Genomic DNA, 72089 nt, shown 5'->3' on the forward strand with positions numbered 1-72089 from the left:
TGGTCCCATGGGAAAAGATCGTACATACGTACATTGTCAGTGTAATGGTGCATGGTGTAGTGGAGCAGAGGGTAGTGGTGTCGATTGTTGGTACATGGTCAGAGATAGGCAGATCACGCACCACTCCTCGTACAAATTTGTACCACCACTAATTGTCGAATATTGATGTCAGAATCACGCCTCTGGCTCCCTCAGGGTCGTACACCTCGTACTTGTTCATGTGCTTAATGGTCCTTCTCACATTTCTAAAATATATCTTAGCTCTTATATTTTGCTAAGTGCGAGACATCCTTACTAATTCTCCTTGTATACTTGGGAGGCCTAGCATGGAGAGTACGTGAGAGGCAATGAAGCCCTCACTAAGAGAGGTTCTCCTCAATGCCCCGACACCAGGGCCACAAGGCCCTCGCATGGTCTTGTGCATAAGTGAGGTAGCTGTGTCCGGAGCAATATGACGAGGCGCTGGGGCTCTGCGTGGTGCCTGGAGGTGTGCGAGGCTCACTGAAGCCTTCACTAAGTGAGCCTTCAACAGAGTGAGCCTAGCCTGTCCTCGTTATGTGAGGCTCTCCCTCGCCAAGCGAGGCTCTCCTCCATGTTAATGCATCAAGGAACCAAGGCCCTCACACGGTCTTTCGCATGGGCGTATTGTCCTCGACACACAACCTCGTGCATGGGTGGTGTAGCTGCGCGAGGCGCTTGAACTTCGCAAGGTGTAGGAGGTGAGGCCTTCATTCTCAGATGCTTCCTTTCCTCGGCGTAAGGTATTTGACACATGGTTGGCATACAACATAGCGAGGCCCTCTTTCTTAGGTGTCATGCGTCTTCAGCGACTTCAGCCCTCTACGTATGCGAGGCCCTCTTCTCGGGGGCCTTGCTTCTTTAACAATTTTCCCATATTCATAGTGATATTTTCTAAAATGTAAATATGATGTTTCACTTTTTTATTTAGGTGCAGTTTTTTTTCTATTTAAATATTTTGTTTTAAATTCACTTATAATTTTACACAAAATAAATAGTTCCTGAAAGTTTGTGTTAATAAGTTAAAATAATTGTTTTGTTTAAGATTTAAGTCTTTCACCAAAATAATACAAGTCTTAAATATTATAAATGAAAATACATTTTTCCACATTTTAAATTATAAATTCTCACATTTAATCATATAATTTTTTATTAAAATTAGAAAGACTATATTTTTCTAAAGGAAACAAGAAATTTATTAAGTATTTCAAAATGACTATAAATTTTGTTATTTCCTATGCAATTTAAAATAATGAATGAAATTATTATTTTATGAGAAATTAAGCAAAGGCTAAATGAATTATTGTTATAAAGTAATAATAATGTATTAAATGGTTTAATCAAACTTTGGGACTTTAAGAAACAAATAATGGTAAAGTAATAATTTTGCTAAAATTATTTGAAAAAAGCAAGAAATAAGCATGTAGGAATTATCGTTTTAAAACGTTAACAATGCTCCCACATATACATGTCACATGCAAATGTATTTTTACGTTCAAATATTTGCCTATTGTTCAATCAAATGATTTTTACTTTGTAACCATGAAGGGTCAATAGGTAGAATTAACATTATTATTTTATGATTTTATCTGAAAATGTGTATGTTTGGAATTATTGGGCAACTTGTACCACGTGTGCCTTGCCCATGCACAAGTAGGGTAGGTATATGTGTTGGGCATGAGTATTGTTATATGATTCTAAGAGACGACATTTGATTATGATTATATGCTCGTTGTTAAGTTTTCTCATTTTTTCTTTGCTCGGACCCGAGGTAAGGAAGTTAGATAGAATTTCTATGTTTATTCTATGAAATAGTAAGATTGATTTGTTATGAGGATAAAGATATGCTATGTATGATGATGGACCATGTGATATGAAGTATGGAATTCTATCTTGAGATGCTATGATGAATATGATGCAACATGTGTTTCCTTTGTTTTGATATGAAATGGATTGCTCATGTTTGTATGTTGTATGAAAAAGCAAATGGTTGCTAGCGTGCTGAATGAGATACAACAAATGAGTTACTAAGGATATGACGTAACTCAATAGGGCGGATGCTCTGAGATTATTCAAGAACCAGAGCCTCTTATTTACCTCACATAGGAGGTCTTTCCAGTTTTATGCTTTTACTGGTTACCTCAAGATGTGACATGGACAATTGTGGCGTCATGATCACAAAGAGTATGCTTATGATGTATGATTATGATGTATGGTTATGACGTATGATTATGATGTATGGTTACGGTGTATGGTTATGGTTATGGTTATGGCGTATGACTATGATTATGATTATGAAGGTGATACGATATGACTAAGAAAGGAATGTGATATGACTATGATATGATATGTTATGAGTTTTATGATATGAATATGTTCTTATTGTGTTTCCTTGAATATTGTTGTATTTGTTTGTACTTACTTACTGGACTTTTAGCTCACCCCTTTACTTTCCCCATTTCAGGTAATAAATATGGTTTCTCTTTGGCATGCGTTGTGATGTGGGGAATTCTGATGTCTGGGTGTGTATGGCGTGGGGTATCCTATGAACGAATAAATGATCAACATAAGCGCCGGGTTTTTAGGAATCATGTTATGGACTTTAGTTTTAATACTATCAGTGAGACTTAAATTTATTTTTCTTTAAGCGATGCATAAGAACACTTTATTTTGATTTTAAAGTATTGGGCCCTCCTTGCATGCTTTATCAAGGCCCCACTGAATTTCATATATTAAGTGGTATTTTCTAAATTGTTTATGAGTTGTGAGACGTTTTACAAAACAATAGAATAGGGCGCTTTACAGACAATTTTCAGCGATAGAGAAAAATAATACAAGATATTTTCTCTGTGTGAAAGACTTTGAATTCTTTTGAATCTTCTTGAAATTAATTTCTATCAGATAGATTTATAAAAAAAATAATTAAATTCAAAATTCATAATTCAAATTATAAACTAATTATTCAATAAATAAAAGAAATATCCAAGACCTAGTCTTCAACGTAGTACATCCCTGATTTCAGGGATGTGTTTCAACCACTTTATTTTAATTATTAATTAATATTTTTTTGTTCAAAAATATCTAAACCTCATAACTTATCTTATCAGATTAATTAAAAAATAATTATCATTTAAAATTCAAATTCAATTTGAATTATCAAAAAAATATTTTCACATTATTTAAATAAATAAAACAAATATCTTTTCACATTATTTAAATAATTAAAACTAATTAATTCAAAATTAATTAATTAAATGCCATTTTCTAAATTGCTAATTAATTTAATATTATAATTTCAAAAATTCCCTTTCTAATTAAAATACCAATTTAAAAAATTTATATATTAATTAAATAATTTGTCTCAATTACATATTTGATCCTGAAGAACAAATTTCTTCCAAATATGTCTTTTCCTTGATTTTTCCCGATTTCAACTCTTACCTTGAATAATGTTGATAGAGCCATCTTGAGGACCTATAATTTCAAGCTCCAATAAATTTAGATTATTAATTAAAACTCTCTAATATAATAACCTTAATTTAACAATCTCAATATTATTCCACTAAAAATATGAGATTGCACTCATGTAATTAAAGACATTTATTTATTGAGTACTTTTAAATATAAAAAATGTCCATCGATTTAATCACTACACACAATTCAATTCTCTATTAATAGTTCATAAGTAAAGTAGGAATTAATTACCATTTAACCTCTTTAATTATATCTTGTTTTCTTAAGTACCATTAACTTTACTAGTGAAGGTTAATTCATAAAATGATTTTTGAATTTGGGCTCAATAACCTTTCAGTTCCAAAAGCCAACCCTTAAGATAAAAATTATTCAATTCCTCTCGGAAAGGTATAGATTCCGTATTTGTATATTATGTCCCCAACCATTTACATCAATGAGTTCCCAAAATAAAAGTTTTCAGCCTGATCATTTTGACAAACCATAACAAGTTAATCAAATAACTCATCTGACATAAACAAGAGTTCATAATAACTTCAGGATTAAGATCAATTTGTATATGATCATCTTATTGATATGTTAAATTAATACTTATAAAGTAAACGATATTATTAAGTATTTTATACAAAGTACCTCCACTAAGATGTCCTACTACATCAGTAATTCAGATCTAGATTACATGTTTTCATAATACTAGTGAACCGTACTTACAGTATTTAATCCAAAGATTTCATATAACTTTGTTTTACTGTGAGCTATTTTAATTTGTTCCCTACAATCTTAATGCTCTCGTACCAATACAAGATTGTAGTCACAATAACGAATTTGAATTTTTTTTGATATTCATATAATATTATTCTATCAATAATAATAAACAATAATTATATGTTGAAGATTCATTTCATAAAATATTGTTCAACACATATGCTTTAAAAGGAACTAATCCCAACACAATTGAGCTAGCATCGAGCACCATCGAGCAAGATTGATTTTCTGCAAATCTTAAAGTTTTAAATTTGAAAAAAAAACCCAAAAATCATGCCCAGGTCAATATTGCTCGATGGTGCTCGATGCTAGCTTGATTGGGCCTTCAAAATCAAGATTTTCAAGAAAAATCGACTTTGCTCAATGGCTGCTTGATGGGGGCTCGATACTGCTTGATGGTGCTCGATGCGATTCTTGCAAGAGACATAATTTTTCACTCGGGTGTTCGTTTGGAGTGAAATTTTTATTTAAATTTGGGTATTTTCAAGATCTTCATGTTTTAGACGTGAATATGCACATTTGTAAAGTTTAAAACTTGAAAACATACCAAAACATGTCTTAAACATGAGGTATGTGATCTGTGAAAATTAGCACACAAGTATACGTGGTCAATTCAAGTAATATATGATAAGTAGATATCGATCCCACGAAGACTGTTTTCCAAATACCACTAATTGTTCTTTAACTTTCTATGTGGTGAATTTAAACTTAAATGAATACTCTAAATTATGAACAAAATTTAAATAACTATAAGCAAAACAATGAATCAACTAATTCAAAATCAATACAAAAAAGCCTAGGAATTAATTTCATCAGCTTTTCATTCCATTAATTTTACTAATCAATTCTAAATCTCTTCTTCCTATTCTAATAGTTGGTTAATATAATGGATTCCTATTCTTTTTCAAGATATAAGATCTCTGTCTATATGCAAGTTTTATATATTTTTGCGATAAACTTGAACATATAGAAGGCATTAAGCAAAGAACCCTAATTGCTACATAAGTCATATAGGTACTTTCGTCCAATATGCAACCAATGTCTATATAATGATAGCATATTCAATTCTCATCTTTCGAATTTTGAATCAAAACCATTAAATCAAGTAAATAGTTATCAAGTATTTACCAGCATTAAACAAAGATCATATATATTACAATAGAGAAGAAGTATTAATAGAATATCATAATAAAATTAAATAGAAATCCCAGTGACTACATTAATCCCTAGATAAAAGAAATTAGTTCATAGATAACATGATGAAAATAAACTTCAAATAATTATTCATAAGAAGATAACCTAAAGAATTCAGATGAAAAGAAAACTAATTACAACAGCCTTTTCTAAATCTAGGGGTTTTCAAACTAAAACTGCTTATCAAAAATCACAGATTAATGTTCCTTAAATAGTTTTCCAAGGTTCCCAAGTGAAAAGACTGTTTTTCTTTCAAAAAGTTGCTAAAAATATAAAAAAAACGCGTTTATAGCACTGTGGCGCTATGTATTGAGCGATGTAGCGCTATAGTCAGAGCCAAAAATGCACTAAAAACCGTTTCACTAGCACTGTAGCGCCCTTGATATAGCGCTGGGGTGCTGCTATGCTATTCTTGATAGCACTGTAGCACTTTCTTTGAAACGTTGGGGCGCTACTTACAAATTTAACAGGCTCCATCATATCCTTCCTAGTGTTGTGGCACCACTTTGATAGCGCTGTAGCGCTATTGACAGTATCAAAACACAGACATATTGCTCCCGAAAAACACGATTTTCTCCAAATTAACTCCGTTTTCTTCCACTTTCACTTCATTCCACTCTTTTCACCAATTTATCATGGAAAACCTGAAACATGAAAAAACAAGCATAATTCCGCAATAAAATAACCCTAAACTAACGAAAACCAACCTAAAAACTAGACCATAAACGAGCCTAAAACTTGTTTATCAAACTCCCCCAAACTAAACCTTTACTCGCCCTCGAGTAAAGAATCTAACTAGACTAAAACCTAAACAAACCAAATTGACATAACTAACCAATTCCAACACTCAAGACTGCTATGCACATATAATTCTCAGGAAAAACAATCATGCTATTTAAAACATTAATCTAGATTTTCAGTCAATATTACTTCACCCTTTCACTGCAATCTATCAACACCAAAGCTCATTTACTCATAACTCGCAAATATAATAATTGAACCACTTTATGCACATCAAATTCTCACCAACTAACCACATAACCAAATATTTCCATATGACTGCATTACTTACTATTCTCCATTAATATAAACAAATGCACAAACAAGAATCAATAGGACTTTATAAGGGTTGTAATAAAAGGCTTGGGTATAGGTAGATAAAGAGAAATTTTTAGGCTTAATCATACGACGAGCAAACTTTCCCACCAATTTCACACCACTCATCCCTTGTTACCTCTTTTTTTTGTACAATGATTGAGAATAATTTTTTTTTCAATACACTCCCCCAAACTTTTCTTTTTCAATAGATAATTGTTTGGGAGTATAATCATTTTTCACTTTCTTTTCCTTTTATTTCTTTAGTTTTTTCTCAATCACAAGTAATTTTATGAATAACACATATTACAAACATCCCATTACACATTCACTCCCCTCATATAATAATTTTCATACTCATGGTATGGGTCAAAAAGAGTAAATGGTAACCCAATTCACAGGTAGGCTCAAAAAAATGTGTTAACAAGAAAACAGTTATAAGGCTCAAAAGGGTTAACTAAGGATAAAATTTAATAGGGTTAGCTTGAAAGGCACAACCAGTCCAAAAAAAATTGCCTATATCCTTTCCCCAAAATGTTCATTGTTTCAAATTTCATCTCAAATAGTAAGCAAACAAGTTCTAGAATTTATTTCAATCTTCTCAATCCACAATCCAAATTCGACATGCATAAAATAACTCAATTATAACTTTTGCAATTTATGAGCAATAGATCTCTAATGTCAACAAATCACAATAAAAAAAACAAAGTAATCTAACCAAGCACACATATTGTTTCAGAAGCACATCAATTTTTCCTTTGGATTATACAACATATGATCATATCAAAATGGCAACTATCATCAACTTAATTTACACTCTAAAACATGACTCAAAACAACTAACGAAAATAAAAAACAAACAAACCGTAAAACACAAACGCATCAAAGAACACCAGAAATAAATCTCTCCCCCAAACTTAAAATCGAACATTGTCCCCAATGTTAAAGTACAAAAAGAATGAGAATCGAGACTTACCTGACCAGCCACATCAGTATGGCGGTTGTGGCGGCTAGGACGAAGGTCCCTCGAAAGGTTGAGATGACGGAAGCTGTGGTTCTGGAAATCCAGCAAATGACTGAGGCGGAGGTGGAGAGTAAAACAGAGAATACAGTGGATACGGTGGTGTGGAGCAAAATAAGTTTGATCCACCTCGTTTATAGACCACTGACTCACCAAGTTGTTTAAGCGAGCCACATGGTTCACCTCGTATTCGTACCGTTGGCCCATGTATTGATTCATCATGTGCTACTGCTGAACCATATACTGATTTTGTTGGATAAGATAATCTAACTTATCACTATTACCCTCACCGACACTAGATCAACCTCTTCTTCCAACTCCGTTTCCACACGACGTTTACCCTTTTTCCTAGCCTGTGGCACATATAGAGCAGGTTCGGGATAATCCTCCATCAAAGTAATCGACAAAGGTTGCTGCAACGACTGATAAATATCAGTAACTAACTTAGGAACTCCAGCCTTATAGCATAACATTGTGATGACAAATCCATGGCCCAAACCTCCAATGGTGTGGCCCTTTTCAATGAACTCTATATTTTCTTTAATCCACAAACCCATATTAATAGTCATCCGTGTCATCAATTCATACATCAGAAGTACTCGATCCTTAGTCATGTCAGACACATGACTTACTGCATGAACCGAGCATAAACAAAGAAAGCCCAAAATCTGGCCTTAATATTCAATTGACATGACGCGATACTCTTAGGTAAAGAGCCAGATATATTCCAAGGAGCACCTTCAAAGCATAACTTTTCAGCCACAACATTATAATCTATATATCCCTTCAAAAATCTTGTATATTTCTCCTCTTGCTCTTTTATATGCGGGTCATTGAAAACCTTATTAATGGATTCAGCAGTGAAAGGGACTCGCTTACCTCTAACAAAAACTTTATCATTGTGTTTAGCTCTTAAATTCACATAGAACTCATAAAACAATGATACATTTGCCTGCGCCAGTTTTGTAACAAAATTGTCCCACTTCCGAGCTGCGAGATTAGCTCTAACTAATTCAAAAGTTTGATGATCAAAAGGGTGAGATTAATATTCTACTTTTGTTTCCGGAATCAAGGTTTTTCGCACAAAATTTTCATACCGCTCTTGAGCATGAAAATTTATAAACCTAGTTTCATCATACTCCTGCTCCGAGCTATCATCCCTTTGTTGGGAGGCAGAAGCTTGGCCTTTTCCCTTATCCTTAGACCTTCCCGCTCTACTTGTAGGAGCCATTGTCTAGACTCTCAACAACACCCAAACCTAGAATTTTTTTTACAGCACCTCCCCTTAAAATAAACACTTTCCTTCTTCACAACCACCCTATAAATTCAATTTCATCGAACACAATACCCAAATTCTCCAAATCACAGCAGCAAAAACTAAATTCCACCAAAAGCAAGCAACCCATGTACCCAACCCCAAATGCAGCAAGAATCTTGAAATAAATGGGATTGAAAACACTTACTAACCCTTGAAATGGTCTTCCTTGTGCTTGATTGAGTAAAGTCCCTTGAAAATTTTAATATTCTTCAAGAAATTAAAACTCTGGATTTTTAGGGTTCCAAAATGGAATTCAAAAATTGAAATTGATTTTAGAGGTAAGAAATTGAACAATGGTCAAAATGACTAAGACAGAAGAGAAAATGAAGAAGATAAGTGGAAGATAGGATGAGATTTTTTGGAGAGAGGCTGGAATGGAGGATCTATGGAGGTTTTGGGGTGTTGGGATAGAGGGAACACGGAAGAACGAAAAGGAAATGAGGATTTGGGGGAAAAAAATTAAAGTTTAACCTCCTTTTAAAAAAATGATGGGACTCAGCGCTGTAGCGCTACAAGGATTCTGGGCAAATCTCTCTGAGTATAGCGTCGTAGCGCTCTTGAAGCAGCGCTGTAGTGCTGATAGCTGTTTCAAATTTTGTTTTTTTTGCTTATGAGATTAGCTCCATAGCTCTCTATGCCTAGCGCTGTTACTCGAAAAAAATCCTCTAACCTTTCTGTAACAATGTAAGATAATATCGCCATCATACACCGTTAAAATGTGGCTGGTGCATTGCATAGCCCAAATGGCATCCTTCTAAAAGCTAAAGTACCATAAGGACATGTAAAAGTTGTCTTCTCTTGATCCTCTAGTGCAATTACAATTTGATGATAACCTGAGTACCCATCTAGAAAACAATAGTAGTTATGCCTTCCAACCTATCAGACATCTGATCAATAAAAGGCAAAGGAAAATGATCTTTCCTAGTTGCCTTATTCAACTTCCGGTAATCTATACATATCCTCTAACCCGTCATAGTCATTGTTGGAATCAATTCATTACTCTCATTCTTCTCCATGGTCATGCCACCCTTTTAGTTACTACTTGTACTGGACTTACCCAAGCACTATCATAAATAGGATAAATCACTCTAGCATCTAACCATTTCAAGACCTCTTTCCTCACCACTTCTTTCATTGTTGGATTAAGTCTTTGGTGAGCATCAATAGTTGGTCTAGCATCTTCTTCCATCAAAATTCTATGCATAACTGTCGATGGGCTTATTCCTTTTATATCAGCAAGAGTCCAACCTATGGCAATTTTATGAGCCCTTAATACCCTCAACAACTTCTCCTCCTCTACTTTCGAAAGAAATGATGAAACTATGACTGGAAGAGTCTCTTTCTCCCCAAGATAAGCATAGCATAGATGTTTTGGTAAAGCCTTCAATTCTAACACATGTGGCTTCAAAATTGATGGTAATGGTCTTTCCAGTCCCTCGCCCAATTATTCAAACTTTTAATGATTCCACGACCCATATGATTGTATCCACTTCAAATAGCTCAACGCCTCTTCACTATCCTCACCATCTATGTCATCAACTTAAGACTAATTTCAAGAGGATCTTCAATTAACTTTCTTCTCCCTACTACCTCTTCTACCACATCCACTGAGAAACAATTATCACTTGCTTTAGGATAAGTCATAGCCTTGAACACATTAAATACTACTTCTTCCCCTTGTACTCTTAGCCTTAACTCTCCCCTTTGCACATCTATCAATGCTTGCCCAGTTGCTAAAAATGGCCTCCCCAAAATAATAGGAACATTCTTATCCTCATCCATGTCAAGAACTATAAAATCAGCTGGAAATATAAACTTATCCACCTTCACCAACACATCTTCTATAATACCACGTGGATACTTCATAGATCTATCAGCCACTTGCAATGTTACTGTGGTTGGCCTAGCTTCACCCAAACCAAGTCTACTAAATACCGACAAAGGCATCAAATTAATACTTGCCCCCAAATCATAAAGTGCATGCTTGCATTGAAACTCCCCAATCGTGCATGGAATAGTAAAACTACCAGGATCTCTTAACTTTTGAGGAAGTTTCCTTTGCAATATAGCACTACACTCTTCTGTTAACGCTACTATTTCATAATGACTAATCTTTCTCTTGTTAGACAGAATCTCCTTCATGAACTTCACATAGCTGGGCATCTGTTCTAATGCTTCTCCGGATGGTATATTAATATGTAGCTTCTTGAACACCTTTAAAAACTTTGCAAACTGCTTATCCAGATTATGCTTACGAAGCCTTTGTGGATATGGAATTCTAAGATGATTGTAACGACCCCAAATTCGCTATTAAGGCTTAAGGGCCTTGATTAGTGTGCCTGGAGGGCATATTGGGATTTATTTGTGACTTTATTGAGTAAAATGCATGGTTATGATTTAAAGCATGTTATATGACTATTTGACTATTTGAGATGCATGACTATGTGTATTAGTATGCATGTAGGCCCTGATTGTGTTGGAAGGGCATAATTGTAATTTTGGCCATTTTTGGCATAACTGTATTGATATGTGCTGATTGTTGAGACCACATTGTGATGTGGATGTATCTGTGATTTGTGACTCGAGACGATCCCAGAGAGAGCAGATTAGCGGAAAAGTCCAGGTGGGAATTTATACCCGGCTCAGAGCGGGCCTGGGGTATAAACAGGAATTTAGAGAATATATTGAGATTAATTTTGATAATGAGGAATACATATTTGGTGATTTATCAGGTATTGGGAAGCAACGGGAAAATATTAGAGACACTTGAGGAATTAGCGGGAATTGGGTAAAATGACTAAAATGGCCCTACATGGACAAAAGGGTTTAGAATTAATAGGGAGGGCATTTTGGTCAATTGGCTTCTTAGAGATAGATTAAATGAGGCTTTATATAGTGAGTGGGATTGTTAGAGAGTGTGAGAAATCTGAAGGAAAAGAAAGAAAAAAGGAAGAAAAAGAAAATAGAGAAAAACAGAGGGTTTTCCTAAAAGGGGCGGTTTGAGGATTCTAGCACCATTTCTCTTCAAATTTCTTGGGGCAAAGCTCAAAGGAGAGCTAGGATAGGCTGAGCATCAAGGATCCTAAGCTAGGCTTGAAGATTTGGCAAGGGATTAGCAAGATCACATCAATGTTTGAGGTAAGTATTTTTAGAGTTTTCAGTTTTGGGTTTTCACTGGTTTGGGCTGTGTATCTGAGCTGGATTGATGGGAATCTTAAGGGAATTTCTGGGCAAGATTTGAGAAGAGCAAGCTAAGGAGGTCTAGGAGTTGAATCAAAGTCGAAATTTGCATCAACGGTATGAATTCTAAGCCTTTAACTTGATGTTTGACTGAATTTCTGGGTTTAGGGTTCATCTATTGTGAATCTTGAGATTTGGGATGCATGAGCTTGGGTTTTGAGATTTGGGGATGCTTGGGATGAGTGGAGAGTGTTTATAAGCTTGATTTTGAGTTTTGTAAAGATTTGGGGAAGTTTGGGTTGAGATTGGCTCAAAGAAATCGCAGAAAAAGAAAACTGGTGTTGCTTGCCTGCAACTAGCGCTACAGCGCTAGTCTTTGGGCGTTGTAGCGCTAGGCCCTGTTTCTGGGTGGTGTGGTTCTGCTTGTAGCGCTATAGCGCTCTCTTTTGAGCGTTGTAGCGCTACCCTGTTCCCAGAAAGGGGTTTTTGGGTTATTTTTAAGGGATTTTGACCTAGGGTTCGGGGTTCGATTCTACCATCTTGTTTTGTGGATCTAGGACTTCCCGGGGGGCTCGAGATTGGTCCCGAGGCTAGGTTTTTGGACTTGAGGTTCGGTGATGACTTTGACCTATGGCTGTGTTTAGGTGTGCGCTAGGGCTCGAGTGGGATCGTGCTCAAGGAGTCAAGTGATGAAACCTATCAAATTAACAGGTAAGAAAACTATAGCACCCGTAGGACAGGGCATGGGCCCATAGTGTGATTGCAGGGCACAGCCCTATATTGCATTACATGTTAGGGTGCAGACTTAATGTTGCGATATTTTTGCTATGCAAGTGCACACAGTCGCAATTCATAATAAAATGGTAAAAACCAAGTATCGTCCTCAAGGACTGATTTATCAATTACCAATCAATTAATCTTTTTAATTCTATTTGATTGAACGATTTCAGAGATTTCAAACAAAGAAAAATACTAACGAAACACAATGAAAATTTAAACAGAAAATAACAGAGAAAATGAAATTAGGACAATTATGATCCTCTATTTTCCACTCTTTTATTTCCTAATGCAATAATTTATATCCCCTTCTCCCTATTCAAGAATAAGTTGCAAAAACAATTCATAATCTGGTCAAGATTTTTGAAATTCAATCTAAATGACAACTTCCTATATTTCTATGGTAAGTTGAATCATGTAGAAGGCATTAACCACGCAACTCAGAAAAAATAGGCAAACAATCTAGATACCTTCGTTCTAAATTAAATTTGCATCCAAACAATCAAAGCATATCAAATTTCACTTTTCAGATTTCAATTTGATTCATGAAATAGCAATTAGAGGTGATCAATCAATAATCGCACAACTAACACAGATTGTAAGGAATTGAAAGAGATGAAGAAGAACATCAATTTTTCATTAAACCATAACAAGGGTTTCCAAAAGATTCACATAAAAGCCTTAAAAAAGAATTTAGCCCATGATATTCATTCTAGCAATAAGATAATTCAATTACAAACATAAAATTTTAAAGAAAAAGATAAAAAACTAAGGGATGAATCCTCCAAGATGGTTTTCTAACTCCCAGCCGTCGTCCCCCCATTCAGCTCTCTTTCAGTCGCACATATGTTTCTCCAAAAATCCCTACCAAATCCCCACGTGAAAAGACCCAATTGCCCATCAAAAAGTGATCAGATATGTCAAAATCGCGTCTCTAGCGCTGTAGCGCTATTAACAGTGGAAAAATACCTCAAAATCTGGTGCACTAGCGCTGTAGCGCTCTTATTATGGCGCTGTAGCGCTAAAGTCAGAATCGACAAAACTCGGTTCGAACAGCCTGCAGCGTCAGCTCCTCGTATTTTGATCATAACTCCTTCGATATAACTTTGAATTGAATGATTCAAAAAGATATGGAAAGATAAGAGAAATATATACAACTTCTATTTCTAGAAGTGTTTCCAGAAAGTGAATAAATCATGGTCAAAATGCGGCTTGAAGTCTCAGACTTGCGTTATAGAGCATAAACGACGTGTGTTGAGCATCTTCAATGTAGTATTTTCCACACATAATGTCTTGAAACTCCACAATCAACACGAAATCCATCTTATTTATCATATTTAACATATTTCTTCTCATTTCACTCCATATTATGCACTTGACCATTAAAGCCTGAAACAAGAAGAAAACAAGCATAAATCTGCGCTAAACAATCCTAAATAACTAAAAACATAACATAAAACAATCTCTAAAACAAACCTAAAATGAACCTAACAAATTCCCCCAAACTTAACCTTTACTCGCCCTTGAGTAAATAATCTAGCTAGACTCAGACCTAACAAAACAAGTTGACATAACTAACCAATTCAAACACTCAAGACTGTTATGCATATATAATTCTCAGGAAAAACAATCATGCAATTTAAACTTTAATCTAGATTTTCAGTCTTAACCACTTCACAATTAACTGCAATTTCTCAACATCAAAGATCATTTACTCATAACTTGCAAATAAAATAATTGAACTACTTTATGCACATCAAATTCTCACCAACTAACCACAAACTCAAGTATTCCATATGCCTGCATCACTTACTATTCTCCATTAATATAAACAAATGCACAAATAAGAATCAATAGGACTTTATAAGGGTTGAAATAGAAGGCTTAGGTATAGGTGGACAAAGAGACAGTTTTTAGGCTTAATCATACCACAAGCATTCCATTAAACAAGCTTTCCCAACAAATGCACACCACTCATCCCTTGTTACCCCTTTTTCTGTGCAATGATTGAGAATGTTTATATTTTTTTTCAATAAACTCCCCCAAACTTTGATTTTTCAATAAATAATTATTTGGGAGCATAATCACTTTTCACTTTCTTTTCTCTTTTTATTTTTTTATTTTTTATCTTTCTCAATCAAAAGTAATTTCCTGAATAACACATAATACCAGCATCTCCTTACACATTCACTCCCCTCATATAATGATTATATGCTCATGGTATGGGTCAAAAAGAGTAAATGGTATTTCATTTTACAGTTAGGCTCAAAAGAATGTGTTAATCAAGAAAATGGTTATAAAGCTCGAAAGGGTTGACTAAGGATAAACTTTAATAGGGTTAGCTTGAAAGGCACAACCAGTCCAAAAATGGCCTATATCATTTTCCTAAATGTGCACTGTTTCAAATTTCATCTCAAATAGTAGCCAAGCAGGTTCTAGAATTTTTCAAACTTTTCAATCCACAATCCAAATTTGACATGCATAAAATAACTCAAGTAAAACATTTTCAATGTATGCAATAGATCTCTGATGTCAACAAATCACAGTGAAAAACAAAGTAATCTAACCAAGCACACAGATTAATTTAGAAGCACACAGATTAATTTAGAAGCACAACAATTTTTCCTTTGGATTATACTACAAAACAGTTAATCAGATTGAAATGGCCATTATTGTCAACTTAGTTTATACTCTAAAACATGACTCCAAACAAACAACGGATTAAAATTAAAAACAAACAAACAAACAAAAAATGCAACAAAGAAAACCATAAATAAATCTCTCCCCCAAACTTAAAAACCGAACATTTTCCCCAATGTGAAGTGAAGAGTAAGGAAAGAAGACTTACCTCAAAAAGCACGCCACGTCAGTATGGCGGAGGTGGAGGGGGCTTGAGTTCGGGATGGCGGAGGTGGTGGCCACCCCTTGCATCCTTGAGAGCCATCGTGTCATACGAGGAGAATTCCCTTCCACTATTGAGAATATTGAAATTATCCCCAATGTCATCGAAACCTTCAAACTTGCCACACAATAATCTTTTCATACGAAGTTGAACTGTTCGAAATCGTTCTTTGGCCTTCTTCTTCTTTTTACCAATTGAATCTTGACAATCATTCACCACATCAACTCTACAACAGGTAGGAATTGCAGTTGCTGCAAAAACATTAAAACTTATTTCCTCATTTTGGACTCGCAACCTTAACTCCCCCTTTTGTACGTCAATTAAAGCTCGTCCTGTGGCTAAGAATGGTCTTCCAAGAATGATTGGGACGTTGGCATCCTCCTCCATATCAAGTACAATAAAATCTGCTGGGAAGATGAACTTGTCCACTTTTACCAAAACATCTTCAATAATACCCTGAGGATGTGCTATTGATCTATCTGCCAACTGCAGAGTCCTGTTGTAGGTCTTGCTTCCCCAAGCTTCAATCTTATGAACACAGAAAGCGGCATACTGTGTTCCTTCTTCTTCTGACTGATTCTTCTTTGGCTCTTCATACTGTGTTCCACTCCTCAAAGTAATAGCTTGAAATTGTACTTTAGGATTAACTTCTGTAGTGCTAGGAAAATTTCCTTGAGCTCTATTAGACATTAAAGTAGCCAACTGCCCTATTTGAGTCTCCAAACTCCTTTTGGACGCCCTGGTTTCAGTCATAAATTGGTTGAATGCATCAGGTTGGGGTTCATCTGGTTTCATTGGCATTTGGTGTAGTGGTCTATTTTGTGGTTGATAATATCCAGGTGGAGGTTGTTGGTATGCATGTTGCTATTGATATGGTGGTTTATTTTGGGGAGGTTGATATTGTGGCTGAGGTGGAGGGTAAGGTTGTTGAGTGTTTTGATTATTGGACCATGAAAAATTAGGATGGTTCTTCCAACCTGGGTTGTAGGTCATGGAATTGGGATTATTGGGTTCTCTCGGGTAATTCCCTATAGCTTTAACTTCTTCCATATGCGTGTTATTCATATCTAGTGCAGGGCATTGGTTGGGTGGATGGGTTGTACCACACAATTCACACAGGTTTTGAACTTGCATAGCTTGAGATGGGAGTGTAGTCTTTTATAGTTGCTTTGTCAAGGCTGCTACATGAGCTGTAAGCATTGATATAGCGTCCAATTCCATCATTCCAGCCACCTTGTTTGGTTGTCCCCTTTCAGTTGGCCATTGATAATTATTCATCGCCATCTCTTCTAGTAGCTCATACGCCTCATTAGCACTCTTACTCATAAAAGCACCTCCCGCCGCAGCATCTATAATTGTTCTAGTTGTTACATTCAGTCCATTATAAAAATTATGCACCAACATCCACTTTTCTATACCATGATGTGGACACTTCCTTAACAACTCCTTAAATCGCTCCCAAGAATCATACAATGACTCCCCTTCCATCTGATAAAAATTATTGATCTCTTACCTTAGTTTTCCAGCCTTCGCTGGAGGAAAGAACTTGGCAAGGAACTTTTGAGCTAACTCCTCCCATGTAGTGATAGAATTTGCCTGTAAGGATATCAACCAACTCTTCGCCCTATCCCTTAGTGAAAATGGGAATAGCCTCAATCTTATAGCATCATCGCTCACCCCAGTCATCTTGAACGTAGCACATAACTCCAGAAAATTAGCTATGTGTAAATTGGGATCCTCTGTTGGATACCTCGAAACTAAATAGTTGATTGGACCATTTCAAGAATTGCTGGTTTAATCTCAAAATTATTTGCAGTAATGGTTGGAGGTCTGATGCATGAATGCATTCCTGTAACAGTAGGAAGTACATAGTCTCTCAAAGTTCTTGGTCCTTGTTCCCTTGGAACCTCTGCAACATTATTACCATCGTTTCCCAAATTGTTAGCCATGGTAAACTCCAATCTTTACTTCGCCTTCCAATTCTGTCTGCACGTATTTTCAATTTCCAAATCTATTGGTATATTCTTCTTTTGTCTATTTCTTCACATATACCAACAATTTATAAAACACAATAGAACCTTAATCCAAATAAATGTTAAATAAAAATAAAATAAAAAATCAAATTAGAACAAACAATAATTAACAGTGATATTGAAAATTAAGTCCCCGGCAACGGTGCCAAAAACTTGATCTGTGAAAATTAGCACGCAAGTATACGTGGTCAATTCAAGTAATATATGATAAGTAGAGTATCGATCCCACAAATACTATTTTCCAAATACCACTAATTGTTCTTTAACTTTCTATTTGGTGAATTTAAACTTAAATGAATAATTAAAATTAAAAATGAATACTCTAAATTATGAACATAATTTAAATAACTATAAGCAAAACAATGAATCAACTAATTCAAAATCAATACTAAAAAGCCTAGGAATTAATTTCATCAGCTTTTCATTATATTAATTTTACTAATCAATTCTAAATCTCTTCTTCCTATTCTAATAGTAGGTTAATATAATGGATTCCTATTATTTTTCAAGATATAAGATCTCAATCTATATGCAAGTTTTCTATATTTCTGCGATAAACTTGAACATATAGAAGGCATTAAGCAAAGAACCCTAATTGCTACACAAGTCATACAGGTACTTTCGTCCAATATGCAACCTATGTTTATATAATGATAGCATATTGAATTCTCATATTTCGAATTTTGTATCAAAACCATTAAATCAAGTAAATAGTGATAAAGTATTTACCAGCATTAAACACAGATCATATAGATTAGAATAGAGAAGAAGTATCAATAGAATATCATAATAAAATTAAATAGAAATTTCAGTGACTACATTAATCCCTAGATAAAAGAAATTAGTTCATAGATAACATGATGAAAATAAACTTCAAATAATTATTCATAAGAAAATAACCTAAAGAATTCAGATGAAAAGAAAACTAATAACAACATCCTTTTCTAAATCTAGGGTTTTTCAAACTAAAACTGCTTATAAAAAATAACAGAATAATGATCCTTAAATAGTTTTCCAAGGTTCCCAAGTGAAAAGACCGTTTTGCCCTTAAAAAGTGGCTAAAAATCTGAAAAACGCGTTTATAGCACTGTGGCGCTATGTATTAAGCGCTGTAGCGCTATAGTCAGAGCCAAAAATGCACTCAAAACCGTTTCACTAATGCTGTAGCACCCTTGATATAGCGCTGGGGCGCTGCTCTACTGGTCTTGATAGCGCTGTAGCGCTTTCTTTGTAGTGCTGGGGCGCTACTTACAGATTTAACAGGCTCCATCATATCCTTCCTAGCGCTGTGGCGCCACTTTGATAGCGATGTAGCACTATTGATAGTATCAAAACGCAGACATATTGCTCCCAAAAAACATGATTTTCTCCAAATTAACTCCGTTTTCTTCAACTTTCTCTTCATTCCACTCTTTTCACCAAATTATCATGGAAAACCTGAAACATGAACAAACGAGAATAATTCTGCAATAAAATAACCCTAAACTAACGAAAACCAACCTAAAACCTAGACCATAAACGAGCCTAAAACTCATTTATCAGTATGTTTGCATTTTTATATATTATTTTTCAAACTTTACACTTCTCAAATGTGTATATAAACAGTTTAAACATGTATATCTTAAATCAATATTCAAATTCAAAGAAAAAAATCACCCAAACGGACACCCGAGTGAAAAATTATGCCTCTTGCAAGAATCAGATGGAGTATCATCAAGCAACTATCGATCAACCATTGAGAAAAATCATTTTTTCATGAAAATCTTGATTTTGAAGGCCCCATCAAGCTGGCATTGATCACCATCAAGCAACCATCGAGCGAAGTCAATTTTTCGCAAATTTCAGAGTTTCAGATCTAAAAAAAACCCAAAAATCATGCATAGATATATTCGATATTTAGTATTTGATGTCTTAATTGAATTAAACATCACTATATTTGAGAAAAAATTACTTAACCATATATTTATACTCCAAAAATCCTCAAAATGTTGTTGCTTTGGGTAATGTGTTGATTTCTACAAGATGGTCGAAGTCATAGATGCTTGGTGGTGGCTGCCGTGGGAGAAGAATGGTGTTATGGTGGTTGTCATGAGAGAGAACCGAGAGAGAGAGAGAAGAGAAGGGAAGAGAGAAGACAAAATGGGAGGGGTATTTTGGAGAAGAATTGAAAGTTTAGCATCATTTTTTAATTTACGTAATGCCTAGAATCATTTTTAATAAGCAACACCCATTAAACATAGAAAGTGAAATTTAATATCATGAATGTTTTGTACCTTAAATATGGTAGTTTGTGATCTAAAATTTTATCGTATTAATTTTTTTTAAAAAAACCATAAACAATATTTTGGTTTAATTTGTCTTTTAATATGTTTATGTCATTATTTTACATATAATATTGTTCATTTATTTAACATTTATATGACAATCATAAAAACTTAATAAAAATAATTCTTAAATTTTCTAAATAAAATTAAGTAAACATGCATTGCACGTTACTTATCTCTCTCTCTCTCTCTCTCTCTCTCTTTATATATATATAGGGAAATTTCACTTTTTATGCTTAATAGTCTTTACTATTACCAAAAAATACCACCAATATTTACTCTTTCATTTTGACGCTAAACATTCCCCATCTACCCAAAAATACCCCTCTCAATATATCAAGAAGACCAAAACCCTCTCTTCCTCTTTCTTCTCTCTCTCTCTCTCTCTCACGAAACCCTCACCAAAATCCACGGTGAGAACAAATTTCTTGCTGAAATTGTTGTTAGTCATCTCCATTGTCTCTGTAAAGATCCCAATATCAAAGGCAACATCCATTTTAAGGGATTTTGGAGGAGAAAAATCATGGGTAAGAAGGTTGTTCATTTTTTTGTGTTGGGTATTGTTTGTTTATTTTTTTTTGGCTATTTCGAACAGATCTGAGCCTATATTGGTATGTTTTTTGGGTTTGTTAGAGAGATTTCGCGATATGCATTTTTCTAGATTTTCTACAATATTTTTTATCAATAGCAGCTCAATAACAACTCGATAGGGGATCTATGATATGTAGAAGACTGTTAAGTTGTGAGCTCGATGCTGCTCGACAATGGCTTGATGATAGGTCAATAAGTTTAGCATTTATTTCTCGATGGTGCTTGATGGTAACTCAATAGGGGTACGATTGTACCCTAGACTATTTGGTTTAGTAGTTTCTCGATACGTGCTCTATGAGAGCTCGATAGGGGCTCAATAATAGGTCGATGGTGTAGGTTATGTTAAGATCTTGATGTTTCTTGGTTGTGGCTCAATATATGGTGCTCAATGGTGCTCAATTAGTGCTCGATAGGGGATCGATGAAATGTTTGGTTAGGGTTATGTTCGGTTTAAAAACTTATTGCTCGATGTAGGTTCTATAGAAGTTCGATAGGAGCTTGATAAAGCTCGATGTAGGTTCGATTACAACTTGTTAGATTTCATTTTAAAACGTGGTTTTTTTTTTTTAATAATTTCTTGGTTTTTTTTCTTCACAGGTTCTGTTGTTTACGTATTTGTATCTTACAATGGTGTTTGGGAAATAGAAGGGAGGAAGTGGATTTTCAAGGATCCTCAATGCACGGTAATATTGATGGAGAATGACGTAACATACTTGCAACTTCTTGACATATTGCACAAGGAACTTCGTATTGATAAACATATGTATGGGTTGAAATTGGAGGTTCCTTACACATGCGTCGACCAACTGTTTACACCCGTTCATGTTGAAAGTGATCTTGGTGTCCGTGCATTCTTAGGATAGCAGTAAAAGAAAAGATTGCCTTGTGTGTCACTCCTGTTAAGAAGATTGTCATTTTAGAACCATATTCCACTCTTGGTCCCAGTGTTAATAAAGTTCGTAGTGAGGTAGGCATTTTTGTTACAGAAAAAGATCTTGTGGGAGATCCTATGAGTACTATTAGTGTTGATCTTGTGGGTACTGTTGGACCTAAGGGAGATCTAGTTGGAGGTTGTTGACCTGTGAAATTGGCCAACGGTCGTATGTACAGTATATGACACCTTTTGAATGAATTAAATAGAATAAACAACAGAGTACAATTATCTTAAATAAACACACAGAAATTTTATAGTGGTTCAGCCCTGTTCTGATGAACAGTAATAACCTAATTCACTTAGTCTTTTGTATTGAATTACTTGATTGACAATTATAAGTACGAACTAATGAGGCCCTCATCAAAAAGGTTTTTCTCCCCAAAATTCCAGAAAAAGAGATCGAGAAAAGGGTCCAAAAGTCTTGAAAAAAAGCCCTCTTTATGGAGCCCTAGGTCCTTTATTTATAGTACCCAAGGGATGTTACATGACCAGTTATACTGGGATCGAGGTTTGATACATGATTATCTGGTAGTGGAGAACGTGTCCACCTCCCCATATGATTATGAGATCGTGGGTCTTCCTGTTCTTTCTCTAGATCGTGGTGGATAGTGCACGATAGAAACCTCTAGGAAGATGTTAGATCTCAGTTGGTATATGAGACTTAGGTGCTAGGCCTGTTACCTTCTGGGTGCTGGACCTATTGATCCTCTAGGTGCTAGGCCTGTGACCTTCTGTGTGCTAGGCCTGTTGATCTCAGTTTGAACGAGAGTGAGTATTTCTCAGTGAAGTGTACTTGTGGGTTTGAGCCAACCACCCTATGAAGAATAGGGTGGGTCAACCACCCAGGTGGTTCTTGAGCATGTCAGGCTGACCACCCTAGGGGTTGGGGTCAGGTCGAACACCCCTAGGGATCCTTGGGCATACTAGGGTCGACCACCCCTGGGGTAGGGGTCAGGCCGACCTCTCTCTTGGACACACTAGGGCCGACCACCCCTGGGGTAGAGGCCAGGCTGACCACCCCTAGGCCTCTTGGGTCTGCTTAGGCTGACCACCCCTAGGGGTAGTGGTCAGACCAACCACCCCTAGGGGGTTTAGGCTTGGTCGACTTACCTATTGGTCCTGGACTAATCTTTTTTTCCTGTCGGTATTTTCTCAATACTTTGTCATTTTTTCCCTGATTTGTGATGTCACGTGTCCCATTCTCACTCGCCACATCATCCTCGTATTTTTGAGGGATAACATAGGTCCTATTGATGAACTGGGGAGTAATAAGTATGAGTACGACCCCTATGTTAATGACGATCAAGTAGCTGGATTTAATGAGGGGTCGGGGTATGATTCAGAGGCATATTATAGTGCAGAAGTGCCGATCGACAGGTCTGATGATTTGCAAGTCGAACAAGTACAAGAAGCAACTACGTCCTATTGCATGGGCAAGCCTGCCAAGTTACGGATCTAAACACCTGGCACCAACTCTAGTCGTCCTAGTGGAACAAAAGATAACATTACAGGGAACATTCAAATATTTTCAACAGAAGATCACAGAGGATGGAGTGCCCCCATGTTTACGAAAGAAGATATTATGGCCTCTAGTTAATTTTTGCCCTTTTAAGAATTATGTAGCTTTCCTTGATTTTTATTTGATTTGGTTCTATGAATTCACCATAACTTAAATTGCCACGAGAATAAGCACTCAAATCGTTTTAAACACTTGGTTCTATAAATTCAACGTAACATGAATGTCACAAGAACAAGAGAATGTCACGAGAACAAGAACTCAAACTGTTTTAAGCACTTGGTTCTATAAATTCAACCTAACACAAATTTCACGAGAATAAGAACTCAAACCATTTTAAACACTTCGTTCTATAAATTCAACGTAACACGAATGTCACGAGAACAAGAACTCAAACCGTTTTAAACACTTGGTTCTATAAATTCAACGTAACATGAATGTCACGAGAACAAGAACTCAAACCATTTTAAACACTTGGTTCTATAAATTCAACGTAACACAAATGTCACAAGAACAAGAACTCAAAACATTTTAAACACTTAGTTCTATAAATTCTACGTAACACGAATGTCATGAGAACAAGAACTAGAACTGTTTTCCAGGTTGTTTCCATGTTTAGTCCCTTGTAGGCCCATAGTCCTAGAAGTAACTTTGATGCAAAATTTAGCATTGGTCCTCACTCGTCGTCCTATGCCCCTGCAATCCAAAGATTCAAGCTTTCAGGGGTCCTAGCATGTGAAACCACCTGCCCCCGAGTATGCACTATTTGAGAGGATGACTGGGGGTTTCAATGCTGCTCTTCGAGTGCATATCTCAGCATTTCCATACCATCTCACACCTCCTCGGGAGGTGATGTTAAGGAGGCGACCATGCGTAGGATGCCTAGGTATCCGTCCATATCATGCAGATTAGGAATTGGTTATTGCTCTCCGGGCGGGCGCTATCCTCGGGGGGTAACGTAAATTCTTAAGTCTGCGTTATACTAGGTTTTCTAGATATGGGATATAGTGACATTAGGGACGCTTCGCTTGTCGACTAGCCAAGCTTCCCATGTCATGGATTTCCCGAGGCCAAGTATGGGGTACTCGACCTTCCGCTCGCATCTTGAGACCAAGAGACTTGATCAGAGCTCCTCGGGCTTGGTGTCCACGGGAGGTGACAATAATCTACTTTTATCTAGTTCTGCCTGGAACAAGCTGCCTTCTAGGCTAGACTTAACTAGTTTCCTAGGATTTTTTATTCTCAGGATGGCAATGCTAGGCTTACTCCTCTTGACAATTGACAAGTTTAGTTTCTTAGTTTCCTAGGTCGTTCCTTGTGAGGCGTAGTGCTGCCTTAACTCCATGCTCCCTAGTGATCGGAGACTAGTCTACGGTCACTTGTCCAGGTGAGTGGGTGCTCATACATAGCATTAATAGAATATAAAGAAAGCCAAAGAATATAAGCAAACAATAAACTTCTTACCGTGTTTTATATACACATTTTCCATTACATGTGCCCGAAGGCTACATGGGCTATTATAGAAATAGACAATGTTTGCTGGTCATATTACTGGTAATACTGGCGAAGATGCTCGATATTCTAGGCAAGAGTAATCAGCTCCCCCATAAGTCGAGCCAATTCGTATGTTCCCAAACATATAACACTCTTGACTTGGAATGGGCCCTCCCAGTTGGGTCCCAACACTCCCGCACCGGGGTCTTGGGTGGCTAAGAAGACTCTTCGCAACACCAGATCTTCGACCCCAAATTTTCTATCTTTCACTTTGGAGTTAAAATATCTGGGCACCTTCTACTGGTAGGACGCTACTCGCAGCTGAGTAGCTTTGCGTAGCTTCTCCACGAGGTCCAGAGACTGATGAAGTAAATTATTGTTCGTGGTTGGATCATACGTATCTTGTCGGTGTGTGGAGATTGTTGCTTCAATTGGGAGCATAGTCTCATACCCATAGGCCATCGAGAAGGTAGAATGGCCGGTGGAGGTCTGGGAAGTGGTGCGGTAGCTCCACAATGCCCTAAGCAGTTCCTCGGGCCAAGCTCCCTTTGCTTGCTCCAGTCTTTTCTTCAAAGTGGACTTGAGTGTCTTGTTAACTGCTTCCACTTGGCAATTGGCCTGCAGATGGGCCACGGAAGAGAAGCTCTTGATGACACCATGCCATTGACAGAAGTCTGTGAACAGTTCACTGTTGAACTGCAATCCATTGTCAGAGACTATCTTCCTCAAAAGTCCATACCGGCAAATGATGTTTTAATGATGAAATCCAAAGCCTTTTTGGAGGTGATTGTAGCGAGCGACTTGGCCTGTGAAGTATTCGAAGACCACTATGACATATTTCACCCCTCCCTTCCCTATAGGTAGGGACCTGATAAGGTCAATGCCCCAGATAGCAAAAGGCCATGGGCTGGTCATCTACATAAGCTCATTTGGAGGTGCTCGGGGGATATTGGCGAAGTGCTAGCATTTGTCTCATTTCTTGATGTAATCCATCGCGTCTCCGTTCATGATGGGCCAAAACTATCCTTGCCTTAAGATCTTCTTGACAAGGCTCTTCTCCTCAGTGTGATCTCCGCAGAAACCTTCGTGTACATCTCGTAGTATTAAACCGGCTTCTTGCTTGGACACACACCGAAGCAAGGGCAAAGAATAACCTCATCTGTAAATCCTACTATCCATGATTATGTACCTCGATACTTGGTACAACAACTTCCGAGTTGCCTTCTAATCTTAGGGAAACTCCCCAGAGACAAGGTATATAACTATTGGTTCCATCCACCCATCTTGGGGTTGTATTGACTCCACCTCGTCTGGAGGCGAGATACTCAGAGACTCCAAGTAGTCAATGGGGACTGCATTGATTAATTCAACCTCTTTGGTCATGGCTAGTTTAGCCTGCACATCCGCATTGGAATTTCGCTCTCGCGGTACTTGTTGAATAGTGAATCTTTTGAAGTTATGCAGCATTTCTTGAACTTTATCCAAGTACGCTGCCATCTCTGTTCCCCAGGCCTAGTACTCTTTGAGAACTTGGTCCACCACGAGTTGGGAATCGCTAAAGATCTCAAGTCCTTCGGCTTTGAGCTCTAGTGCCACATGGATCCCATCGATTAAAGCTTCGTACTCCGCTTCGTTGTTAAAGGCGCTAAACCCAAAGAGGAGGGCACTATGCACCCTATGCCCCTATGGGGAAACCAAAATAAGTCCTGCCCCGATGCCATTTTCGTTCGAAGGCCCATCCATGAAAAACTTCAATACTGGTCCGACCACTAGGGTGCACTCAGTCCTTTCCTGATTCCCGGTGCACTCAATGATGAAATCGGCGAGTGCTTGACCTTTTATGGTAGTCCTCGGATGATAGGTGATGTCAAACTAACTTAGCTACATCGGGCACTTCAAGAGCCTTCCCGATGAATCAGGATTCTGAAGGACTTGTTGGAGGGGATGATTTGTGAGGATCTTAATTGGATGCACCTGGAAGTAGGGTCTTGGATTCTGAGAGGCAACCATTAAGCAAGAGGTTAATGTAACGACCCAAATTTGCTAATAAGGCTTAAGTGCCTTGATTAGTGTGCCGGGAGGGCATAATTGGGATTAGAATGAATGTTATTGATATAAATGCGTAAATATATGATTAATAGTGTGTTTATGATAATTGATGATATTATATGATGATGTGATATATATGTTTGAGATATATGCGAGAACCACATTATTATGTGGATAATTCTGCAGCCGGTGACTCGAGGCGATCCTAGGGCTAGATAGCGGGAAAAAGTCACAACGGGACATTATAATTGACTTTGGACAAGTCAAGAAGTATTTTAGGTATCGGGTAGTGATTTAGACAATCGGGTGATGAAAATAAATAATCGGAGATATATTTGAGGTTACGATGTCTAGGCGGGATTATTGGGGGATTTTACCGTTTTGCCCTCGGGGACGTTTCCGGCACCCCGAGCTTTGGGATTAGTTTAATCATCTAAGGATATACTTGGAAGACTTAGAAGATACTAGACAGAAAGTGTACACCGACCCTATCACTCCTTCTCTCTCTTAGCAAAGGAAAAACTCTGAATTTTCAAGAGAATCAAGTTGGATACTAGGGAATTGAAGGGAATAATCTGGAGGATTAGCTTAGGAACTGATCAAGGTCTGAGATAAAGCCAAGGTAAGCTTTGAATTTTCATTTCTGAGGTTAGGAATTTAGAGAAATGGCTGAGTTTTAAATATCTGTGGTTTTGGCATTTAAGGTGGAAATTGAGGCTTGAAACTTTGAAGATAGGTCAGGGGACTCTTGGAGAAACGATTCTACAGCTGAGGTAAGGTTTAATTTAAAGTTTGATGGTTGAATTTGATAGCTTTCATGGCTGGTTTTGAGTTTTGTGGGTTTGAAATCTCAGAAATTGGAATTGGGTTTTTGGTGAGTGTTAGGCTGGATTTTTGGTGGAGTTGTGTTGTTTAAATCATTCTAATGTTGTTATTATTAATTGGTATTGAGTTGGGGGCTTTAGGATGGCTTAAGGTGAGGTTTAGAGATTGAAAATGGTGGTTTTTTCTGGGTTCGAAGGGTCGGGCCACGACATGGTTCTTGGTGAGCCGCGGCCCTTCGAGGTTGTTGCATGCTGAGGAAGGAGGGCGGGCCGCGGCATGGCCCAAGCAATACCGCGGCCCTTACGTGTTTTTGTACCTTAGATGGTTCTGTTTGGGGGCTATGCTGCGGCATGGGTGGCCTATGCCGGGGCGCTTAAGGGATTTTGGGATTTTGAGATTTTAGGCTTGGGAATTTAACCTAAGGTGTTCGGGATTGAATCTTTTACCATATTTGGTGAAATTCAATGATCCAGGGACTAGAACTTGGTTCGGGAACTCATTTAGGATTGTTAATGGTATCTTTCATCATGGTTGTGACTAGGTGTTATGTAACGCCCTACTCCCTTAGAGCCGTTACTAAGTGAATTTTTAAGACAAAACAGTGCAATGAACTCGCTAACCGAGGTTTTGAGGCAAAAGTGTGACTAATAAAAGTTAAGGCTGTAATCCTTGAAAATGCGTTGACTCAATAAAAACTTCTAGTTTTAAACAATTGGGATCCCAAAAATAAGGTTTGAAAACCATTTTCATCTTGAAGTAAGTTTACAGTTGATCAGTTATAAAATCATAGATTATTACAGCCAATTTCAAATAAACCCCCAACCAAAGCAGTCGGGCAGGCCAAACATGTACGCGTCGCTTCACGCTCTCCGTACTCATGGTTGGTTGACTCAGTCTTTGACACGGAGCACCCGTGAGCCGAAGCCCAGCAAGAAAACTCATGCAGAACATAACATATGCAGTTAATATAGTTTATCATAACAGATAATCCACAGATAAACAAGTCAATCAATAGACTAAGAAAACACGGCCATGCCGCCCCAGAGCCTTACCAAAGCCCTGGGGTATCGGTTCTCACCGCGAGGATAACTCATGTATCCCTTGGGTACCACCCTGAATATAGCATCCCATATGCTAGGTGTTACTTTCGGCCCACGGCCGCCCCGGCCTACGCCGTTCTCGGCACTTGCCGTTCATTTCATCATAATCACACATATAGTACATTCAAAATAATCATTGACACATCATGATTCATTTAAGGTTAAACATTTGCACACAACACAATCTGGGGCCATGCCCTGCAATCATCTCATCATGCAACATGCAATATAGGGCCATGCCCGACAATCACACTATGGGCCCATGCCCTATCCTACGGGTGTTATAGTTTTCTTACCTTAGTTCCAAATGCTTTAAATAGAAAATGACGGCCCCCGAGCACGATCCACTTCCCGAGCACTAGCTTAACACCTAGTCACAACCAAGATAATGGATACCAATAAGATTAATCTCAAATGAGTTTCTAAACCAAGTTCTAGTACTCGGAACGTTGAAATTCACCAAACATTGTAAAAGACTCAACCCCGAGCACCCTAGGTTAAATTCCCAAGCCCAAATTCTCAAAATCCCAAAATTCCTTAAGCGTCGCGGCATGGCCCAACCATGCCGCGGCATGGCCCCCAAACAGAGCCACAAAATGCCCAGAAACAGGTAAGGGCCGCAGCCCTACATGGACCATGCCGCGGCTCGCCCTCCATCCTCAGCACAACTAAGCCTTCAAGGGCCGCGGCCCTCCAAGAACCATGCCGCGGCCCGACCCTTCGAACCCAGAAAAACCCACCATTTTCAAGCTTAAAACCTCACCTTAAGCCATCCCAAAGCTCCCAAATCAAAACCAATTAATAATCACAACATTAGGATGGTTTAAACAACACAATTCCACCAAAAATCCAACCTAACACTCACCAAGATCCCAATTCCAAATTTCTGAAATTTCAAACCTAAAACTCAAAACCAACCATGGAAATTCTCAATTTCAACCATCAAACTTTAATTTAAACCTTACCTCAGTTGTAGAATCATTTCCCAAAGGATCCCATGACCTATCTTCAAAGTTTCAAGCCTCAAACTCCACCTTGAACATCAAATTCCATAAACATTCACAACCCAACAAAATCTCAGAAATTTAACTTGAGAAAAAGAATTAATTGCTTACCTTTACCCTGATTTGTTCTTGATTAACTCTTGAGCTAAACCTCCAAATCCCACAATCAATTTTCAGAAATTCAAGCTTGATTTCTCCTAAGATTTCTGTGGATTCATGAAAGAAAGAGGAAAGAAAGAAGAAGAAGAGAGGGTGGAGGCTGGGTCGGTTTCTCTAAGTCTCAAAATGGTTTATTTGTTTTGTTTTTATAACTTAAGCTGGTTACCTCAAGGTTCGGGGTACCAAAATATCCCCGAGGCAAAAATGGTAAAATCCCCCAGTATTCCCGCCTAGACATCCTAACCTCAAATATATCTCCAATTATTTATTATCATAACCCAACATCAAAATACTCCTTGACTCACTCAAAGTCAAACATAATGCCCCGTTGTGACTTTTCCCCGCTATCCAGCTCTAGGATCGCCTCGTGCCGAAAGTTACACATCACGGATATACCCACATACCACTGTGGTCTCAACAATCATCACATATTAATACAGTTATGCCCAACATGGCCAAAATTACAATTATGCCCTTCTAACACAATCCGGGCCTACATGCATACTAATATACATAGTCATGCATCTCAAATAATCAAATAGTCACATAACACGCTTTAAATCATAACCATGCATTTAACTCATAAAATCACACATAAATCCCAACATGCCCTCCTGGCACACTAATCAAGGCCCTTAAGCCTTATTAGCGAATTTGGGTCGTTACATGTTAAGCTAGGGCTCGAGGATCGGATCGCGCTCAAGGAGTATCGCCCGTAGCTAATTCATCTAGAAGCTAAAGGTAAGAAAACTACACCAGGTTGAATATTTGAACGGGACTAAGGGCTCCCTGATATATACGATTGAAAGAATGGTATTATGCCATGTAAATTGTAAACCAATGGCCTAAGAGTGCCACGGTTAACTTGTGCAATTGGCACGGCTCGGACACTGGTATCCGAGGACAACTTATTATGCACTGAGCTCGGTTTAAGTGGGCCGAAGTCAGTGGGTTAAACAGAGGGTGCGACCTAAGGTGCCGACCCTAGTATTTGTGTTAATTGATTATTATATTTGGCTATGCATGTGATTACTGAGATTGTTGAATAATCTGAGTATAGTTGAGGTTACTTGTACCTTGAAGTGTGCTTATATGTTGTGGATTGAATATCTGAGCATGCTTATTGAAATGTCTGTTTGATAATATTGTTTATGTTGTGTATGTTGTTTTCTTGTTGGGCCTTGGCTCACGGGTGCTGCGTGGTGCAGGCAAAGGCAAGGGAAAGATCGATCAACCTTGATTGGAGAGCTCTGCAGGGTGAATGTACATGTCAGGCCACTCAACCGCCACGGTTGAGGAGATTACAGGGACGAGAGGACCAGAACCTTGTATTTTGCCTTAGTATGGCTAATGTTTACTCTTAACTGTTGAATTTTGTAAACCAACTTTTAAGCATTGTCAATTTTTGGGATCCCTTCTGTAAACTGTTTATAACTTATAAAATGTATCTATTGAGGCCAAAATGTCTTTTAGCCCTAGAACACTTTAGCTAATGACACGTTTTGGGTTAAACGACTTGATTAGCAAGTCTCACACCTTTATAAATACACAGTGTAGCAGTCTTGGCTATCCAGGGCGTTATAGTTAACTTCTCCATCAACAGGTACCTAGACTCTGCCCTGAGGCATCTTTTGCTGACGTAATAGACGGGGTGCTGAACACAACTTTCTTCTATTACCAACGTTGCACTGATGGCGTCTTCTGAAACAACCATGTAGAGTAGGAGAGGTTCTATGTCGACGGGCTTGGATAGGATTGGAGGGTTTTCCATGTGCGCCTTGAGCTGTTGGAACGCCTGTTCGCACTCTTCTCTCCATTCAAACCTCTGACTTCCTCGGAGAACATTGAAGAAAGTGATACACTTGTTCGTTGCCTTGGAGACAAAATGATTCAAAGTTGCGATCCTCAATATCAGGCTTTAGATGTCTTTATGTTTCCGAGGATATGGAATTTCGATTAGGACCCTGATCTTCTCGGGGTTCACCTCAGTCCCCTGAGCACTGGCAATGAAGCTTAGAGACTTGCCAGAGGCTACCCCAAATGTGCACTTTTGGGGGTTGAGCTTCATTCCGAATCAGAAGAGCATCGTGAAGACCTCAGTCAGGTCGCCCAGGTGGTTTAGGGAAGTCCTGTACTTAACCAACATATCATCCACATAGACCTCCATGTTCTGGCCTAACTGGTTTTTGAACATCTTGTTAACTAACCTCTGGTAGGTGGCGCCAGCATTTTTCAACCAGAAAGGTATCACAATGTAACAATAAACACCCTTGTCGGTTCGAAAGCTAGTGTGCTCTTGATTGGTGATGTTCATGGATATTTGGTTATTTCCTGAGTATGTGTCCATGAATGACAGCTTCTCTTAACCAGAGGTGGCATTGACCATCTGGATTATTTTGGGGAGCGAAAAGCGATCCTTCGGATGGGCCTTGTTGAGGTTCGAGAAATTGATACATGTCCTCCAACTGCCATTCGACTTTGGCACCAGGACAAGATTTGACAGCCACTTGGGATATTGGGCTTCTTGAATAAACCCATTGGAGAGGAGCTTGTCTACATTGGCCTTGAGAACATCTTTCCAAGTTTGATCAAATGTCTGTTGCTTCTGTTGGACGGGAGCAAAGCTAGGATTGACATTCAAAGTATGGCATATGATATTTGGATCAATACCAGTCATGTTGGAATGTGATCACGCGAATACGTCTTGGTTTCCTCAGAGGAAGCCCACCAATGCCTCTTGGACTTCCATTTTTAAGCTTCCTCCAACTTTTACTTTCCTGTCGAGGTGGAGGTATTAAGAACTACCTCCTCCACCTCCTCTATATGTTCAATATACCTCTCCTCTTGAACCCTTGGATCTAACTCATCAGCCTCGACTCCTAGACAACTTGTACTTCCGAGGCCTTGAACTTCTCGGGACCTTCCTCCCTTACCATCATCACTGGAGCCTTGAGGGAGACATTGTAACATTGTCTTGCCTCTTTCTAGTCACCACAGACTATACTGATAACTGTATCCATGGGGAACATCATGCATAGATGATAGATGGAGGTGACGGCCCAAATCTCCACCAGTGCCGGTCATCGCATGTAATGACCCAACTACTCTAGACTTTGGACCATTAACGACAAATATACATAGACACTAATCTTTAATAAAACTTACAAGTGAAATGATCATAACTTCATTAAAAACTTGTAAAACAAATGTTAAACTACATAAGATTTAAAGTAGGATATGGGATCCCATTGTTTTAAAAGAAAAACATAACATAATTGTAAATAAAATTGATTACATAATAAAGTGTGGAAAAATACATATAAAACCATAAGTAAAGAGAATTCATCCTCGAATCGAACTCTCGGTCCTTGATTCCATTCCGCCTACATACACATCCCCAAGCTACCAAGAACCTTTCCCGCCACCAAGCTATTTTCCTACACATATAAACATAAAGGAGTGAGCCTAATGCCCAGTAAGGAAAACCTAACACGTAAACCATATACATAAAATTCATAATGCAACATAAAACATATCATAAACATATGTCACATACATACTATAATGGCCATTATTACTTGGGTACCTATAAACGAAACAAGTCATATGCCCATTAAATTTGTGGGGCTTGCTAGCTAAGCAAGTCATATGCCCATAAATTTATTGGGGCTTGTTAGTGGTACAGGTCATATGCCCAAGTCTACAAACGTACATAACATCATAAATCATTGGTTAACATAGCACATAAATCATAAGATAACACATAACATAACATATAGAATCCTATCCTATTTTCCTTACCAAAAGTACCGAGATATGAGAACAGACTTGGGACTTTGGAACACTCCTAAAAACCATAAATGGAAGGGTGAGTATACTAAAGAGAATGAGATGAAAAGAATGGACGAACTATACCATCAAGAATATACTTACCAAAAACCTTATGTTCAAGATCTTAGATTTCCTATCCAAGAATAAAGTTAGGGTGCTGAGTAGAAAACTATAAGAACTTAAAGAAAACAATACCAAAATGAACTAGAGTTTCCAATACCTTGAATGCTTTTATGACCAATCTAAACCTTGAACCAAAATGTGCTATAAACCTTACTTCCCAAGTGTTTGGTAAGCTTATAATCCCCAACCCAAGTGTTTACACTCTCAAAATAACCTAGCAACTTGCAGCCTCTGAACTTAGCTTGATGAATGAATAAATGGCTGGGTACTAGGTCCTATTTATAGAGTTCAAGAATGAAAAGATCTTCATTTAACTTGAATAAAAATAATGGCTTTTTAAGTGAAAAATATTTGAATTATCGTTCAGCAGTGGCTGAAGACTCGTTCCGAAAGATGCTAGACTTATCAAGAGGTTAAAGATTTAAAATGAGAACATTTTCAAAAACTTTCAAAATACACTAAGGGAGCCTGTTATCCCAAAAATTTGAAAAGAATGACGTGGCGGTGAAATGGACACGTGGCATGAGTTAGTAGGGTGATCTGGCTTGGTGATGGCCCAATACATCAGTTAAGGAATGAGACAGATAGTCAAGCCAAATACGCCCGATCGAAGAGAGTATTTAGACTGGGGGTTGCTTGGCTTAGACCTCAGTTTAAAGACCCATATAATTAAATTGGTGCCAAGTCCAAGAAAGTGAAGGGGAGGTATGAATTTTGGTTCAAGATATAAAAACAGTAGGTCCGATCGGACCTAAGCTTAGGGGACCTCTTGTTAAGCTTGGCTTGAATGAGTTCAAAAAGAATAAGGCTCAAGTTTTACTCAAAAGGGGAAAGCCACATAGTGGTCGATCGAACATACACATAGGAGGTACCTTCGACCATTCAGGTCAAGGATAAGTAGATGGTGGCTCAGACCACCTTGGTCCGAGGAGAGAAGCCTAATGCCCGATCGAGCATTTGGTTGAGCGAAGGGGTTCAAACCTAGTTGGCCCAAGGAGAAGGGTGTGTGCCCGATCGAACGTGGTCTTGTGGGTACCTTGGACTATTTTGATCCAAGGAGAGGTGGTGGCTCGGACCACCTAGGTCCGAAAAGAGAGGACCAAGGTCCGATCGGACCTTGGTTAAACAAAGGAAGCTTGGACCATTTAGGTCCAAGGGGCATTATGCCCGATCGCACAAGGCCTCCCCCGATCGCACATGACCTCCCCCGATCGCGCAAGACGCCTGCAGGAGCGCTTGGACCATGTTGGTCCGAGGATAAGCTAGGAAGAAAATGGCTCGGACCATCTTGGTCCGAGGTGCAAAGTGTAAGGTCATATTGGACCTTGATTGAAGGAGTCAAATAAGATGGTTTGAACCACCTTAAGCCAAAGAAGACAACCATTGTGTCCGATCGGACACAATGGAGAAGTATACCTCGAGTGTAGTTGGCCTTTGGTCCAAGGATAGCCATGCGAATGCCACCTTTGACCTACGTAAAGCTTGAAAGCTTGAAGAATAGTCAACATGCATGAGAAGCTACGTCAAACTGCCCGAAACTACTTCAGTGAGAATTGGTCCAAGCATCCGGGAATCACTCAATCCTCACTCGAAATTAGGGATCAGTAATATTTTGAACGTTTATTTTGTAATATAAATATTAGGTAAATAATAGAATATCCCTATCAAAAGGGGATATCAGTTGAGAACCCAGGTCTATAAATAGGGACTTGGGAGGATCGTAAAAGGACTTTTTGCAAAATTGAGAGTGAATCTGTATTCTAGAGAGAGAAAGTGTGTTGTTCTTGAGAAAAACCCATTTTTGTATTCTGGAGTATCTCACACTGAAGAAACTCAGTTGACAAGGTTCATCTGATCTTGAGTGTGAATATAGTAATAAAATCTCTAAGTGGATTAGGCTATTACCGATCATCGGGGCTGAACCACTATAAAAACCTTGTGTTATTTACTTCCGTTCATAAAAAACTGTCTGTTGTCGTTTATAATTCTCTTGAAGGTTGTCGTAGTTGACGTTCTCACGTCGTTGGCTAAATTCACAGTCAACATTTTGGTGCTTTCATTGAGAGCCTGAAGAGAAGAACAGACGGTCCCTGAAGCAAGATGGCGCCTAAGAACACCACTGCTGCTTCCAAGAGGACGAACTCCTCTAAAGAACCTGCTAGATCTGAAGGTCCTTGCCCACAATATCATGAGAATGAACCTAGGGTCATGCTTGAGGATGTGACTCCAGGAGTTGAAGAGCTCCAAGAGACCATGGGGGCCTTCCAGGAGGAGATGGCACGATTCCACGCTAGGCAAGAGGCGTTTGCTGAAGAGATGGCCAGGCAGAGAGCTGCCTTAGAGCAGCAAAAACGCGATATGGAGGCCAGAAGTGAGGAGCTCAGACAACAACAGGAGGAGGTCAACCAGAAACATCGTGAAGCAGCGCTTGCTTTGGAGGCTGCTACCAAGTTGGCCCAGGCCAATGCCCAAGCTACAGCACGAGGGGCAACCACTCCAGGAGCAAGGACCACAGAAGCTGGTGGTAGGAGTAATGATAGACCAAGGAGGGGTGGTAATAACCCACCTAGTGAGGGAGATGGAGTTCGATCGCACACTACCTCAACCCAAGGGGAGCACTCTAGAACCCCCTCCAGAAGTCACCGATCGGGCAGTAAAAAGACTCCACCTGGGCAGGAGCAAAATAAATCTCCTAGAGAGAAGAGGACCTCTCAGTTCAAAGATGGGCATGGGGGGGATGAGGCTGATAGTCATCCAACCAGCCAATCCAAGGAAAAGGAGGGCCACAACCCACAAGGAGGAGAACACTGCCCAGAGCGTGCCAAGAAGCCTCCATTGCACCCCGACCAGCGGCGTAGCAGGAGAGATGAAGTCCCACGTAGTAAGCCCACTGGGAAATCGAAGAGTACGGTGTTTGATCGGGTAGGAGAGCATGCTTCTCAGAAGGATCTGAGGGACGTTATCACCAACAAGAGGAGGACCGTCCCGGTCGAAGGGCAAAATCTGGACCGTCCTACCAGTCAATTAGAAATACTTGACGGTGGCGTGCCAGATGGTAATGCCCGACCAGGCGGTCAAAACCTTGGAACCTCATCAGTTGCACCAGCTATCCAAGCCCAGCTTGACATGCTAGCAGCTGCAGTGCAAGGTTTGTCGAAGCGACCTTCCGAGATAGATCCGATAGACTACCGGAGTGGCAGCCCGTTCTCTGCTCGAATAAGAGCAGCCCAACCACCAGCAAAGTACAAAGCACCGATACTGCCAATTTATACCGAAAAGGCGGACCCAATAAGACATGTTGGGAAGTTTGAGGACCAGATGGAACTACTCGGGGTGAGTGATGACTATCGGTGTAGAGTCTTCCCCACCACCTTGACGGACACTGCCCAAGAGTGGTATGGGAGGTTTAAACCAAACTCCATTACCTCTTGGGAGTCATTCAGGAAGGAGTTTTGTAGACAATTTAGCACTGCCCGGACTCCACCAGTTTATGCCAACGACTTGGCAGATATCAAACAAAGAAAAGATGAGTCTCTAAAGAGCTATATACAGAGGTTCATGAGAGAAGCCAATAGAGCAACTGCTGTAGGAGACGAAGGGAAGATGGTTGCTATATCTGCTGGGATAATTTATCGGAGTCCTCTATGGGACAGCATCCATCGCCATCCAATTTCAACACTTCAACAATTTCTTGACCGGGCGGAAAAATATATGAATTTGGATGATGCAATAGAGAAAGGGGAGAATGGCATAAACAACCCAAGCAGACCAAGTGACTCTCCTAGTGATGGTGGAAAGAAACGTAGAAGTAATGGGTCTGACCACCATGAAGAAAAGAAGGCAAAGGTGGATTCAAGTGAGAAGCCAACCAAGTATGAGCCTCAATTCACCAACTACACCACTCTCTCAACCAGTAGAGCAGAGATATATCTTGCTAGTCAAGAGGAGGTTCCTTACAAGAAGCCTCCACCCATCAGGAGAGAGATGAGGAAGAGGGACATGAACAAGTATTGTCGCTTCCATGAAGATTATGGTCACGACACAAATGAATGCAACCACCTCAAGGACGAGATAGAATTTCTTCTCCGGTCGGGCAAGTTGAAGAAGTACCGAGCAGAGACACCCCAAGGAGAAGGAGGTAGAAGCAACTCCGGATTCAAGCGACAAAAATCTCCACCCTTGCAGCCTGGACCCGTGGACTTCACCGTAGACACTATATGTGGAGGTCCACCCTTAGCTGAGGAGAGCAACGAAGCAAGAGGAGGGGTATGCTGAGGAGGAGTGCTAGGAGCAGGAATCGTTGGAGTGGCGTGCACATAGAGCGTCGAAGGAGATATTATTTTTAAATACCGCTTTCAGAGTGGTAGCTTGATTTCGAGTTTTTTAGACTTGTTATTTAAGTTTGGTGTATGAACTGGTTATTTGTTAACCAGACATTTTATTTTGAACAATTTTGGTTGTTTAAGACTCGTTGTTAAACATGTTTTGTCATTTTTAATTTACGAGTAATAAAAGAGACTACGCGCAGCGTGGTCGATTCTTGCTACAAATATGCATGTGTGTTAGTTATCCGAGCAGTGTTCAACTGGTCGATGTGTTCAAGCAGTGTTCAACTGCTTGAGTATTTTCCATATATCCTATGTGTTTCACGAGTAGTTAACTGCTCGAACAGATTCAGTCATGTAGCAAGTGACTAAGGGTCTTTCAACCTCCAACCACCTGGGGGGCACATGGGGTATGCTGGTATATAACTTAACACAGGCAATAAGAGCACGAGGTAATATATCTGTTTTTAGGCTGACTTGTAAATTTTCGAAGTCCAAAAAGGCCATTAAGCTAACTTGCTTGGCAAAGCTTAAGTAACTTGGAATTTTTAAAATTTCAAGTTAGGAGCAGATATTCGTGTGACCATAAACATCATGCTCATAAAATGTTAGAGCAACAAGAGTGTGAGAAAGTATACTTAGCATGAACTTATTAAACTTTGTAGAAGGAGGCATTTTTGGGATTTTCCTATAAGGCTAGGTTCCTTATGTACGCAGTTAACATACAGAGGTTGGTTGCATGTTTGGAAGGAAAAAAGGCCAAAGCCTAAGAAAAGTATGTATGGTCCGATCGGACCACATTTTGAGCTCAGGAGGGAGGTTCTATGCATTCGATCGTACATAGCTTGGCTGGGAGGGCATTCGACCTTACCTCCATGCGAGCCTAACCCCAAAGCGCCTGTGACACGTCCGATCGGACACATTCCAGCCAGGAGACGTCCTGCCTCGCCACCGCACGAGCCTCGCGCAAGCCTCCAGAACGCCCGATCGGGCGTAGCGTGCCCGAGGAGAGGTGTGCACCCTGGTCCCGAGAGTTCGCCTGGTGTGCCTCGTGCCTCCAAAGCTTCTAGCCAGCAGCAACAAGTTAGGTTCGACTGGGCATTGGTGTCTAGGGAAGTTCGGATTTAACTATTAAAAATCTGGGCACTAAAAAGCAAGGGGAAGAGCGTGTGGTCCGATCGGACCACACACTTATCTGAAGTATTTCAGAGCCCGATCGGAGGTGGTTATCTTGCCTCGTTCAGAAGGGACGAACACCTCGAGCTCGAACACACTCCAGCGTCCCCGATCGAGCATGGGCTCACGATGAAGACAAAGTGTGGTTCGATCGGACCACACACACGCTTATGCCCAGAATTTCTGGGCAAAACTAGGTAAAAAATGGTCCCTAAATGGCATACTTTGCCTACCCCGAATCCTAACCAAATAGACAGCCCTAAAAATCCCTAGCCTCAAAACACATTCCATCATTTACACAAACAAAAAACAAGATCAAAACATGAAAATGAAAGGTTTTCTTCATGTTCTTAAAAACCCATTACAATATCAAAACCCATGTTCATGTTCATGTCAAAATAGCAAAAATGTCTTGAAATTCCTATGAAATTGAGGGAAAATTCGGGTCACCCATGCCACAAACCTCATCAAAACAATAAGCAAACACATTGGGCAAAACATATTCAAGAGCATTCAAGGCACTCAAGCATTTCGGCCATGATTTTTTTTTAGAATTTCAAAAAAAAAAAAACAATCTAAGAGGCATGGAGAAAGGAGGCTTACCCAAGGTTGGAGAACTTTGAGTTTGCTTGGAGGGTGCTTGAAGATGAAGGACTCCCTTTGAAGCTTGTGAAGTCGGCAAGGTGGGGAATTTCGGCCAAGAGAGAATATGGAGGGTTTTTAGAGTGATTTTGTATATGTGAAGAAGAGAGTGTAGAGTAGGGATATTTAAAGGGAAAAAAGTGGCTTTTTCATTTACTTTTGAACCTCTGGTATTCTGGGATTATCTTTCCTCCACGATCATGGGTGGATTTTTGCAGTGATCGTGGGTCTGCTGCATGAAGATGAACAGTTATTATTTTTTATAATGACGTCAGCCGGAGAAAAAGTTTATTACGTGAATAAATCATATAATAAACTTGGGGGGCAAATGTTATCCCAAAAATTTGAAAAGAATGACGTGGCGGTGAAATGGACACGTGGCATGAGTTAGTAGGGTGATCTGGCTTGGTGATGGCCCAATACATCAGTTAAGGAATGAGACAGATAGTCAAGCCAAATACGTCCGATCGAAGAGAGTATTTAGACTGGGGGTTGCTTGGCTTAGACCTCAGTTTAAAGACCCATATAATTAAATTGGTGCCAAGTCCAAGAAAGTGAAGGGGAGGTATGAATTTTGGTTCAAGATATAAAAACAGTAGGTCCGATCGGACCTAAGCTTAGGGGACCTCTTGTTAAGCTTGGCTCGAATGAGTTCAAAAAGAATAAGGCTCAAGTTTTACTCAAAAGGGGAAAGCCACATAGTGGTCGATCGAACATACACATAGGAGGTACCTTCGACCATTCAGGTCAAGGATAAGTAGATGGTGGCTCAGACCACCTTGGTCCGAGGAGAGAAGCCTAATGCCCGATCGAGCATTTGGTTGAGCGAAGGGGTTCAAACCTAGTTGGCCCAAGGAGAAGGGTGTGTGCCCGATCGAACGTGGTCTTGTGGGTACCTTGGACTATTTTGATCCAAGGAGAGGTGGTGGCTCGGACCACCTAGGTCCGAAAAGAGAGGACCAAGGTCCGATCGGACCTTGGTTAAACAAAGGAAGCTTGGACCATTTAGGTCCAAGGGGCATTATGCCCGATCGCACAAGGCCTCCCCCGATCGCACATGACCTCCCCCGATCGCGCAAGACGCCTGCAGGAGCGCTTGGACCATGTTGGTCCGAGGATAAGCTAGGAAGAAAATGGCTCGGACCATCTTGGTCCGAGGTGCAAAGTGTAAGGTCATATTGGACCTTGATTGAAGGAGTCAAATAAGATGGTTTGAACCACCTTAAGCCAAAGAAGACAACCATTGTGTCCGATCGGACACAATGGAGAAGTATACCTCGAGTGTAGTTGGCCTTTGGTCCAAGGATAGCCATGCGTATGCCACCTTTGACCTACGTAAAGCTTGAAAGCTTGAAGAATAGTCAACATGCATGAGAAGCTACGTCAAACTGCCCGAAACTACTTCAGTGAGAATTGGTCCAAGCATCCGGGAATCACTCAATCCTCACTCGAAATTAGGGATCAGTAATATTTTGAACGTTTATTTTGTAATATAAATATTAGGTAAATAATAGAATATCCCTATCAAAAGGGGATATCAGTTGAGAACCCAGGTCTATAAATAGGGACTTGGGAGGATCGTAAAAGGACTTTTTGCAAAATTGAGAGTGAATCTGTATTCTAGAGAGAGAAAGTGTGTTGTTCTTGAGAAAAACCCATTTTTGTATTCTGGAGTATCTCACACTGAAGAAACTCAGTTGACAAGGTTCATCTGATCTTGAGTGTGAATATAGTAATAAAATCTCTAAGTGGATTAGGCTATTACCGATCATCGGGGCTGAACCACTATAAAAACCTTGTGTTATTTACTTCCGTTCATAAAAAACTGTCTGTTGTCGTTTATAATTCTCTTGAAGGTTGTCGTAGTTGACGTTCTCACGTCGTTGGCTAAATTCACAGTCAACAGAGCCGATATATCGCCCCTTGTAGGTGATATATCGCCTGGGCCAGCATGCCCGAGGTGATCGTTCGAAGTTTCATGTTTTTCGTATCCCCGTACTACGATATATTGCCCCTATAGCTACGATATATCGACATACGCTGAATATTTAAACACGAAATTGCTCATTTTAAGCTTAATTTGAATTGAGTAAACAGCCTTGACTAAGTCCTCTAACGTTTTCAAAGCTGCTGACAAACCCTAGGATATTCAAATATTACTCTTAATGAACTTATTCCTCAAAAATACTTAATTATCATTAAACATACACATGACAAGTGTTACTTTCTTATTGGGTCTATCTAAACCTTATAATATAATAAATATCACCATCAATATCAGTCATATTAATCAAACCTTAGGTTAAAATTAATATTCTTAAACTATAGGTTAAACTTAGAAAATCTACATGTGTTACTATGAGTGTCCAAATAAATCCCGATCTGAACCAAAGTCCACAGTCATAAAAATACTACTACTATTACTATTATACTACTATCTAACTAGCTAAGTAAAGTTCTTGGACTCTACAATTATCCCCTACTAAAAAGAATTTCGTCCTCGAAATTTACTTACCAAATAATTCCGGATACAGGCCTTGCATGTCCTCCTCCAACTCCCACGGTGCCTCTCGTTCAGAACTATTACTCCATAGGACTTTGACTATAGGAATGCTCTTGGACCGTAACTGCTTCACCCCTATCCAGGATGCTAACCGGTCGTTCCTCGTAACTCAAGTCTTTCTGGAGTGCTATCGTATCGTACTTGAGGACGCGAGATAGGTCTGACACATATTTGCGTAGCATCGAGATGTGGAACATGTTGTGACTATTTGCTAGTGCTGGCGGTAGGGCTAGTCTATATGCAACTGCTCCCACTTTGTCCAATATCTCAAAAAGACCTATAAACCGGGGACTAAACTTGCCTTTCTTCCCAAACCGCTTTACACCTTTCATAGGAGATATCTTCAAGAAGACTTGATCTCCGACTTTGAATTCCACATCGCGTCGCTTGGCATGCGCATAGCTTTTTTGACGGCTTTGAGCAGCAAGCATATGCTGTCTAATAAGCGCTACTGCTTCTTGAGCTTGTCTCACAGCTTCGGGACCTAGAAGCTGCCTTTCTCCTACCTTGTCCCAGTGCAATGGTGATCGGCACCTTCTTCCATAAAGCAATTCATAAGGTTCCATCCCAATCGTTGACTGGTAGCTATTGTTGTAAGAGAACTCTATTAGCGGCAAGTACTTATTCCATGATCCTCCAAAATCAAGTACACATGCGCGTAGCATATCTTCTAAAATCTGAATTGTACGCTCGGACTGCCCGTCTGTTTGAGGATGAAAGCTGTACTAAGACTTAACTTAGTACCCATAGCTTGCTGTAAACTTCCCAAAAATCTTGATGTAAACATTGATCCTCTATCTGACACTATTGTCTTGGGGATTCCATGCAACTGTACTGTCTCTTGGACGTAGATGTCTGCATATTGGTCTGCCGTGTAGGAAGTCTTAACAGGCAGGAAATGAGCCGACTTGGTTAGTCTATCAATTACTATCCAAGCGAAATCATGCTGTTTATTCGTCCTTGGCAAACCTGTCACGAAGTCCATGGCTATATCGTCCCACTTCCATTCTGGTATGCTAAACGGTTGCAATAAGCCCGCAGGCCGCTGATGCTCTGCTTTCACTTGCTGGCATATAAGACACTTGGACACAAACTCTGCTATGTCCTTCTTCATCCCTGGCCACCAATAAATTGCCTTGATGTCCTGAGTCATCTTGGTAGACCTTGGATGAACTGAGTATGGGGTACTGTGGGCTTCTTTCAGAATCGTCTTCTTAATACTTTGATCATTTGGCACGCATACCCGATCCTTATATCTCAATAAACCTTGACTAGATATTGAGAAATCTGTAGCCTTGCCTTCTCTGATTGCATCCATATGTGTTGTTAGTGTGTCATCATGCCTCTGACCAATCCGTATATCTTCTAGCAGATTCGACTGGATAGACAACTTAGCCAGCTTGCCTACAACTACTTCTATTCTGGCACTGATTAGCACCTGCTGTAGCAGCTTTTCTAGTCCAGCTAAAGCTGCTAAATTTCCATAACTTTTCCTACTAAGCGCATCGGCAACTACGTTTACTTTCCCTGGGTGATATAAGATTTCGCAGTCGTAATCCTTTACTAACTCTAACCACCTGTGTTGCCTCATTTTGAGCTTCTTTTGAGTAAATAAGTACTTTAAACTTTTGTGGTCCGTATAAATCTCGCACCGTTCTCCGTAAAGATAATGGCGCCAGATTTTTAACACAAAGACCACCGCTGCCAACTCCATATCGTGAGTTGGATAGCGCTGCTCGTACTCCTTCAACTGTCGTGAGGCGTAGGCTATCACCTTGTCATTTTGCATCAGCACGCAACCCAATCCTTGCTTCGATGCATCGCAGTAGACTACGAACATATCGTTGGGTGTTGGTACACAAAGTACTGGTGCTGAGCAAAGCTTATCCTTAAGCAACTGGAAGCTTTGTTCACATCTATCACTCCAGTTAAATCTTTGTTGTTTCCGGGTCAGGTTGGTGAGTGGAGTGGCTATCTTAGAAAAGCCCTCTATGAACCTCCTATAATAACCTGCTAACCCTAGAAAGCTCCTTACTTCAGATGCGTTCCTTGGTCTGGGCCAATCCTTCACAACCTCTACCTTTGATGGGCCTACTGCAACTCCGTCTTTTGATATAATGTGCCCAAGGAACGCCACTTGCGAAAGCCAAAATTCACATTTCTTGAACTTTGCGTAGAGTTGATGTTCCTTCAATCGTGACAAAATCAACCTCAACTGTTCCTCGTGCTCTACTTCATCCTTGGAGTATACTAAGATGTCGTCAATGAACACAACGACAAATTTATCTAAGTAGTCCTTGAAGATCCTATTCATTAAGTCCATAAACGCGGCTGGTGCGTTAGTAAGACCAAAGGACATAACCAAGAACTCGTAATGTCCATAACGAGTTCTAAAGGCTGTCTTAGGAATATCTTCTCCCTTTACCTTGAGTTGATGATACCCAGACCGTAAATCAATTTTTGAAAATACAGTTGCACCTCGGAGTTGATCAAACAAATCGTCGATCTGGGGTAGCGGGTACTTGTTCTTAATCGTTACCTTGTTTAGCTCACGATAGTCTATTCACATCCGTATACTTCTGTGCTTCTTCTTCACGAATAGCACCGGAGCTCCCCATGGCGAATGGCTCGGCCTAATAAAACCCAAGTCTAGGAGTTCTTGTAGCTGCGTCTTTAACTCCTTGAGTTCCGTAGGTGCCATCTGGTATGGTGCCTTAGAGATAGGCTCGGTGCCTGGTACTAATTCTATTGTGAAGTCAATTTCCCGAGTTGGCGGCAATCCTGGCAAGTCATTGGGAAATACCTCTGGGAATTCTCGTAAAATACGGACATCTCCAACCTTAAGTGGTGTCTCCTTTTCCACATTTTTGATGCTGGCTAAGAACGCTTGACATCCTTTCTCCATCATTCTTTGAGCTTTGAGAGATGATACTAACGGGGTGCATAATCCTGAAGCTTGTCCCATGAAGCATAGTTTCTTGCCGTCAGGAGTCTCAAACATCACCTTTTTGCGTTTGCAGTCGATGGTTGTGCCATGCCGTGCTAGCCAGTCCATGCCTAGTATCACATCAAAGTCCTTGATCACTAGTTCTATCAGGTCTCCTTCTAGTTCTACGTCCTCAATCTTGATCGGTACGCCTCGTACTATCCGTGATGATAGAACTACTTTGCCCGAAGGCAACTCGGTTACAAACCTAGTTCTAAATCTTTCACAAGGTTTGTCTAGATTTTCTATCATTCCTAACGAGATATACGAATGAGTGGCTCCCGAATCAAATAATACAGAGCATATGTTATTGAGGATAGAAACCTGACCTGTGACCACCTTATTGCTAGCATCAGCCTCTCCTTGGGTTAAGGTAAAAACCCTAGCAGGAACCATCTTGTTGTTCCCTTCTGGCTTGCGCTGAGGACAATCTCTTTTCCGATGTCCTTCCTAACCACAGTTAAAACATTCCTTGGTGTTTGCGCCGCATTCTCCAGGATGTTTCTTTTGACACTTAGCACATGGCGGGTATTCTACATAGCCCGACCTATTTCCCTCATTATTTGTCTGTGCCCTCTTATCGTTGTCAGATTGCTTGTTGTCAGGATGCCTTCTCTTCTGACCGTTACCGTTGTTGCCTGACTGATTGTTGCCATTATAATTGTTATTCTGACTGGTCTGAGGTTGACTCTGCTGTCTAGGTTCAGGCTTACTGGCTTCCTCTTTACTTACATTAGCCTACAACCTCTCTACTTCTATTGCCGTCTCAAGACCGTCGGCATATGTAGTATTCCCCGGGTTTGCTAGCTTAACCCCCATCTCGATCTTCGGTCAAAGTCCTCTAACAAACTTGTTTACCCTCAAAAAATCGGTTGGAACCATCTCAGATGCGAACTTAGCTAAGCGGTCAAACTGACGAGCATACTCTGCCACTGATAAACTACCTTGCTTCAAGTTGGAAAATTCCTCAACTCTGGAAGCGAGTACAATCGAATTGTAGTACTTCTTGTGGAACAGCTCCACAAATCGAGTCCATGTCATGGTCGCAACATCATGCGATTGCTGGACCAAGTCCCACCATATCTTGGCATCCTTCTTGAGCAATGAAGAGACATAGGATATACAGTCTGGATTACTGAGATTCATGTGCGTCAGAATTGGCTCCACATTCCTTAGCCATTCTTCTGCCTCAAAGGGGTCTGTAGTCCCTTCAAAGTTTGGAGTGTGCTGTTTGCGGAACCTCTCATACACTGGCTCCATATTCTATACTGGATACGGCGCGTAGTTCGCCACTAGCCATCCCCCATATGGACCAACTTGTTGGGGTGCTGAGGCCATTTGCTGTGGTTGCGGCTGCAGCTGAGGTGGAGGCTGAGTCTGAGTCTGAGGCTGAGCCTGTTGTCGTTGTTGCTACAAAAGTTCCTCGACTTGTTGTCGCAGTCTGGCGATCTCTACAGTGTTGTCAGCTGGCGGTGCCGGCGCGTTGCGGCTAGTAGTAGCACGCACTCCCCTTCTGCGATCTGGAGGGGGCTTCATTGTTTGTTGGAACAGCGTTGGAGGCATTTCCGTTGGTGCATGCAGATCTTCAGAGCGACATCATAGAAGAGTTCTAACAGTTGAAAGAAACATGTTAGAACTTTAGCTAATAGGCTGTAAGGCAAAACTTATTCTAAAACAAACATATCTCAGACTTATTAAATATGACTTTTTATGAAAATTTTATAAGTCTTCTTTATTATTTAGAGTGGGTTTCTATACTTAGAAAAACAATCCATCTTTATTTTTTTCTAAGTTTGTTTCTAATCATCCTATATGACTTAATTCTCAGGCTCGAAACTCATCTTTGTTCCAAAGTTAACCATATTGAGGGAGGGCTGGGATCAGTAAAATCGTTCCCACTACTATGGCCCCCTAACTCTCAATATAGAAACTTGGTTCATTGATTTGTATCCACCCTCACCGAACTTAGTCATTATTTATTTTATTTATTATTTATTATGATTGCGAAAAATAAAATCAAACTGATTCATGATAACAAAATAACATGATATTAATTTGGAAAAGAGTTTTTCACTTATTACAATCATAAAACAAATAATAAATAAAACAAACGATGAAACTAACTATTCTAAAAATTAGGATCTTCTACATCTGATCCTTCATCTAGCATATCATCATCTAATTCTTCATAATCTTCATTATCATGTGTCTCAAAATGTCCTCTAGGAAGGTTCGTAAAAATCCTATGTTTTTGCTCATTTGTAAACTGAAATTCTGATTTTGTAGTGAACCTAACTAAGAGAAGATAATATCGCATTGATGCTGGCAGTTCATCTTCATCATCCATTGTTTCCCATATTTACTCTAAGGCTGCTATTACAGGATGAAAATCTCTAAACAGTCTAATTACTAATACATATTGTACCGTTGCTCTCATCATGATTTGCTTAGACTCTTGAAGGTGACCTATTTCTTTGTGGAACAAAAGCAGTCTTCAAGTGATTCTTTCTAGTGCTCCTACGGTGTTTCTTGGTTCCCTTATTCTTTTTAAAGCCTTAATGGCTTGGATATCCTCATTGGTTAATGCTCCGTTCATACTTAACTGAAAACATAAATACAAAAATTGTTAGCTATACACATAAGCAAAATAACTATAACTTAAATTCTTACTTGGCGGTCAGATTCGGAGCTTTGAGTGTGTGTATCGAGGAGAACTTCATGCGAAGGAACCGTTTCTCTGATACCAACTGTAATGACCCAACTACTCTAGACTTTGGACCATTAACGACAAATATACATAGACACTAATCTTTAATAAAACTTACAAGTGAAATGATCATAACTTCATTAAAAATTTATAAAACAAATGTTAAACTACATAAGATTTAAAGTAGGATATGGGATCCCATTGTTTTAAAAGAAAAACATAACATAATTGTAAATAAAATTGATTACATAATAAAGTGCGAAAAAATACATATAAAACCATAAGTAAAGAGACTTCATCCTCGAATCGAACTCTCGGTCCTTGATTCCATTCCGCCTCAATACACATCCCCAAGCTACCAAGAACCTTTCCCGCCACCAAGCTATTTTCCTGCACATATAAACATAAAGGAGTGAGCCTAATGCCCAGTAAGGAAAACCTAACACGTAAACCATATACATAAAATTCATAATGCAACATAAAACATATCATAAACATATGTCACATACATACTATAATGGCCATTATTACTTGGGGTCCTATAAACTAAACAAGTCATATGCCCATTAAATTTGTGGGGCTTGCTAGCTAAGCAAGTCATATGCTCATAAATTTATTGGGGCTTGTTAGTTGTACAGGTCATATGCCCAAGTCTACAAACGACATAACATCATAAATCATAGGTTAACATAGCACATAAATCATAGGATAACACATAACATAACATATAGAATCCTATCCTATTTTCCTTACCAAAAGTACCGAGATATGAGAACAGACTTGGGACTTTGGAACACTCCTAAAAACCATAAATGGAAGGGTGAGTATACTAAAGAGAATGAGATGAAAAGAATGGATGAACTATACCATCAAGAATATACTTACCAAAAACCTTATGTTCATGATCTTAGATTTCCTATCCAAGAATAAAGTTAGGGTGCTGAGTAGAAAACTATAAGAACTTAAAGAAAACAATACCAAAATGAACTAGAGTTTCCAATACCTTGAATGCTTTTATGACCAATCTAAACCTTGAACCGAAATGTGCTATAAACCTTACTTCCCAAGTGTTTGGTAAGCTTATAATGATCAAGCTTATAATCCCCAACCCAAGTGTTTACACTCTCAAAATAACCTAGCAACTTGCAGCCTCTGAACTTAGCTTGATGAATGAATAAATGGCTGGGTACTAGGTCCTATTTATAGAGTTCAAGAATGAAAAGATCTTCATTTAACTTGAATAAAAATAATGGCTTTTTAAGTGAAAAATATTTGAATTATTGTTCAGCAGAGGCTGAAGACTCTTTCAGAAAGATGCTGGACTTATCAAGAGGTTAAAGATTTAAAATGAGAACATTTTCAAAAACTTTCAAAATACACTAAGGGAGCCGATATATTGCCCCTTGTAGACGATATATCGCCTAGGCCAGCATGCCCGAGGTGATCGTGCGAAGTTTCGTGTTTTTCATATCCCCGTACTGCGATATATCGCCCCTATAGCTGCGATATATCGGCATACCACTACAACAATTTTGACTATATGTTACAGTAAAAAATTACATAAATGAAGAAGTGTTATTAATGGGAAAATGAAAAAAAAACACGGAGAGTCCTATATGTTTAGGCGCCAAATGAAAAAGAAAAGAGGCGCCATATGAAAATTTTCTCTAATCCCTCATTTGCTCTCAGAATCCCTAAACCCTAAACTACCCAAACAAACTCCCTAAATCAGTGTTGCCTCCCTCTTCCTCTCTCTCTCTCACTTAGTTTCCTCAGCCCTCTCTCTCTCATGCGAGTCGCTGAAACACACCATGACCGTGCCAACTTCCCCGTCATTTTTTCTCACTGAAACATACCATGACTGTGCCACCTCTCTCTCCCCGTCATGCAACTCGGATCTCTGTTTTTCTGTGAGGTATTTTTTATTTTTTTTTGTCATTTAGATTTCAATTAATATCATATAATCAATGTATATATATATATATTCAAGGCACAAATGTCTTCTTCTTCTCCATTCCCATCACTGCAGGTTAGATGTACTTCATCACCCTTTTATCTCTTGATGTTGGGAGAAGTATTATTTTTGGAAAGATTGGGTTATGCTTTGTGATCCGTATTTTTTTGCAGATGATTCTCATAGCACTGCCGATTTTTGATCTGCTCTTGGTTTTTCTCTTTTTAGGTGATCCGAGAGAGAATGGCTCAAGGTTTTTTGTGTTGTGGATTGTGGAGAGGGGTGAAAAATGATTCTTTGAATTCTTATTTTCTTCTAGGCACTTTCTTATATGTTGTCTATCTTTGCATATGTATTTTGTTCATTTTCAGGTTTTCAACTTTGTAAGGCGTCAATCTTCTCTTCCCGTGTCTATTTAGACAAGAACTTAAACTTGAAAGGGAGTTGAATTGGGCTAATGTTTCCTTTAATGATTTTTTATCTTTTCTAGAACTGTAGCTTCGGTTTTGTAAGATTTTTGGTTCATGTCTTTGCTTTTGTGCGTTTAATGATTTTTCAGGGTTCCACTTTTACACGAGAATACTATCATAACATGTTGGTAAATCTTGGATGCTTCGGTGGTCATGCTGCAAGTCACAAACATCTTTGTCTTCTCCATTCCCATCACTGCGGGCTAGATATGTTTCATCCCTTTTTTATCTCTTGATATTGTGAGAACTATTATTTTTGGAGAGGTAGAATTATGCTTTGTGATCAGTATTTATTCATCGATGATTCTCAGAGCATTGTCGATTTTTGTTCTGAAGTTGGGAATTTGTACTAGTATTTATGTGTTTTGTAGAGTTTCAGTCGTTCTGTGCAACTACTTTTGTGCACTGTGTTGGTAACTAATAGTTGATTATAATTACTGAGGGTTTTGTGTGTATTCTACATGATTTTGCAAATCCCTCTGGTCTTGGATTTTGATGTGGGATCTAGATTTATATACATATATGACCATGACTTGTTGGGGATATTTAGTTCTTGGTATAAGTTTAGATATCAAGTTCTTGATGATTATCTACTGTTTATTTTTCCTTGGATTTTGAAAAATGCAGAGCATTACCAATGGTTGATTTACACTTGGGACTTTGAAATCGTATTTCTAAGACAGTGGTACAACAAATACTCTGTTCTACTGTTTTTTTTTTAATTTTAACTGTGTTTTTGATATCTAATTGTTGAATTTAACTTGATATTTCATTTATATGTTTTTGTATAGATGAATATGATTTTTTGTTCTACTGGGGTTTGGATTGAGATCCATAGTCAACAATTGGGTATGGTTTAGATTTTAGTTTTTGAGTTGTTGGTTTAGTTTTTCATTCTTTCCTTAATTTTCTTGTTTTGGATTTGGAACAACAAGGCATTTCTTATGGAGAAAGCGGGGATGTCATTGTTTATTACTTCTAAGAGAAAATATTATCATGAAGGTTATATATTCTATCTATTTATATTTAAACTATCTTCTATACATTTAATATCAGTAAAGGACATATAGCTGTTTTTTTTTATTATTTGAAAAATAAAACTTTGCTTGATTATGTTTGTAGTGTATCAAGCCTTTGCCTTGCTTTCTGAAAAAAGTTATGAAACACTTTATGTCTTCATTGCTCCCTACTATCTGAAACTGTTAAGCATGAAAATATTATTACAGAAAGCACTGATCTTCCTGGTCACACAACCTTAATTTACTTCTGCAGGTTAAGTCATTTGAATCAACAACTGAAGTAGATGAGTGGCTGTTTTCTAATCCTATGTTGACCCCCGGAGCCTTGCATTTTGCTAAACTAAATGCTACTATAATTAGTTATGGTATATAGGCTAATTCAACTCCGTTAGAAAAAAAAAAAAGGAACTATGAAGACCCCACATTAAAAGAAGCTTTGACTTTTAACAATTACTTTGGTCTATAAATGTGTTACTTTTGTGATGAGTTTTTTCATTGTTAGATCCAAACTTCAGCTAGATGGTTTCATTTAAGGAGTTTGCACACCCTAAGGTGCAAAGTCTCTCTACAATGATTACTGTAGGACCACCATTTTTTATTGCAATTGCAATGTTTGGTTTTGTACTTCAGATGAGTTCTTTGGTGGTGGATAAAGAACTAAAACTTCGACAGGTACTAACTTAGCCAAATAATAATAAATTATAACATAAATGATCTTGTGCAGATGAAATGAAGACATTAGTTTATATTTTGATATTTCTTTGCTAGTTGATTTTATGGCATTTCAGGAACTTGTTACTGCTTGGGTTTTCATTTTGGCTTGCTTTGTCCATGGGGTTGACCATTTATTGGGTCAATATTCATGGTGATGTATGTATCTTTGATCTGTACCAAATGTGCTATTCATTTTATCTTATTTTCTTTCTGTTCCAATGTATCCATCTTTAATATGTAGCTATCTAATGCATATATTTCATTTTGAAGTTTCTTAACTTGAAGCATGTAGTACAAAGTAGAAACAGAACACAGTTACAAGAACTAGAAACAAATCTCAATAGTTTAGCAAGAAGAAAAATAGAACACAAATCTCAATAGTTTACCATACTTCTTGTAAACTTTAGTTGTCTTTACTCAGAAAATATAGGTATACATGGGTTCTTATAGAACAAGGGCTATAGACACCAACAAGTAACTAGTACAAGATCAGAAAACTAAGGCATATTTACAATAGTGAGTAATACTATGTACAACAATTAATAAAAACACATTCAGTAATATTATTAGTGAATCTTTCTTTTTCAATACTACATATATATGGATCTGGCACAATGCTTTTCTACAATTGATTTGTTACTTTTGAAATTAATATATGTGATACTTTGTTGCTTTCTTTCTCATTTTCTGACAAGTATGAGGCTGCTTGGCATGCTGGAAACTGGAATTTTTCCTTGCTTTACATGGGAGATAATTCACAGAGTGAGCAAAACTAAAAGTGGTCATTTCAATGAAAATCTGCACAGGTACAATGATGAGTTAAGATTTCTTTTTTACTTCAGTATAATTCTACCATCTATATAGTAGAACTTCTAGGGCATAGTTTATCTCTACTACAAGTACTTGCTCCACTATATAACTGAGATGGTCATACTGGACTTGAGGCTTTTTATTGTTAAAGAAATATTTCTTTCTTTTTTTAAAACAAAACTGCCTTGTTAAAATAAAACGTAATACAACCATTACATATATATAGGGTTTATACAACTAATACTCTTAATTACAGAATAAAACGTAATAAACATAATTAACTAAAAATCCTATAAAAAAGGAAATAACATCTATAATCCTTGATTTCCTCTTAGTTCTTTCCAAGGATACTTTGGTAACATGCTATTATCTTGTTCTCAAAGTCAGCTAGAAACCTTTTGCTTGTTATTGTCTTTTATATCTGGCTCTCAAAGTCAGTCAGTTACCTTTTGCTTGTTATTATCTTTTATGTTATATACTGCTGAAATTGTATGATTTTTAGTTGAAAGGATTACACATGACATTGTCATTGTTGTAATTGTTATTCCTCAAGAAACTAACAAGTGTGCTTACAAATATTTCGACTGGTTTCCTTGTGGTTCACTCTATCAGATAGACAAGATATCATAACTAACATTGCATGGCCAGCTAATAAAGTCATAATTAGGTAATTAACTTTTTTTATGTACTCTTTTAGTTTACTATTAATTTTAAGTTGAAGCATTAATTATTTATATTTTGTTGTAGCTAAGAAAATGGACTCACAACAAAGACAAGTGCACAAAGGATGATGAATTGAAGGATGGAGCAAGTTTCATGCATAGTTTACTTTTGTGTATCTTGTAATGTTTTTGTTTTTTCATTTTTGAAGTAAAAATTGTTCAAGATTATAAAATTTTATTATGTTATGCTTTCAAACTTAAGTTAGAACTAAGATCTCATGAAGTAGACACATTCATGGTTTGAATTAGTTATTGTTTAATGTAATACTTATGGTTTATCAATCTAATGAGAATTACATTTTATGATTAATTTTGATTTTTTTTTTATCAAATTAAAATAATGAAAATCTTTTAATTAAAAAAAAACCTTATAAGTATCCTTATCATAATAAAATTTAAAATATATTATCTTGAATAAAGTAACAAAATTTTATTACTAGACTTTTAATATGTTATGATTTCGAAACATATTATAAGTGTAACAAATCATTATGATTTATATAATATAACAAATTAAAAATGCTGTCAAAATAATCAAATGTAACAGTTAAAAAGTGTTATGCATAAAGTATAAGATTAAACTTGAAATTTATAACCAAATACTCTAACTAAATGTTATAATTTGAATATAATAGAAACTAAAAATGTGTTATTGAATAGTTTAAGATAACATCGAACATAACATTCGAAAACTGTTATAGAAAATATAGGACTTTTAATAACAGGGGCTATGTTAGCGTTTTCTGAAGCGTTATCAATACTCCCGGTTAGCAGTTTTTAAGTGTTATGAATACTGTTTTTTCTTGTAGTGTACGCTGAATATTTAACCACGAAATTGCACATTTTAAGCTTAATTTGAATTGAGTAAACAACCTTGACTAAGTCCTCTAACGTTTTCAAAGCTGCTGATAGACCCTAGGATATTCAAATATTACTCTTAATAAACTTATTCCTCAAAAATACTTAATTATCATTAAACATACACATGACAAGTGTTACTTTCTTATTGGGTCTATCTAAACCTTATAATATAATAAATATCACCATCAATATCAGTCATATTAATCAAACCTTAGGTTAAAATTAATATTCTTAAACTATAGGTTAAACTTAGAAAATCTACAAGTGTTACTATGAGTGTCCAAATAAATCATGGTCTGAACCAAAGTCCACAGCCATAAAAATTCTACTACTATTACTATTATACTACTATCTAACTAGCTAAGTAAAGTTCTTGGACTCTACATCGCAAGATGGCAGTACGCCAAGAAATAATCAAGAACCATGAAGGTGCAGTATTTGAAGGCTTGGCGAGGTACCTTTCCAAGCATCACAGGGAGATTTATCTGCCCCATCGGGAGGAGGGCTTCTTCCGAAAATTCGTAGATCATCGAGGCGCATGGGGACAAGTTTTCGTGGTCAACCATGTCTTCTCGAAGGCTGACTTAAACAGGATGTTCACCGAACTCCCGCTGTCTACTAGAATCGGCGCCACCATTTTGTTGGAGAATTGGCTCTCAATCACCAATGGGTCATGGTGTTGGAAATGTACTCTCCGGGCGTCATCTTCGGAGAAATTTATGACTTGGTATGTCATTTGTGGCATTTAGGCAGGCAGCTGAGCCAAATCCATTACCTCATCATAGTGATTCAAAGCCCGCGCATACCTATTCTGCGAGTTTCGTGAATTTCCTCCCAAGTGAGGCACTCCTGAGATGGTTCCTACCTGCCCATTTACTGGAGGAGGCCCTTAGGCCACTGGATGTTGGGGGGCTACTGGAGCTGTTGTTGGGACCTGTGGTGTAACAGGTATGAATATGGGATAATTTCCCGAGAAGAACTTAATGTAGAGATCATCATCGAAGTCTTATATGCTTAGCCATTTGTAAATTGTTTCACAAGCCTTCATAGCCTTGCTATATGAGAACCCAAAATACGTAGGGGCCATGACACCCTTGCCTCACATAACGATATCAAAATCGTTGGGGCCACTATGTTCGGGGTCATGGGTGTAGCCCCAAGCCTAAGAGAAGCCTTCCATAGGTTGGTCCACTGGGAGGAAGGCCTTGTATATGGAGGTGTTATGCTATGTGGAGAGTTTCCCTCCTAGATGGCTCCAAGCAAGACCAATGCTAGAGAGGGCCTCGCTATGCGAGGCCTAACATGCCTACAGGGCTGAGAGATGTGAGGGAGGCTCCCTATGCAAGGGGCCGAGACACGCATGGAGGCTCACTGCGTGAGGGGCCGAGATGCGTGGGGAGGATTGCTATGTGAGGGGCCGAGACACGTGGGGAGGCTTGCTATGTAAGGGTCCGAGACACGAGGGAGGCTCGCTACGTGAGGGGCCGAGATGCGCGGGGAGGCTCGTTGTGCGAAGGGCCGAGATGCGAGGGGACGAGGCGCAAGGGATAGCCGCACATAGAGTCAATCGCTAAGGGTATCCAGCTGAGAAGAGTGAGAGACCCCCACAAGGCTCCCCTTGTGTCATACGATTAGGTCTTTGGATGAAGGCACCCCTAGGGGTCAGTCTAGCTATGCAAGATCTGGGCTAGGCCCCTTGGGCAACAAGGTCACCTGTCAATGGATTGGCCTGTACACATGTGCATCTCCAATGTTACGAACCCCTCACATGGCATGTTAATTACTCATGTGGTGGATGTGGTGGTTCGTTTGTATATGTATAGCGCACACCTATGAGGACATGACATCCCCTATATGGCTAAACATCCAGGGGAAAACCACTATACCATAGAGATGAATTCCCAAGATCAACAACACTTAGCAAAATGGGAGAAATCTTGGAGAGATGATGTGTCACGGATATATAAAAAGGACCACTGGGTACAAGGTAAGTATATGAGTATGGGGTTTACAACCTTTAGGAGGATAGGGGCATGACTCTGACATCCGCGTCTGACAAGTAGTGGCGGTACGAACCCGTATGGAGAGTGGAGGCACTACCTAAACACCCTCGACCATATGCCAAAGTCGACACCACAATGTCCTGTGCCACTACCTTGACAATGCCAGAGTCAACACCACGATGTCTTGCACCACTACCCTGTCAATGTACATGTGTACATTCTTTGTTATATTATTTTATAATATAATGTAATATTATATTATATTATAATATAATGTTTTAGATTAAATAAATGTGACAAAGAGTGTCACATATTGTAACATATAATAGAGAGTTACAATATTTAGATATATGAGATATATCCAAATAATGTAACATATTTGGTGTTACAAATTTGTAACTTCCAAATATTACCCTTTATTGTGTAGATTTGTTGTAACACAACATTGAGATGAATTTCATAAAGCCATATGTGAAATGGTTGTTAGAGATATGATTTTAACCCCAATAATGTGTTTTGGGAGTTACAAAATCATTTGGGAGGGTTTGGAACTGTTTGGAAAAACAACACATTTTTAAGTGCTGAAATTGGTCGGTGGCCATGGCCACTGAATGTTGGTGGCCGCGGCCTGTGGGACAGAGACTAGTGGTCGTGACCACTAATGTCTCTGGCCGCGGCCACAGGCCAAAAACTGACCAATTTTTTCAGTTTTTTCAATCTTTGTTGAACGGCTCAAAAAACCCAAATAACTCCCAAATCTCATTTTTAATTCCATATTAATCCAATTAAACATTGATAACAGCCATGGGGGTTGGTGGAATTTGAAATTCAAAGAGTGTCTCTAAACTCTATAAATAGGAGCCTATAGCTCACTTGTAAGACACAACATTTCTATCAATTAGAGCACTTGGCTAGAAACACCTTAAGGCTTGATAATTCCAGAAAGTATTTCCAATATCTGAGAGAGATCCCTTAGTGCTTGAGTTAAGGGGAAATAAGATTTTGGACAAAGGTTTTGAACCTTGTTCAACTTGGTGATCCCCAACCCTCTTCACTTAGGTTGTGTAAGTGAGAGTTTACTTGTGTTTCTGTTCTTCATTTTATTCTATTGCTTTTCTTTTTATTCTCTTGTTCTATTTACATGTATATTTTGTTTAAGAGTTGTAATATTCTTTTGTTTCAAACACCTTCATTTTACTTGTAATCTTTTGCTTAGAGTTGTATTCTCACTATTCTCTTCTTCTTCATCATCTTCTTCCTTTTCTTTGTTTATTTGTAAATTTTAGTTACAAAGTTGTAACTTTATTTAATCAATCTATATTTATTTGTAATATTATTGCATAGAGTTTTATTATCTTACAATTTCTATTGAGGCAAATACATTTTTTCCTAACATTCAAAAGCTTAACCCTTTGTTTGTTTCAAAGGAAGGTGAGACCATCAAAATTATGAATCAAGACCTAGTGAGGTTTGATGGGTCCAATTTCACTAGGTGTCAAGACAAGGTGAGATTCCTTTTGACCACTCTCAAAATCGCCTACATTCTAGAATCCACTCTAGAACCTCTCCCAACGCCATCCGACTAGGACACTCCCTAGGAGGTGGAGAAGAGAAGGAAGAGGGAGGAGGAAAATATCCTTTGTAGGGGTCATATCCTCAATGCCCTTTCTGATAGGCTCCATGACCTCTACACCGAAACCAAATAGGTCAAGGAGATATGGGATGCACTTGAGAAAAAGTTTAAGGCGGAAGAGGAAGGTACCAAAAAGTTTTTGATATCTCAATACTTCGATTTCAAATTTTTTGGTGATAAACCTATTCTTCCTCAAATTCGTGAATTGCAAATACTTGTTAACAAACTGAAAGTTTTAAAGATTGAGCTTCCCGAGGCCTTTCAAGTTGGTGCTATAGTGGCTAAATTACCACCAACTTGGAAGAGAAATAGGAAAAGAATCCTTCATAAAAATGAGGATTATTCTTTGGAGGAGATCCAAAAGCATATTCGAATCGAAGAGGAATCGATATGTAGAGATAAACTTGTGGAGGGGTCTAATGGAGAGACTTCCAAAGCAAATACGGTGTCACAACCAAAACATCCCAAAAACAAAGGGAAAAAGGGTAATGAGAAACCTTTGGGTCCAAAAACCAACCCAAACAAGTTTAAGGGCAAGAAAGTTCCTTGCTTTGTGTGTGGGAAAAAGGGTCACTATGCTAGAGAGTGTACGTGTAACGCCCTACTTCCTTAGAGCCGTTACTAAGTGAGTTTTTAAGACAAAACAGTGTGCAATGAACTCGCTAACCGAGGTTTTTGAAACAAAAGTGTGACTAATTAAAAGTTAAGGCTGTAATCTTTGAAAATGCATCGTTTCATCAAAACTTCTATTATTAAACAGTTGGGATCCCAAAATAAGGTTTGAAAACTAATTACATCTTGAAATAAGGTTACAGTTTGAGAAATTATAAAATTATAGATTATTACAGCCATTTTCGAATAAACCCCCAACCAAAGCAGTCGGGCAGGCCAAACATATACACGTCGCTTCACGCTCTCCGTACTCATGGTTGGTTGACTCAGTCATTGCCCTTACCTGCAACACAGAGCACCCGTGAGCCGAAGCCCAGCAAGAAAACTCATGCAGGACATAACATATGCAATGTATACAGTTTATCATAACAGATAATCCACAATAAACAAGTCAATCATTAGACTAAGCAAACACGGCCAAGCCGCCCCAGAGCCTTACCGAAGCCTGGGGTATCGGTTCTCACCGCGAGGATAACTCATGTATCCCTTGGGTCCCACCCTGAATATAGCATCCCATGTGCTAGGTGTTACTTTCGGCCCACGGCCGCCCCGGCCTACGCCGTACTCGGCCCACGGCCGCTCATTTCATCATAATCACACATATAGTACATTCGAAATAATCATTCACACACATCATGATTCATTTAAGTTTAAACATTTGCACATAATACAATCTGGGGCCATGCCCTAACCTCGGGTGTTATAGTTTTCTTACCTGCATTCCGAGCCTCCTGATGCACTAAAGCCGCGAGCACGGTCCTCTAGCACGAGCCTGTCAAAGAACCTAGTCACAACACACAAGAAACATCCCTCATTACTAATCAACCCAAAACCACTTTCCGGGACCAATCCCGCACTCTCGGGACCCCTAAAACCTTAGAACAACACCCCGGAGGCATCCCCCGAACCCCCGGAGCAAAGGCCTAAAATTGCCTAAAAATGATGCCCTGAAATTAGCCTTGTGCCGCGGCACCACATCCTTGTGCCACGGCACCCATCAGTCAGAGGCTCCCTTGTCGCGGCACGAAAAACCTGTGTCGCGGCACGCCTTCGCAGACCCAGAATTCTGGGTTTTCTCCTGCGTTTTCTCCGAGCTAAAACCTTACCAAATCAACCCAAACTCACACCCAAGCCCCAAAACCAACTCAAGACTCCAAATAAACCATCCAACAACCCATAAACATCACCAAAACATCTAAACACCCAATCAAATCCCCAAAATCCACATCCTTGATTTCAATTTCAGAAAAAATAAAAACTCAAACATCAAACTTAACCCATGCTCAAATTCTTAACCCATAACATAATCAAGCCTTAAATGTGTATAAAATTCCTTACCTCATATGGAGAATCCATCCCTAAGCTTCCTTCATCTCCTAGGTCTCCAACTTCTCCTTCTCTTCTTCTTCTTCTTCTTCCTTATGCCCTAGCTTTTCCCTCTCTTTTCTCTTCTCTTCAAACACTATCAAGACCAAAATGGTTAAGCCCCAAACCGTGTACCCCATAAAACCAGCTGCCATTTATCTAATTCCCAACCAAATGACCATTTTTCCCCTCCTTGCCTATCCTTTCCCACCTAAACCTCAAGGGTACTTAAGTCTTTTCATTTCTATTTCATTTCTACCATTTTCTTTCTAAAACTTGTTACTCTCAGCAGTAACTAATGGTTACCCAGGTTACTAAATCTCCAATAACCATTACCCACTAAATCTCAACTTAACCATAAAATTCCCGAGGTACCCCTAGGCTCCTCCCGAGCCGGGTATAGAAATCCCGTTGTGACTCTTGAGTTAACGAGCTCTCTAGAACCGTCTCGGCACGTGCATCACAATAATACAACCACACCCACGTGGTACAATTCACAGAATACAGTTATCACATATCAATACAGTTATGCCCAACATGGCCAAAATTACAATTATGCCCTTCTAACACGATCCGGGCCTACATGCATACTAGTAAACATAGCCATGCATCTCAGTTAAACAAATAGCCAAATAACATGCTTTAAATCATAATCATGCATTTAATTCATAAAATCACACATAAATCCCAACCTGCCCTCCTGGCACACTAATCAAGGCCCTTAAGCCTTATTAGCGAATTTGGGTCGTTACAGTACGCATAGAAAAGACCAACAAGGACCTAAGGTGAACGCAACTCAAGAGGAAAACATAGTTGTTACCCTTAGTGAGGTGAATGCAGTCCAAGGCAAGGTGAAAGGGTGGTGGTATGATACATATGCCACCGTCCATGTCACCTATGACAAATCATTGTTCAAGACCTTTGAAGAGTCAAAGGGCAACCATGAGATTCAAATGGGCAATGAGGGCAAATCCAAGGTACTTGGAAAATGTACTATTGAAGTCTACTTCACCTCCGGCAAGAAAGTTACATTAGTGAATGTACTTTATGTTCCCGAAATGAGTAGAAACTTGGTACGTGGTGATTTTCTTGGCAATCCCAGCATTAAAGTCATTTTTGAGTCTGGTAAACTTATACTTACCAAATCAAATGTATTCTTGGGAAAAGGGTACTCTTGTGAGGGAATGGTTAAATTGTGCACCAATGATGTAACTTTCAATGTTATAAATAAAAATGTTAATTCCGCCTATATTTTTGAGTATGATTCTTTATTTTTGTGGCATGTTAGACTATCGCATATAGGTTTTTCAACCATGAAAAGAGTAGTAAAATGTGGTATGATTGCATGCAATATTAAAAACTATGGTAAATGTGAAACATATGTTAAGGGAAAAATGATTTAGAAACCATTTCCTAGTGTAGAAAGATCATCTAATTTACTAGATTTAATCCATAGTGATATTTGTGAATTAAATAGTGTTTTAACTAGAGGTGGTAAAATGTATTTTCCTACTTTTATAGATGATTTTAGTAGATATACCTATGTGTTTCTTTTAAAGCATGAAGATGAAACTTTTGATGCTTTTAAATTGTATAAATTAGAAGTTGAAAATCAACTAAATAAAAAGATTAAGGTGCTAAGAAGTGATAGAGGAGAAGAGTAATTCTCTAATGAATTCAATACATTTTGTGAAGAAAATGGTATAATTCATGAGTGCATTGCACCTTCTACACCACTACACAATGGTGTTGCCGAAATGAAAAATAGGAGGATGATAAATTCTATGTTGGTGTTTTCTAAGTTGAACTTCAACTTATGGGGTGAAGCGCTTTTAACCGCTTGTCACATTCTTAATCGAATACCGATGAAGAAAAATGAGATATCTCCATATGAGTTATGGAAAGGAAGAAAACCCAACATAGGGTACTTCAAAGTGTGGGGGTGTCTTGCATATTGCAAGAAAAACGAACCTAATAGAACAAAGTTTGGTTCAAGAGCCATAAAGTGTGCTTTTGTTGGTTATGCCAACAATAGTAAAGCTTATAGGCTATTAGACTTAGAGTCTAATATTGTGATTGAATCTAGAGAAGTTGAATTTTTTGAGAATATGTTATGTGACAACAATTCTCAAGCTTCTACATCTCTAAAGGAGAATTTGTTATGTGAGAACAATTCTCAGGCTTCTACATCCAAAGTTGATTCTCAAGAGGAGAATTCTCAAAAGGATGTAAAGCAACCCTTTGAACCTAGAAGAAGTCAAAGGCTTAAAAATCATAAAAGTCTAGTAGTGGATGAGATAGATTCTCAACGAATTTCATTCTACATGGTAGAAGGAAATAGAGAGGAAGTTATTAGGAAAATTCCTATTGTACTTCTCGTTGAGGATGATCCTAAGACTTACAGAGAAGCTATGCAATCGAGAGATAGTGAATTTTGGAAAGAAGCCATCAATGATGAGATGGATTCCATTCTTTCCATAACACTTGGGAATTGATAGACCTCCCACCAGGGTCTAAGCCAATTAGGTGTAAGTGGCATTTAGGAGAAAATACCACACTGACGGCACTATCCAAACCTTTAAAGCTAGATTAGTAGCTAAAGGGTTTAGGCAAAAAGAGGGTATCGATTATTTCGATACTTATGCGCCTGTTGCAAGAAAAACGTCTATAAGAATTTTGTTCGCTTTAGATTCTATACACAACTTGTATGTTCATCAAATGGATGTCAAAACGGCATTCCTTAATGGTGACCTCAATGAGGAGGTCTATATGGAACAACCCAAAGGGTTTGTCCTACCAAAATATGAACATAAAGTTTGTAGACTTGTAAAATCCTTATATGGATTGAAACAAGCTCCTAAGCAATGGCATGAGAAATTTGATCAAGCCATCATGTCTAATGGGTTTAGACATAACAATGGAGACAAGTGTTTGTATTCCAAAACTTGTAAGGGATATGTGATCATTGTTTGCTTATACGTGGATGACACGCTTATTCTAAGCAATAGCATGAAAGGAATAGAAGAAACGAAGATGTTTCTATCATCAACCTTCAAGATGAAAGATCTTGGAGAAGTTGACACCATACTTGGTATCAAAGTAAAGAAACATAGTGGGGGTTTTCCGTTAGGGGAAGCCTACTATGTTGATAAATTATTGAACAAATTTAACCATCTCAAGGTTAAAGATGCCAATACTCCATTCGATCATAGTGTAAAACTAGAGAAGAATGAAGGAAGAGTAGTGGCTCAATTGGAGTACGCTAGTGCTATAGGGAGTCTAATGTACACTGCCCAATGCACTAGACCTGATATAGCATTTGCGGTAAGTAAACTTAGTAGGTTTACAAGTAATCCAAGTGTGGATCACTGGAAGGCACTTGGAAGAGTCCTAGGTTATCTCAAGAAAACCAAAGGACTAAGCCTTCACTACTCCAAATTTCCTTCAATTGTAGAAGGATATACAGATGCAAGTTGGATATCCAATCTTGGGGACAACTTGTCCACAACTGGTTGGGTATTTACACTTGGTGGAGGTGCAATTTCTTGGGGTTCCAAGAAACAAACCTGTATATCTCATTCCACTAAGGAAGCACAGTTCATAGCTCTAGCTGCTACCGGCAAAGAGGCCGAATGGTTAAGGGATCTGTTGATAGAGATTCCCCTAATCAAAGAGAATGTATCTACTATATCGATACATTGTGATAGCCAAGCGACATTGGCTAGAGCATACATCGGAGTGTATAATGGGAAGTCTAGACACATTAGTCTAAGACATGAATATGTAAGAGAATTGATTAAAAGAGGAGTCATCTCAATATCCTATGTGAGAACAAGTGAAAATCTGGTAGATCCTTTCACTAAGCTACTAACGAGGGATTTAGTGGCTACATCATCTTGAGGGATGGGACTTAAACTTCCTAAAGAGATTAACGATTGATGGTAACCTATCTTAACACTAGTTATTCAACTAGTGTTAGGTTCAATAGGTAACAACAAGTCAATCAAGTGAATATTAGTTGTACTTAAAACATGTCCCATATGAGATATTGAGTACTTGTGTGTTACCAAGTGGAGGGTTAAAACCGAAAGGTTTTTTAATAGAATTCAGTTTTGTAAAGACAAGTATTTTTGGTAACAAAATACTGTAAGAATTCTACCTATATGGACCTAGGGGTGGTGTCGTCTCTCATGAGAATTGGGAGTATTCTCAAGAACGTCCATGAATGGAAAGGGCACATGGCCATTAACGGTGCAATGTGAGACAGAGAGGTCTCAAGTGAACATCGCAAAGGTGTGTGTGTTATCACCGATTTGTTATCATGAAAAGATGGTTCAATGCCTAGTGCAACCAAATTTTCGACAAATTTTGTAATAATTACACTATAGTAAAGTTCAATTTGAAAACATTTTTCTTTATGCACTAATGCAATGACTCCTATAAGAGGGAGTTCTTATTTAATCAAGTGGGGGATATGTTATATTTCAAAATATAATGATTGATTAAATAAGTGTTACAATAGATAACTATTTAATCTAGTGGGGGGATGTTATATTATTTTATAATATAATGTAATATTATATTATAATATAATGTTTAGATTAAATAAATGTGACAAAGAGTGTCACATATTGTAACATATAATAGAGAGTTACAATATTTAGTTATATCTGAATATCCAAATATGTAACATATTCGGTGTTACAAATTCAGTTACAAATTTGTAACTTCTAAATATTGCCCATTATTGTGTAGATTTTTTGTTACACAATATTGAGATGAATATCTTAAAGCCATAGGTGAAATGACTATTAGAGATATGATTTTAACCCCAATAATGTGTTTTGGGAGTTGCAAAATCATTTGGGAGGGTTTGGAACCGTTTAGAAAAACATCACATTTTTAAGTGCTGAAATTGGTTGGTGGCCGCAGCCACGGAATGTTGGTGGCCGCGGCTTGTGGGACAGAGACTAGTGGTCGTGGCCACAGGCCAAAAACTAACCAATTTTTTCAGTTTTTTCAATCTTTGTTGAGCGGTTCAAAAAACCCAAATAACTCCCAAATCTCATTTTTAATTCCATATTAATCCAATTAAACATTAGTAACAGCCACGGGGGTTGGTGGAATTTGAAATTCAAAGGGTGTCTCTAAACTCTATAAATAGGAGCCTATAGCTCACTTGTAAGACACAACATTTCTATCCATTAGAGCACTTGACTAAAAACACCTTGAGGCTTGATAATTCCAGAAAGCATTTCCAATATCTGAGAGAGATCCCTTAGTGCTTGAGTTAGGGGGAAATAAGCTTTTGGAGAAAGGTTTTAAACCTTGTTCAAGTTGGTGATCCCCAACCCTCTTCACTTAGGTTGTGTAAGTGAGAGTTTACTTGTGTTTCTATTCTTCATTTTATTCTATTGCTTTTCTTTTTATTATCTTGTTCTATTTACTTGTATATTTTGTTTAAGAGTTGTAATATTCTTTTGTTTCAAACACCTTCATTTTACTTGTAATCTTTTGCTTAGAGTTGTATTCTCACTATTCTCTTCTTCTTCATCATCTTCTTCCTTTTCTTTGTTTATTTGTAAATTTCAGTTATAGAGTGGTAACTTTATTTAATCAATCTATATTTATTTGTAATATTATTGCATATAGTTGTATTATCTTACCATTTCTATTGAGGGCAAATATTTTTTTTTCTAACATTCTTGCCGCATGGGACCCCCTTGTATCAAGGGCCAACAGAGCCCATCTATAAATAGGCTTCGACCCATCAGGTTAAGGGGTGGGAAAATTCTTTGTATGCACATACAATTAAGGAATATACGATTTTTGCTCCATTGTAGTTCTGCATATTTGCTCCTTCAAGCTCTTTCCATCTTCTTCTAAGATATCTTTATCAATACAGTTTGAGTTTTCTAACCTTATATCGTTGACGAGTTCTCATCGTCAACAGTTTGGCGTCGTCTATGGGAATAACAAGCATCAAGCCTACGTTCTTTCATCTCTTCCAACAAAGAAGAATGCCAAGGCGTTCAAAATGCTTACGACGACTACAAGATGTAATGGTTCACCTGGATGGAGAACAACTGAGGGCCTCCAGGAAAGACCCTCATTCTCCTGAGCATGGATATATGTCGGAAGAACATCCTCCCCCAAGGGAGGATAAGGAAGCATCACCCCCAACTGTCAGCCCGATGGAGGTCGTCCAGAGCTGCCAGCGCACCCATGTCCTAGGGCCTCGATGGCACAACGCTATGGCCACTGGGACCCAGGTCCCTCGACGCTCAGGCCAGGCAAGAGTCCCCGAGTACACTCAGTGAGTTCCAACTCAAGGACTTACCTCTATGAGGAAAAGGTTCGTGAGTTACACAAAAAGAATCGAAGACTGGAAACCACACTAGAGAACATGCAGGAAGTTTTAAACGATCTTCTGCAAGGAAAGTCGAGCATACCCCTTCCAAAGCATAAGGAGAAAGAGCGTGAAAGAGGGAAAACCACTCTCCCCGTAGATGATGGTAGAACTTGAATTTCCACCAGCAACACCCCCCAAACAAAGTACCATGAGGGACCTAGGCTGACAAAATACTCGCAGGAGCAAAGGTGGAGGTACAACGCTGGTCGTAAGAACGAAACTGAGGTCACCTCTTAGGAGGCACCACCTGACCTAAGAAAAAAGCTCAATGGGAGGAGGGCAGAAGTAAGGACGACACCTCCTATGGCCCCTCTGAAGGGTAAAGAGAAGAGAAAGGCCAACCCTACCAAGCTGGGGGACTCCTTGCATAGGAGGCTACAGGAGCTAGACACCAAGATGAGGAGCCTTCGGAGCAAGATCGTCACGACGTCTAGGGGGAACATTACCGATGAAGAGTTCCACTACAAATCACCCTTCACACGAGAAATCCAGTTGGAATGGCTCCCGACTAACTTTAAAGAACCTCATATGACCCCATATGAGGGCACTTCAAACCCCAAATACCACTTGGATGGCTTTAACGATTTAATGAAGCTGAGAGGGATCAATAGTAGAGCAAGGCGTCACTGTTTCGTAGTCACGCTAAAGGGACCTGCATACAAGTGGTTCAAGAGGCTGAGGCAGGGGACCATTAGGTCATGGCAACAATTTTCCGACGAGTTTCTCCAACAACATCATGCCGTACGTGATTATACCCTGCCGGGCACTAGCCTTGCTAATATGAAGCAAGGAGAAGGAGAAAGTTTGAAGAGCTACATCCATAGGTTCAACATGGAGGCGGCTAAAGTAGGAAGCCTAACAAGGGGAGAACTTAAGATGGAAATCACAGCTGGAGTGCACCCAGGTTGCAAACTTTGGGATAATATGCTCAAAAGGGAGGTAACTAACTTAGACTATTTCTACAAACGGGCAAAAAAGTACATTCGTGTCGAAGATGGCCACGAGAATCTGAAGGCATCACTTGTCGAGCCCTCAGCCCAAGAAGGTTTGAATGACATAAAAAAGAAAAGGGTGTATGAGGGCCCAAGAGATGACCACCAGAGGAAGCACAAACACGGAGGTAATCCTAGGCATACATACCGCACCTTCTATGCTGACCTAACACATACTAGGGAGCATATCTTCGTAGCGAATGATGATCGGGTCCCCTTCAGGAGACCCCCACCAATGAAGAGAGATCGGTCAAAGAAAGACCCCAGAAAGTATTGTTAGTATCATAAAGACATTGGCCACACCACAACCGAATGCACTCATTTGAAGGTGGAAATTAAGGAACTCATATGCAGGGGGCACTTGGGTAGATTTTTCCGAAGAGAAAATGAAAGACCAGATGATAGACCACCCTCAGCACAAGCACGAGATGTAGCCCCAGAGGTGCAGGGAGAGGTGAGAAAGATCTTCGGAGGACCAGGATTCGGAGGAGAATCAAGAAAGGGGCGAGATAGATACGCCAAGGAAGCCAGACGAAGTCCATCCCCATGCATGCTAAGCTTAGAACAACGACCCCCTAAAAACTTTAAAGGGGAAAACGACTCAATAACCTTCACCGACGAAGATGTCTGGGGTGTGCATTTTCCACACAATGACCCCTTGGTGTTAAATGTACAGTTGGCCAACATGAAGGTACATCGGGTTCTGGTAGACAATGGGAGCTCCATAGACATCCTATATCGTCTAGACTTAGATAATATGGGACTGGGCAATAGGAACTTAAAACCATGCAACACCTCCTTGTATGGGTTCACAGGAGACTCGATACAGCCCCTGAGCACAATCGAGTTGGCCCTCGCCATGGGAGAGTTGCCTAGACAAACCACTGTAATGACAAATATTGTCATCGTAAGTTGTTCCTCGGCCTTCAACACAGTATTAGGGAGACCCTCCCTGAGAGAATTGAAGGTGATCACCTCGGTATACCACTTGCCCATAAAATTCCCGACTCCTGGGGGAGTAGTGAGCCTGAGAGGGGAACAAAGAGAAGCAAGGGAATATTATAACATGTCCCTCCGCAAAGAATCCAAAACCTATGGCGATGGTAGTACATGGGAGTGCAAACCCACGTGAGTTCAACCTCGAAGTTACTGAGGAGATTAGAACCGATGGGTGGGCATACACGCCTGGAAGGTTGCATCAGGTAAAGCTCAACTTTTAATATGCTAAATCAAAAGGGTTACCATAGTTAGCCCCCTAACATAGTTGCGAGTCCTTCCCTTAAAAGCAGCTATTAATTAGAGGGGTAACCTAGATGCCCTGATATGTAGTAAGTACAATGTTGTCATAGATACATATGTACTCTGCTTATTTTTAATGAATATGTTTCTTATTGGCATGACACACTCCTCATTTACGTGAGCACATATATAAATCCCATGTAATTATCACCAATTGGAATTAACAAAGTGCATGAGCAAAATGATCAAAGGGCCTGACGAGATAAATCTCGCCAACCACTTGGGGGGCAGAGTATACAGCCAAAAAGGGTCATAAAAGAGACCCTTAAAAAATAGAAATAAGGAAGAAAACCTTGCAATGCATCTCTTGAGTTCACAAGGATTAGCTACCCTTATGAACATCAAGAAGGTCAAAAGGTCCTACAGAAAGAGCCTCCTAATAAATGCTGATACCTCCACGAGAGGAAAGGCCTCAGGAAGAGCATCCATCAATAAGCCAAGAGCGGCCACCAAGCCGTCTAGCCAAAAGGGTCCTAAAAGAGACCCTTGTAAAAATAGTACTATGCATAATGACGAGAAGGACGCTTTTCGCAAGAAATAACAAGTGTGTATAAAGAGTATAAAAGGACCCCGAGAACCCAATGGGTTAACATGTCCTTACAAGTATAGTCAAGGTGCACAAAAAGACTATCATCATCAGATCAAGGAAGATATATGTAATCCAAGAAAATTATAATAAGAGGGACTTACCAAAACCCCTTAAGTTTGATAAATAAGAAAAAAAAAATAGAGAAAGGGGAAATAATACGGGGGATTACATGGCAACAACATATATGTGTACAGATAAGCCAGGTGCAGAGCGATCTACAAGATTCCACCCCGACCCTTCCACTCAGAGATTCTCTTAACTGCATAATCTCCAAAGGGAGATAAGTCAACGACAGGGTTGGTCCTCCATATGGCATGCAGCGTACGCTCGACTATGCCGTTCTCGACATTTACAAGCTCAGCCTCGAGCGCAGTAATCCTCTCATTTAAGGTATGGACAATAGCTTCCTGCTTGATGTTGGAGTGAGAAGTCGATCCAGCCTGGGCTAAAGCAGCATCTCTCTGGCAAACCACCTTGACCAGTTGACTCTCCAAGTCACAGACCCGTACGGACAAAGCATCCTTCTCCGCCTCAGCCATCAAGAGATTCCTCATTGCCTCCTCAAACTTGCATTGTAGCCGTTGGGTTGATGAAGAGCTCGAAGTGATAAGCCGGTGACCCAGGATAGAAGCCTAAGTAAGGACAAAAACATAGAATAAAGCCTCGAGGGTCAAGCAATATCAAAACATTAAAAAAAATTCGAATGTTTTGACAAATACCTGCAAGGAGGCTCGCATATAATCGTCTTCCAGCTCAGCATCGGGAACGTCATGCATGGATCTCCACTTGCCTTTGGGAATGTTTCCCAGATGATGGCTCGTGGCTTCCCCGTACTGGCTTGCTAGAGGATGGTCTTCAGAAGCGGAAGCATAAGCTTGACGGGGGCAAATGTGTGCTCCAGTCGAGACGCGCTTTGATAGGGAAGGGGACCGAGAAGGTCCTGGACCATCCACAGAGGTGCGGGGGGTAGAGGAGCATAGATTCATCTCTTTAGGTAAAGAGGCGCCCGAGGAGGCCTGCCTAGAACACCCCCCCGAGGGTAGAGGAGCCCCACCAAAAGAAGGAATAACAAAAGTCCTTTTAGGCATAGAAGGGCGGGGGACAGGGGCGTTGAGGGCAAACTCGTCGCCGGGCATCGATGGTGGCCTCTGAAAAGTAGCACCATCGGTATGTCCGTCGTCGGCCACGTTCCTAGCCCTGCTGGCCAAAGAGTGCAGGCACGAGTAGTTCTCAGATTCCACCGCCTCCTTTGTATCCATATGATCACTCGATGGGTAAACATAGTCTGTATCAACTGCCTCATCATAATTACCTTCATCATGGCCATATAGCCACAGACTTGTGGATTCAGATGAGTCAAAACATAAAGAGACGACTTGGTCCGGGGACAACAGCTTGTACGAGTGAAGATTGCCCTCAGTAAAAAGGGCGTAGGCAAGTTTGCATTCGGCAAACAAGTCTAAGATTTTCATCACTCGATCGCGAGCCGCTGATTTATAGGTAGGGCCGACAACCCCTATGAGACCTACAGTCAAGAGAAAAGAGATAACCGTAGTTAGATAACCAGGAAAGAAAAGTAGAGTAAAAGATAAATCTCTCATATATGAACTCAAGGTGAGAATTGTCTTACTTGAAGCGTTGAAGTGAGTGTGTCAGGTGGACACACTATGAGTGAAGAAGTAGTCAGTTTTCCATGAGCCCATGTTTGAAATAGAGCCCTCCACGAGGGGAGACCCTTTGTGGGCCACGACTTTTTGGAGCAGATAGAACCCGGGAGCAGATGAATTCACCCTAAGGGTGAAGAGATGATGAACCTCACCCATGGAAGGCCCTCTGGAGTGCACCTGTTCGAACAACATGTATAAGCTGCTAAGCATCACCCAAGAGTTGGGGGACAGTTGTAGAGGCGCTAGTTTGAAATAGTTAAGTACTTTGACGAAGAAGGGGTGAAGCGGCAGAGACCCACCAGATTTGATTATGGAGTCACTGAAGGCCACGAACCCTTCGGGCAGCTCAGACGCGCGATCCTCGCACTTTAGGATTATAAACTTGAGACCCGATGATAGCTGATGAGCCTTTAGCATGCTGGAAAGTTTAACGCTAGTAAGGGTAGACCTGCCCACGTCTTCGGAAGTGTCGGAGGTCCTCTTCGGCATCTCGGGTACCTGGACAGAGACATGAAATTTGTGAGCTATAGACTTTCTTAAGGTCCTGGAAGATCCCCCACACGTCTTATATCTACCAGCACTCTATTTGACCCTAGGGTGTGAGACCGGGGGTAGGGGAGGAAGCGTGGGTGGGATCATAGAAAGAAACTTAGGTTCAATTGATTCACAGTTTTCGCCCTCAGGGAGGTGACCCCTATGACTGGAAGACTCGTCACCACAGAAGGAAAAAGGCTCGGGGGGCAAGTTTTCCTCTAGGCAGGCGATTTCAGAAAGGCAATCCTGA

At 39.2% G+C, this 72089-nt stretch overlaps 1 long non-coding RNA gene and 1 other non-coding gene across 2 annotated transcripts; both read left to right on the forward strand.

Annotated features, from left to right (window-relative positions):
- Window positions 1-17155: 17155 nt before the first annotated feature.
- LOC133780967 (small nucleolar RNA R71) lies at window positions 17156-17262 on the forward strand. Its single transcript, XR_009869770.1, has one exon. It is a non-coding gene; the product is annotated as a small nucleolar RNA R71 (small nucleolar RNA).
- A 36216-nt stretch (window positions 17263-53478) lies between these two features.
- On the forward strand, window positions 53479-54051 carry LOC133780629 (uncharacterized). The gene is made up of 2 exons (XR_009869460.1): window positions 53479-53757; window positions 53838-54051. It is a non-coding gene; the product is annotated as an uncharacterized LOC133780629 (long non-coding RNA).
- The last annotated feature ends 18038 nt before the right edge of the window (window positions 54052-72089 follow it).

This window comes from Humulus lupulus, chromosome 5, assembly GCF_963169125.1.
Source record: "Humulus lupulus chromosome 5, drHumLupu1.1, whole genome shotgun sequence".
NCBI classification, from domain to species: domain Eukaryota; kingdom Viridiplantae; phylum Streptophyta; class Magnoliopsida; order Rosales; family Cannabaceae; genus Humulus; species Humulus lupulus.